This window comes from Danio rerio, chromosome 1, assembly GCF_052040795.2.
Source record: "Danio rerio strain M-AB ecotype USA chromosome 1, GRCz13ab, whole genome shotgun sequence".
In the NCBI taxonomy this organism is placed as follows: domain Eukaryota; kingdom Metazoa; phylum Chordata; class Actinopteri; order Cypriniformes; family Danionidae; genus Danio; species Danio rerio.
The window spans coordinates 23,997,945-24,070,033 of NC_141021.1; the positions used below are offsets into that span (position 1 = coordinate 23,997,945).

The 72,089-nt window shown below is 33.9% G+C and overlaps 6 protein-coding genes and 1 long non-coding RNA gene across 20 annotated transcripts in view; 2 read left to right on the forward strand and 5 right to left on the reverse strand.

The window, feature by feature from the left end:
* Positions 1-2,910: 2,910 nt before the first annotated feature.
* Positions 2,911-7,603, reverse strand: uchl1 (ubiquitin carboxyl-terminal esterase L1 (ubiquitin thiolesterase)). 2 transcript variants are annotated; one of them, NM_201477.1, is given in 9 exon segments: positions 2,911-3,374; positions 3,555-3,613; positions 3,720-3,789; positions 3,883-3,930; positions 4,187-4,272; positions 5,753-5,888; positions 6,921-7,049; positions 7,388-7,399; positions 7,510-7,603. In NM_201477.1, coding segments are annotated over 9 exon segments (657 nt in total). In that variant the 5' UTR covers positions 7,543-7,603; the 3' UTR covers positions 2,911-3,290.
* Positions 7,604-10,462: 2,859 nt separating this feature from the next.
* anxa5b (annexin A5b) lies at positions 10,463-20,671 on the forward strand. The gene is given in 13 exon segments (NM_181757.2): positions 10,463-10,529; positions 10,774-10,819; positions 13,585-13,669; positions 15,633-15,727; positions 15,824-15,937; positions 16,054-16,144; positions 16,286-16,365; positions 16,521-16,571; positions 17,178-17,271; positions 17,366-17,461; positions 17,608-17,666; positions 19,597-19,719; positions 19,807-20,671. Coding segments are annotated over 12 exon segments (954 nt in total). The 5' UTR covers positions 10,463-10,529; positions 10,774-10,816; the 3' UTR covers positions 19,870-20,671.
* LOC147846818 (uncharacterized) lies at positions 19,431-48,267 on the reverse strand. 2 transcript variants are annotated; one of them, XR_015476564.1, is made up of 3 exons: positions 48,176-48,267; positions 30,043-30,161; positions 19,431-19,962 (listed from the first exon to the last, which is right to left on the reverse strand). It is a non-coding gene; the product is annotated as an uncharacterized LOC147846818 (long non-coding RNA). The 2 variants fall into 2 exon arrangements; XR_015476565.1 differs by lacking the exon at positions 19,431-19,962 and adding an exon at positions 25,716-26,773.
* On the reverse strand, positions 32,276-34,066 carry fgfbp1b (fibroblast growth factor binding protein 1b). The gene is made up of 2 exons (XM_087237132.1): positions 34,026-34,066; positions 32,276-33,847 (listed from the first exon to the last, which is right to left on the reverse strand). The coding sequence occupies exon 2, from the start codon at positions 33,834-33,836 to the stop codon at positions 33,216-33,218; it is 621 nt and encodes a 206-aa protein (XP_087093258.1). The 5' UTR covers positions 33,837-33,847; positions 34,026-34,066; the 3' UTR covers positions 32,276-33,215.
* Positions 41,464-43,159, reverse strand: fgfbp2b (fibroblast growth factor binding protein 2b). The gene is given in 2 exon segments (NM_001089526.2): positions 41,464-41,758; positions 42,378-43,159. A coding segment is annotated over 1 exon segment (747 nt). The 5' UTR covers positions 43,141-43,159; the 3' UTR covers positions 41,464-41,758; positions 42,378-42,393.
* Positions 48,268-48,332: 65 nt separating the features above from the next.
* zmynd10 (zinc finger, MYND-type containing 10) lies at positions 48,333-59,329 on the forward strand. The gene is given in 12 exon segments (NM_200397.1): positions 48,333-48,466; positions 48,609-48,717; positions 50,352-50,468; positions 50,574-50,627; positions 50,709-50,861; positions 51,628-51,716; positions 51,831-51,922; positions 53,421-53,593; positions 53,838-53,963; positions 56,332-56,453; positions 56,553-56,678; positions 59,131-59,329. Coding segments are annotated over 12 exon segments (1,347 nt in total). The 5' UTR covers positions 48,333-48,380; the 3' UTR covers positions 59,231-59,329.
* A 3,332-nt stretch (positions 59,330-62,661) lies between these two features.
* The window catches only part of prom1b (prominin 1 b), a 43,862-nt gene continuing 34,434 nt past the window's right edge, over positions 62,662-72,089 (reverse strand). For 4 of the 12 annotated variants that reach the window (XM_087235270.1, XM_087235278.1, XM_087235268.1 and 1 more), the window contains 9 exons: positions 71,438-71,455; positions 71,049-71,102; positions 70,848-70,928; positions 70,373-70,441; positions 70,176-70,265; positions 68,137-68,252; positions 65,443-65,564; positions 63,840-63,876; positions 62,662-63,743 (listed from right to left, as the gene is read on the reverse strand). In XM_087235270.1, coding sequence (XP_087091396.1) covers positions 65,495-65,564; positions 68,137-68,252; positions 70,176-70,265; positions 70,373-70,441; positions 70,848-70,928; positions 71,049-71,102; positions 71,438-71,455 — 498 coding nt within the window. In that variant the 3' untranslated portion in view covers positions 62,662-63,743; positions 63,840-63,876; positions 65,443-65,494. 12 annotated transcript variants of the gene reach the window in all.

Genomic DNA, 72,089 nt, shown 5'->3' on the forward strand with positions numbered 1-72,089 from the left:
GTTTGTTTCTATGGCAACACTATCAACAGCTAAACGAATCTAGTCTCCACAGAAATCGGAGTTCCTCGATAAGTGGCCATAATGGGAGTGTTTTTTTTCCACTGCATAACCTGATGTGGTCATATCAAGTATATAGGTGAGGTCATCATAAAGGTCATAATTTTCATTGCATAATTTGGAACACAGGTGTCAAATACAGCTCCTGGAGGGCCACAACTCTGCACAGTTTAGTTCCAACCCTGCTTCAACACACACTTACCTGTAGGTTTCAAAGGCTGTTTCTAAACTCCAATAACGCTGAGAACAGGCCTGTACTCTTGTGAAGTCTTGAAAGGTCACTTAAGAAGAACCAACTCGGGAGACCGCAAGAACAAAGAACGCATCCTGTGAGAAATGAGATGCTGCATTCTTCCTGATGGTCACGTAACCATTGAAAATTACTTTCATTCAATGATTTACTGGTTTCACCCTTTTCAACATGTTTAACATGCACAAAAATATTACAAATATACTTTGCACAATACAAATAATCTGATTTTTATACAAATTTCAGCAAATAAACAACCTTACTGTGTTTATGCCTCTATTAAGATTTTCTTGTTAATGCATACTTTTACCGATCCAGAAAAAAAATCTCCTCTTTCTTGTATGTATGCATGCATGCGCATATATTTATATATATATATATATATATATATATATATATATATATATATATATATATATATATATATATATATATATATATATAAAGGATGTCCCGATACAACATTTTAACTTCCGATACGATACCGATATTGCAGCCATCCGTCCGATACGATACCGATATAAATCCGATATCAGAGCAAATTATGACTTTGTATTTTTATTTAAATTTTAATTATACTTTATTTTTACCTATTTTGTTGAGTCGAATGTATGAAAGGCTAGATCAAACAAGTCAGCAACACTAAGTATGAAAAAAACAACCAGTTCATTAACTATTGGTTGCATAAATTTGAACCTTTTACATAAGAATTTATAAAATGAATTAAAGAATAAATATTAAGACCCAGAAAAATATCTTAATTGAATAAACAAAAATACATTTTTAAAGTGCAAAATGCTAATTAAAGGTCACTTCAGTTATTTATTTTTACCATCAGCAAAGAGTAGAAACAGCTGACAGCAGGAACATAAGAAAAAAAATATTGTTTATTGAACAACTGTTAAAGGTTCAGTGTCCAAAATTTCAATTTCACACACAGCTTTTTGATAAATTTTTGATCCAGCTGAGCTGAAAAATAGCTTTCAAACTGGGCAGCAGAAATAAGTTATTGTTAAGTTAATAAAAATGTGCAGTACGGTTAGTACAAACATTTACATGATCAGAGCTATTTCATCTGTGTTTGTATCATAAGAAGATTAAGGCTGTATAAATGTTCCAAACATCATTAATTTTATAATATATATTGCACATATTATATTAAACATAAAAATACTTGCAGAGGCTAGATTGAATAAACTTATGGAATAAAATAGGAGATTGTGGTGAAGGAGGGACTCCAAAAAAAACAAAAATTTTCAAGAGGTAAGTGGGCTAGATATTCATACATGGTGCTGGTTATTGTGTTTAGCTGAGTAGTTTGCACCTGAGCCCAATTAAATGATTATCTGCTCGTGTCCATTAATAGACATTATGAGGGGAGGTACCGTCACCACTTGCCTTTCAAGTGGATGCTGCACATTTGTGGTATTTAAGGAAAATACTGCTCATTTCATAGTAAAGTGCTTTGGGTATATACTGTAGCAGTATAGTATAAATTCATTTGGCACTCGTGAAGCATATCCAGAGATGGATACTTTAAAATGAGCAAAGCTGCTTTTTTTTTTTTTTTTAAAGACATAATAAATAAGAGCTGTCATGAGGGTGTAAAAGTGACATTCAGATGTCCAAGAAAAAAACTAATTATAATATTCAAGTAAATATAATCAAACTCACTTTAAATAGACTGAGAATTTATGTTCTCCATCGGTTTGTCAAAAAACAAGAACATTTAAATCTAGTACCTGAGGATCTATTATTTCTTTTCAGCACCGATAATGCAATGTGTGCATCAACAATAGTCACATCACAGGATGGCCAATATTGATTAAGAATTAATCTTGACCTGGAGAAAGTTCCAAACACAATATGCGTGGAGTCATATCAGAGGTTAGCAATAATATAGTCATTAACATGCATTTAAGGACTGTGAGCATTTTCAAAATTTACTTATTACTTTATTATTGCTCATTCATTTTTCTTAGCTCCAGTGTAAACAAATGCTCACTTGTTTAAGCACAAGCCACTCCTCCATTGCATCTTTCCAAAAAAAATAATGGATTGTCCTAATTGAGCTATTCAAGCTCTAGTAAGACCATTCATGTCACCCTATTGACCTTATTCTAAAATGCGGTCTTAGAACTTCCGATTCTGTCACCTATGGGAGAAATGACTAGGAATAATAAACGGCAGAAAATGGCCAAACTACTTGCTCAACAAACAAATGTTTGCATGACTACACAGACCAAGTAGCATAATATAATAAGAAAATAATAAATTGCAACTTTAAGCAGCGTAACGAGCAGTTGTTAACGTCAAAAAAAATGAATGGAAGTGAATGAGACCGGAAGTCGCGAGACAAAGATTCAAATGGCAGCACCCACTCGACAGCTGAGAATAAGGTGAATACATCAATGAAAACCAAAATATTGCAATGTCCGACTTTACCAATACTAAAAGCAGCTCAACTAGCGCCAAACTATTATTTGTACTAGACTACATAATTGTTTGCTCACATAAGGGTTTGCCAATTTCATTCTCCTGTGTCTGCCCTTAAATCCAGGTGTAAACATATAAAACAGTCAAGTCAGACAAGTCACACTAAATGAGATCACCCTTCTGCCTTTATTTTGCACATACTTGCACCTTCAAGCTTAAATTTTACATTACATTTCTGCTAAACATTAGCCCCTCAAAAAAAAAAAAAATAAATAAAGTGCCCAAAGAAATTAGAACTAGAAGTGGTACATCAATCTAAAATAAAGTTTAGACATTAGAATAGTGGTGAATTTATACAAACTTTTAAATTAAATAAATAATAAATTAGAAAAATGACAGCGATTCACAGTCTGAAAGACAGGCAGGCAGGCAGTTTGTGTAGCATGTTTCAAGGCATGGTTAAGGATTGTGTGCTCTGTATAGAAGTGGTTGAAGGGTTTTGTGGAATTGTTCGTACAGTAGTTTGAGCTCGGATGTCTGGCTCCTCTCAGGCTTTGCAGAGAGCAACAGCAGAGAAACGCACCTCCCCTTTCTCTCGCTCCATAAACTCACGGCACACCCTTGCCGCATCCTAAAAGACACATGAATTCACTATTTCAGTCTCACAAAATGACTCCATGTTTTCAGATGCTCTAAATATACCGTTCTGACCAGCATGGCTGTTCATAAGAGAGAACATGCAACAGCTGCCATAAACATCAGTGACCAAGAAAGGAAAGAAAAAAAAAAAAGAAAAAAAAAAATTGCTCACCATGACAAAGCTGTCTGGTTTTGTAGGCCCATGACTCACAGGTCCATCAATTCTACCATCTGAGGTACAAAACACATGGTTTAAATTCACATATGTAAGAAAGTTTATCATTTAAAATGCAGGTCATTGGCACAATAGCACATACACTACATGTCATCCACTTACCCAGCTCATAAAGGCGACCGTTTACATTGACAAATGTAATAAAATGGAAATTGACTTTGTCTGCCTCTGGCTGTTGGAATAAGAGTTGGAGAACAAGAAAACGGTTTAATCTAAACAATTTAAGAAATTATTTAGTGTTGTGCATATGTCAGTCTGGCCTTACCCGACACTGACCCTCATCAGCAACAGCATCATGAGTTTCTTGGATAGCCTGAGTAAAAGCATTATCTTGAGTTAATTTGAAAACACAAAAATCAAGCCTGAATAAATTTGTTCTCTTTAAACACCATTCAAAGTGAAGCAGTACAATATTACCATCTACTGGTGGCTTAATAAAAAGGACAATTTAAAACTGGGCCTTAGTCGCATGAACTTTGCAGCAATTCTAAAATTTCAGTTTCTGGGTTAAAGGAGAAAAAAAAATGTGGGAAATCACATGCTTTGTGTGGCTTGACATTAATAAATACCTTATTTTGTTCAAGTTCTTTGGCTCGTTCTGCAGGAGACATCCCTGAGGTGGCTTCTAGAAACTTCTTTAGTGCAGAATTATTATCTGCAGACAGTAGGGAGGGGGGAGAAAAAGTAAAATAAAAAATAAAATGAATCATTACCCATTAAGCGGTTTTTGTTTTTAAAAGATGTCTAATAGACATCTGAACATGGTCATCTTGGCTAAAACAAGGCTAAATTTGGGCTGTCAGTGAACATCCAATTCCAAGAATTGCCCAACACAAGACTAGTCATCAAATAAACAGAAATGAATGACTACAAAGTCTGTCTAATCAGTCTATTTGATAACTAGTACAGTTTTGGGCTATCCTTGGATGTCTATTAGATTTTCACTGACAGCCCAAGTTTAGCCTTGTTGTAGCCAAGCTGTCTACATTTAGTTGTCTATTAAACACAAAATTGTTTGTTGGATAAGCAGCCGCTCACAAATTTAAACTGCCTACAAATATAAATATATATATATATATATATATATATATATATATATATATATATATATATATATATATATATATATATATATATATATATATATATATATATATATATATATATATATATATATAAATAAATATATATATATATAAATAAATATATATATATATAAATAAATATATATATAAATAAATATATATATATATAAATAAATATATATATAAATATATATATATATATATATATATATATATATATATATATAAATATATATATATATATATATATATATATATATATATATATATATATATATATATATAAATATATATATATAAATATATATATATAAATATATATATATATATATATATATATATATATATATATATATATATATATATATATATATATATATATATATATATATATATATATATATATATATATATATAAAATTTACATCCCTAGAGTAGTGCTCAGATTCTTGAGACCAATATCAGATTCTATTGTAAACGACCACAAACTGACCCATATGCATGCCCCCAAAAAATTTTTTTTTGAAAACCAAGGCAATTGAAGTCAGAGTTAGTTAGTTAAGTTAATTAAAAACAGAATTATGGAGTTGATTGATGAATTTTGATATAACGGTCGACTAATTCTCAGCTATCTGCCGACACTGCTCCAACAGACATTCTCTTTTCAAAGTACTTCAACTTGCACTAACCCTAACCTTATGGTATACTAATATTCTAAGAATAACTTAAACGTAGATGTAATGCAACCTATAAACAAAGAAAACTGGGTGTCATTTTATTTTTATGGTCTCTTTCACATTTCAGTTTAAACTAGTGAATCTTATTCACAATAATTTTGACTTCAGACTTAAGTTTCAATGAAAAACATCTGTTCTGAATCTGATAAAGTCAGAAGATCAGATTTGATGTGATTTATGCTGTTCATACAATAATAAAGCCTAATTTATGATCAATACAAGTGTACTCCATATTTCGTTTTCCACATCAATCAATAAATAAACACTCAAAAATCAAGGTCATCAGCTCTGTTCCTTAAACATATCCACTTACCAAAATCAATACTGTCCTGGTTGTTGGCCACAGCATGAACCAAGCCCACAGTTCCACAGGAGTTGACCACAGTTTGTTTCAGAAAATACACATCTTTACAGTCACCAACAGATTGTTTAGAACGGAAATCCTCATGCTAAAAAGAAAAAAATTTAATTAATTTAAAACCAACAATGAACAATAAGGTCCCATTCGTTAAACGAATGTTTGCTTAAAACTGAAAATGGTCCCTTACTCAACCTTCACTCATCTCAAACCAGTTTAAGATTCTTATTTGTTGGACAAGTTACTTTGAAATTCTGGAAAATCGCAACCACCGAGTTGCATGGTGATTGCTTTTCCTACCATGGAAGTCAATGGTTTCAGGTTTCTAACATTTTTCAAAATATCTTGTTCAAGTAAGTCATGGGGGGGGGGGGGGGGGGGGTTTAGCTAACATTCAAAAAAGGCTTTCTTAAACTTAAATGTTTACAAGTTTGCTGGCTCATTCAGCCTTTTTAAAATGGTAAACAAACACATTAAAGGCTTGCACATTTTTTAAAGAGTCTCGAACCCAAGGCTCAGCTTGAGCTCTAGGTTTGAACTTCCCTATGAATGCCTTTCTGTAAAGATAAAGACTGAGGAGAATAAGAAGATGGGGTGGTGGAAGCATGACAGAAATACTGCCACAAGGACAGTGAAGCAAAGGCTGCCGATTAGATGTGCACAATGATAATTATTGACATGGATGAAATGTTATTAGACTCCTCCTGAACCTACATTTAGAAAATTTATTTTCATTTTAACATTACTCAATACAACTTTGACTTTTTATGATGTATTCGTAAATATTGATCAACAAACCAGGAATTAAATGTATGGTTAAGGTTCACAATGAACAAAAAAAGTCATAACAAAATGCAATTATTAAGAATTTAAATCCAAGGTCATGCATTAATATTAAATAGATTTTACTGTGGGATCAACTAAAATCAATAAGTTAAGACACTCATTTTCAATACTTTTAGCGCACAATAAGAGTTACAGTTTTAATATTTGCTATAATGAAATTTTAGCAAAGGTTTAAAAATACTTTGGTTTACCACTTTAATGAAGTACATCACTTCAAGTGACCACGCCCTTGTCAACTGATGTGCTCATGTGCGTGCCAGCGTGCGTCGGTACGTACCTGTTGCGTTAAAGGGAAGAGCAGCATCATGGCACAGCAGGGTGAGGGCACTCCTGACAAAGATTCATCTTCTAGACCCAAAACATCGACAAAACGCCATTTCGAGCCCACACCCAGCTTGCTCAACACCTACACACAAATACAGGAGAAAACAAAACATCTAAATACCGTTATCTATGCAAAAAAGAAAAAAAAAAGTCTAATATACTCAGAGTAAAACATAACAGGGTAATTTCATTTTCGCCTGTGTATTATTAACAACTATAGATAAGCGATACATCTGAATAGAGGGATTATGCACGGACACTTTTATTTATTAACCATGCATGATACGTGTTATGGTGACGATGTGTATAAGTCCACGCCCTTTCGGTTTAGATTTAGGGCCAAAACAGTGTAGCCACGAACGCCACAGTCCTCTACAGACAGCCAGTCTTCCATCATCACATATGACTCAGCGAACGTACCTTATTCAGCATCTGAAAACAAACCAAGCGCACACAAACGACATGGTCATTACGAAGAAAGCGAAGCCACGTACGATACACAGTTCGGCCAGCGAGGAAAAAGTAACGAAATAGCTTCAGACCTCTGGGTTTATTTCCATCGGTTTCCACTCCATGGTTGCAGACGGTCGTGAACGTCACTCCTCAGAGATGTGAAAGGCGCCGCCCGAGAAACACAAACCAGACAGGAGGAGCACGAGGACCATATATGCGCCCGGTCATATTCCATTTACACAGACCGGAGGGGTGTCCGTTCACATACAAGAGCTCTTAATGTACTGCTGACATAAATATTCACTACGCAAGGGGAACTTTTTTGTGTATTTCGAGTGTCAGATATTGTTATCGCAACACGGAAGAGAGAGAAACGGAAAAAGTTGGTGTTTCCCAAAAATAGTTCGGTCCGCCACCGGACGGTTCTGGAAGCTACTATCTTGCTCTCTTCCAAAAAATCAATGTAATTTCAAAGTGCATTATTTTTATCAAGTACAAATGTTGTCTACTTGCATGTAATGAAACAAAGCTGCATAAATCACAGCTGAATAACTCAATTCAGCTCTGCTCATTTCTCTTAAAACTCATTTTGACCTTAGTGTTGGTTAATAGGTCTAGCTAATTTATGACACATTTTAAGCAATTGTTTTAAATGTTGGTTATATTTAAGATTTGTTTACTTTCTCCCATATTTCCGTGTGTCTGAAATGCACATATAGAAATGTGAGTTTCTAAGGACTATTAGTGGATGAATAATAGAAAAATTCTTTGGTTTGGCAGTCAGTCCTGTAGTCAACCTTAAAATTATTACTAAATTAATGTTTAGTTCAAGTTTATTTATTTATAAATATTTATTTAGTATTTAGTGAAATATAAAATATTCATTTTCTTTTCGGCTTAGTCTCTTTATTAATTAGGGGTTGCTACAGTGGAATGAACCGCCAACTTATGCAGCATATGTTATATGCAGCAGACGCCGTTCCAGCTGCAATCCAACACTGGGAAACACCATACATACTCATTTACACATATAGACTTTGGACAATTTAGCCAACCTAATTTACCTGTAGTCCATGTCTTTGGACCTGTGGGGGAAAACCAGAGCACCTCGAGAAATTCCACGCGATCCGGGAGAACAATAGCAACTGACCCAACTGAGACTCGAACCAGCAACCATCTTGCTGTGAGGCGACATCACTACCCACTGCACCACCGCACCACCCAGAGAAAATTATAAAAACATAAGAATAATAACAAGAGAAACAACAGATATAAATTTAAAAATAAAGCAATAATCAAAAACTATAATAATATTAATAGGCCAAACAGAAAAGTTACGTTTTTAAAAGTGATTAAAAAATATAGTTTATTCAAATCACCTATACCGTGTGTATTTGGACTGTGGGGGAAACCAGAGCACCCAAAGAAAACCCACACGAACACAGGAAGAACATGCAAACTCCACATAGAAATGCCAACTGAACCAGCCGGGGCTCGACACAGAGACCTTCTTGCTGTGAGGTGACAGTGCTAACCATTGAGCCACTGTTGCCCCAGGTAAGTCCTAACAATGCAGGATGATCAAGTACACACTCATGCAAAAACATTTTTTTGCATGTCAATCAAACCTTGATGCCTGCAAAAGGACACTGAAGTGTTTAGTCTAATCAGGTTTAAAAGATTGTTTAATTCAGCTAAATAATCATCTAAAGCTAAATTATCTAAAATTTGCTAAAATATGATTAAGCCACGAGCAATGCGGCGGTGCAGTGGGTAACATGATCACCTCACAGCAAGAAGGTCACTGATTTGAGCCTGATTCGAGATTCGAGTTGGCATTTCTGTGTGGAGTTTGCATTGCATCGGAGCACGCAGGGAGATCGTGTTCGCATAAGTTTCCTCCGGGTGCTCTGGTTTACCCCACAGTCTAAAGACGTGATACAGGTGAATTGGGTAGGTTAAATTGTTTTCAGCTTAGTCCTTTTATTAATCTGGGGTTGTCATAGCAGAATGAACCGATAACTTATCCAGCATACTGTATGTTTTATGCAGCGGATGGCCTTCCAGCTGCAGCCCATCACTGGGAAACCTCTTTTCACACTCATACAGTACGGACAGTTTAGCTTACCCAATTCACCTATACCACATGTCTTTGGACTGTGGGGGAAACTGGAGTAACAAGGGGAAACCCACGCGAACACGGAAGAACATGAAAACTCCACACGGAAATGGCAACTAACCCAGCCAGGGCTCGAACCAGCAACCTTCTTGCTGTGAGGCGAACATGCTAACATGCTACATTATTATTATTATTATTATTATTATTATTATTATTATTATTATTATTATTATTATTATGAACAACAGTCATTTGTGTATTCAAGCAATAAACCTTACAGGATTTTCAATGATAAAGACTGATTTCTATTCTTTTAAATTTACTTTTACTTGTTACATGTGTGTTTTTGAATCAGTTTTAATTGGTTTGGTCACAACAGCTTTAATCCTGACACCCTTTTTAATCATTGCATCCTTTTGTTTAATAACAGCGCTGTGGGAATTGTGTTTGGGCTTGAAATTTAATCAGAATGTATGCATCTGAGTGTGAATGATTAACAATGGGACATTTTCTGAATAAAACATTAGATTTATGTAACATGACACCCATCTTTGTGTGTTTGACATGTCTTAATATGTTGCTTTGCAAATAGGCTAGTTTTTCTCTTTGCCTTATTAAACAGTAAGAGCACCTGCTCAATCCGTTTGTTGACCTACAGGGTGGGGTACCATCTAAGGTTTCACAAACCATATTCTCCTCATGGCACAAGTTCCTGTTTATAAATTTGTTTTAAAAAGTTATCTGCACTTTATTATTTTTTATGCCTGGTGCCCTGAAGCAGTTCACTGATTTGATTTATGACAGAATTGTTGAAATCAAAAAGAAAGGAAAAAACACCACTACCCATAAACCACAGCGAGGGGGTTTCTAGGGTGTGGCTCAACAAATCGTAGTCAAGTTTAATCCTCCTACTAGCGAATTTCACTCCTCATTTCTGCTGCTTGCTCGCTTTGTCCTGTTGCTCATCCGAACTTAGAAAGTCTTCTCCCGGTAAGTGCATGAAAATACACATTTAGCCTAAATACCATTACTATAACTTTCCTACTCATATTCTATAAAGCAACCAGGTAATATGCTACCTGTCTGAGAACTCAAATTATTTAAATGTTTCAAATTATTATTTTTTTATTATTGACACTTTGTTTATTCAACGTTGTATCTTTGTATATTGTGTAGTATGAATAACTCGACTATAATGTTACTAAGGTATCGTTTTTTTTGTCGCTTTTTTCAGCTTCGAACTCTTTGAAGTAGCCTATAGTCCACGAATCTCAAAGATGGTAAGTTTATCTAACATCTTGTGTAACACGCATTAACATTGCGAACGCATTTATTTATGCATCTTATAAATCTTCTCTGAGAATAATCCTCCTAAAAGGTACTTATTCCACAGTTCATGTGTCGACGCCCATTGCTGCCTAAAACTGTTAAAGTGATGTCCGTACTTCTGTCAAACGCATACTACAAAACAAAACGACGCTTTATTAACGTGTATAACCATAAGAGACACATTTGAGGAGAGTTTTACTTTAGGAAAAGATATCGACTAAAATTAGCCTATTTCAGAGCGAGTGTAAGTTTTCACAAACAAGCGCAAATGTTTAGGAAGATCAAAAGTGTTGTAAAAGAGAGCACGACGATGACTCATTGATGTGGGCTAAACTATCCAAAGGGTGTTCCTCCTGTCTGCTTCAGTTCTCTCCTCTCTGTTCTGTTCCTCTAATTCACTCATACACAACGCAGTCAAAGTAAATTAATGGACAGTTTCCGACAACGTGGCGACTAATATAAGACAAATGATGGGCTTGACTACAAATAAGGATGTGCATACTGGAAAATCTGAACAGTCTAAAACATACTATCAATGTGTATTTTATACTGTAGATCCCGTACAGTGAAAGTTCGAATGTAAAGTTGTTTTGATCTGTTAAACCAGGTAGATTAGAAACCAACCAAAATCGTTGCTCTAGGTAAATTTAAAATGGCTCTCATTTCCATTTATTTGAATATGTCACAAATGTTTGCACACTGATGTATGAAAAGCTGTAATGACTCCAACTGGCAGATCACAGTCGCCAGTACTGCAACAAAACACAAACAAACAAACCAAAAAAGAAAAACTAGGAAGTAATTGAGTTGACCTGTTTTGTTAAACTTGTTCAAAGACATTCAGTGACATTTGGTGCTTTTATTTTGTCATAGTTTTTAATGATTTACCATTCACTTCAATGAATGGAAGCAACAGAGTAGTTTCAACCAACTCCATCTGTTGAATTGTCAGTGACCACAAAAAACATATTTAAAAAATGTGTTCTAGTTTTTTAAACACAGGAGCCTTTGGGAAATTAAATGTAAATAAATAAAGTAAAGGTCTAAAAATCAGTTTTTACAATGGTTGTGAAATGGAAAGTACTGTATTGGCAAGTAACAGTCTGCAAATTCAAACTCGCTATTATTCATTCTTGTAATCACATGTGATATTGTTGAATGTTTTTAAAATAAATACTAACTTAATAATATTGTCAAATCTCTGGAAGTGTTGGAAAGTAGGAACATGGTAATGTGGCATTTAAAATATACTTTTTTTGTTGTTGCTCAGAATATATTTATTTGATCTATCATCTCGTGTCTCCAGAATCAGTGAATTCTGCCCGTTTTGCACAGATTCAATCTAAAGTGCAAGGTGTTGCCATGATATGTCAGTAGGAATTTTTTTTCTGTTTGCAGTATGATTTTAAATGGATGTTTGCAGATTCTTGGATAACCATTGCATTCAGGCCTGAATTATCCAACACATTCCTGTGGCTGAGAGATTAACATGCTCGGGACGAACAATGAATGTCTTTTCTAAAACAAAATGACATTTAGTTTATCATATTAAAAAAGCTGTGAGTAGTAATTGGAAAGTGTCTTAGACAGCAGCTGATTTAGGTTATTTAAACACGATAGACATGTTCACCTTGCTTATTGGACAATCCCCGAGGACTTGACAGCATTTAGTTGCTGCATTGGGATAATTTCTTTCTTAAATTTCTTACTTAAATTTAATTATTTTCTTATGTGTTTTGCCTATTCGTTTATACAAAATAAAGAATTTAAGTCTAAAAATGTTGCAAACATTTGCATAGGTGACTGATGTTTTCAGTCTGTAACTATCTTTACAACAAAAACAACAGTAGTGGATTGGATGTGTGCAGTGACAATGTTAAAAGTGACATTGCCTTCTGCTGGCATGATAATACTGGATTTTTTAATTTTTGTAAATAATTAAGTTAATCAAGTTTGTAATAAGTTTTGTAAATGTAGGGGGGGAAATCATTGTTTAATACACTAGTCATGTGTATATTTAAAAAATATACAAAAGTGTGCATTTTTTAAATGTATGTCTTCTTTAAATAATATATATTGTTGCCATGTAAACGTTCCATTTGTGTGTGCGCTCCTTGTTGAAGGCTTTTGTTAGCACTGTGGTTGTCACCCGTGGGACTGAGATCAGAAAAACAAGCGTGGCCTTCTTCATGCTTTTGTCTTTTCTTACTCCTTCGATCCACATACAGGCATCATTGGAGTGTTGTCTGCTTTCACATTTACTTCAATGTATAAATGAATAAAAAAGGTGCATGATTTCAGCTAAGGGTTGCATGATATCTCCATGATCTTGACTGTATTCCTGCAAGATCTTTGCATCAGTCACACCCACTGGTGATTTGAGGATCAGGAATCTTGCATAACTTCCTGAATTTTGAGTGGACGATATCATCTGTTTTTTGGACACAATCGTGAACGCTGAATGTATACAATCTTGTGAGGCCTCCCACACATGCTGACTTGAAGTCTTGTGGTAGTCACTCAGAGTTTCCATGTGGAAAACTACTGCATGTAGAAGTTAAATGCACAGATTCTTAAAGAGACAGACCCTTTGGCTGCTGAGGAAATCCGGGTGTGGTTGTGATTCATAGATGTTTGACTAAAGTTCCTGATGTTAAATATGTGTGTATTACACAAAAGAGAACATGAAACTAACGTTTATTTCTTAATATTTTAGGCTGGCAGAGGAACAGTGAAGCCCCAAAGTGGATTCAATGCTAACAGCGATGCTGAGGTTCTCTATAAGGCCATGAAAGGACTTGGTGAGTTTGACAGAAAATAACCAGATTTGATTGGGTTAAGAGTACTTATTATTTAGAGTGAATTTTCTACATGATGGTATTATACATTTCTATAAGTAGGGCATTTCAATAAAGTTCGCATCAAAAAAGCATTTTTTGATTATTAAAAAAAGATATTTGAGAAGTATCTGAATCTCCTGCTCTGCATCATATTACCCTCATAATAGCTGTCATTGTTTAATGTGCATTATCATATGCACTGAGAAATTATTCTAACGCTGTGGCAGTATCTTTTAAAAGTCCCCGTTTCTATCTAAAAGTTCAATATTGGTATTTTATTAATACCTAAAGGCTGCTTTTATATTTACAACAATTGCTACAACATGTTGATGGATTGGAGTATGAAACTAAGGTCCATGAGGACAATCAGGGTTCAATAGCATTAGCAAAAATCTTGTATACAGACAAAGGTGCAAACATGTGGACATTAAATACCATTTTCTGAGATCCCAGTTAAACAAGGGCAATCTTGAATGCTTGTTCGTCTGACAACATGATTGCAGATGTGTTGACGAAACCAACAACAAAATTTAAGTTAATGAAATTTAACATATTTTTTTAGTGTAAGAACTCTGTGAGAAAAAAAGTGAGAGCAAGTGGGGATGTTGAATGTTAATGTATATGCTCCTTAATTTCATCTGTATTAATTTTGTTTTTGTTTTGTTATGATTGCCAATCATGTTGCATTTAATCCGTGAATACATGTGCTTCTGTTTAAATAAAATGCTTATGCCAGTCGTTGAGACTGCAGTAGGAACAGTGCAAGTTCATAGTCATGTGTGTCATTCTTCACGCTAAGAACGCTGAGCAGAAAAAACTGTGTTAATAGCCCCCTAATAATCTACCACCCCATGACAGTTTTTGTACATTTTGTTTGAGTGTATATAAAACAATTTTGTACCAAAATTCAGATTTTTATTTTCCCCAATTTAATAAAGTACACTTATTAAAATATTAGCAGTTGATACATTCAGTATCACATTCAAAATGTTTATATGAAATAAACCTGTTCCCAAGCAGGTTTAAACTTGCAGACCTGCTGCCATGACAACAACACCTGAATGAGTTTCATAGAAACTACCTTGGATTGTGTCAAATTGTCAATAATAAAATCCAGTAATCCAGGTATGGAGAATAGGCATGGGCCGGTATAAAATTCTGACGGTATGATAACCTTGGGTAAAAAAATCACAGTTTCACTGTTTGACGGTTTGTGATTACTGCTCTAAAATATATTCTTTTAAATGTCTGCGTAAAAAACTAAAACTTTTCCCCTTAGTACACAGTAGATTTTATTTTAAGAAACATTTAAAATATTTTGAAGCAGTAAACATGTCAGACAAAGTAATTCAAATAAATCATTGACTTCTGCTTTCTTCATTAGGTTCCCAAACACAAATTTCTTAACTTAAAATGGCATTTTTGGATCTCTTTTCTGCTGGTGATACTGTTGTCCTAAAAGAAAAAAAGGGAAAAACATAAACAAAAAATCTTGCATACATTAAAGAAATGGTATTGCAGAAAATTTTGGCAGTTTTAAAACCTAAACTTTTCGAAACCACGGTATATCTTGAAAACGGTTCATCCCATGCCTAATAGTGAACAGACCCTTGTAGAATAAAAATGGTAAAAAAGATAAATTATATTATTATATTTTTATGTAATAAATGTGTGAATATTTGTTTTTATTAATTTGGATCTTGTATGGTTGCATTTGTACTCAGACATTAATTAGTAAATCTTGTTTCTTAAAGCAATAGTTCACACACAAAATAAAAAATTACTCCATAATTTACTCACCCTTGAGCCATCCTTTGTGTATATGACTTTATTCTGTCAAATGAACACAATCTGAGTGTGTGCATGCTTATTTATTTATTTTTATTATTATAATTTATTTTATTTATTTATTTTTTTAAACCAGGCACGGATGAGGATTCTATTCTCCAGCTTCTCACCAAACGCAGTAATGGCCAACGTCAAGAAATCAAAGCTGCGTACAAAACCCTGCATGGAAAGGTAACATTGACTTAAATGATTTCTTCAGTCATTTTAATTGAATTTATACAAAATGCATAACATAATAAAAACATTTATGCTTCTATTTCTGTTTAGGATTTGGTGAATGATTTAAAGTCAGAGCTGGGAGGGAAGTTTGAGGATCTTATAGTTGCTCTGATGACTCCTCCCATCATCTATGAGGTCACATGTCTGAGAAATGCCATCAAGGTACATGATCGTGCTGTAAATCATTAAGTGCTAATATTCATAAATGAAATGCACTTGAAATGTCATTGTTTTATAGATAGTCAATTATATCTGTAGCACTGCTTTTGTTTTCACAGGGAGCAGGCACAGATGAGAAAGTGCTGATTGAGATCTTGGCATCTCGCTCTCCTAATGAAGTCAATGAGATCAAAAGTTCATACAAGCGAGGTAAATATCGAATTTCGAATATCCACACATTTGTTTATTTCATTTATTTAAATGTTTATTTATTTAATTAAGTTGTGGCTTGATCTATGCTAGTTTATCGAATGTTACTCACTCGATGTTGATGATCGGTTTGTATTGCAGAGCATGATAAGGACCTGGAGGAGGATGTGACTGGTGATACCGGGGGACATTTCGAAAGAATGCTTGTTGTTTTGCTACAGGTAAAATGGAAGAAAGAAAAAAAAAAGTCCACAATAATTTGTGTATGTGAATAAATGGAAATGGAGGGATTTTTTTTTATTTAAGGTAAAATTACCAAATGTTATTGAGATTATATTTTGTCTTTGTAAAAGGATGTTATTTGATTTATCCATAGGCCAGTAGACAGCAAGGAATTCAAGAGAGCCTTATCCAAAGTGATGCTCAGGTAAGATTACATTTATCCATTTCTCAGTGAATATTGGTCATATATTTTGGTGCATTTTAACAGAACCGATTTATTTAATGGATATATTTCTTAAAATAATATTTTAGTCATCAGACATCCTAAGAAATTGAAATATAAGACATTTAAATTTAAGCAAAAATGTACTAATGTTACATTACAAATGTTATGGACTGTTATCATATCTTTTGTTACATCAGCTCCAGATTTGGCTTGACTATGATATTATTCATATAATTAAAGCAGTTACATTTTAGAAACCATTCAAAAGAAAATCTATTAAAAAATGTTGTATTTATAATTTAAAAATATTATTTATAATTATTTTACTGTATTTTTAATCAAATAAATTTGCAGCATAATACAGTTAAACCATGGAGTTGATAATATTTTAACAATAAATATTATTTATTTTACTGTCATTAACGACGAAAATAAAAGTATAATGGAAAAAGTTTATGATTTGAGAGAAGAAAAAAAAAACTCATGTAACATATTTAGATTAGAATGTTGCAGGCAAAAATGCTGCCATCTAGCGCTTATATTGTGAAATATCAGTTTGTCAATAGGCGTCTGTGTTTGCTTTAGGCTCTGTTTGCTGCGGGAGAACAGAAGTATGGAACTGATGAAGGCCAGTTCATCACTATACTGGGAAACCGTAGTAATGCTCACCTCAGGAGAGGTTAGTTCAGCCCATACATGCAGTTGTTGTTTTGATGTATATATATTTGTATAAATTATTCCTAATGTTATTTTTGTTAAATGTATTTCTTCAGTGTTTGAGGAGTATAGAAAGCTGTCAGGGTTTGAGATTGAGGAAAGCATCCAGAGAGAGACCTCAGGAAGCCTCCAAGAAATACTGCTGGCTGTGGGTAAGTTATAAACACAGTTTTGTTTTTATTTTCATATCCAAATCCTATTTAGGGAAATTGTTGCTTAAAGAATCAACCATGTGCAGCGCTGTGTTTTATTCAATGTGTCTTGTGTTTTGTTTCCTAACACACTTTTTCCTTTTCAGTGAAGTGTGCCCGCAGTGTACCAGGTTATTTTGCTGACAGCCTTTACGCTGCCATGAAGGTGAGTTTGTTTCATTGTTTGAGTAAACCAACTAAAATATATTTATCTCCCAGTTTACAACATTTTTTCAGTGAAAATTATATCTTGAGATATTATATAAATAAAAGACTGCTTATTAAAAAAAATACTAATCAAAAGTTCTGCATGATATAGGTTTCTTTATTACTTTTTATTTTAGTAGGATTCATATAAATGGATATTTCAGCCAAAATACAAATCCTGTCATAAAATTCATAACTTTAGCTTAAAGTCATTTAGATCAATAGAAAAAAAGAAATTACTGTTTTCAAATTAAGTCTATTCGTTTACCCAAACCTCTGATGCTTCAAAATATTTGTAAAGGCATGAAAAGGTAAATCAGTGTTTCCATTTTATTAAGGGGAATAGGAAACTGTTCCAGCATCTAGATGAAAATCAGAAGAAAAAATTCTGAACCAAGTGAACGTATAAATCCCACTTTTAGGCATGGTGTTGTCCTTTTGTGTGACCTGTGACATTATCACAATATAAGTTCAGCCAAATTCTGTTTGAACTACAGTAGGCTATGTGCATTGGATCAGTGCCTAAGCCTCTGACAGCTACATCACAGACACACAAACACATTTTGAGTGGCATCATTTCATGTGGCAACAATCAAACAACACATAGAATTGATTTAGTATTTATTTCCAAACATTTAGTTTCATTTTTGTCTGGACTAAACATGACAGAACAGTGTGCTCTGAATTTTTATTATTTTTGGCTACTTTATACATTTATACATGATGTTTAATGGCCTATTTGATTGGAAGTGAGAATACAGAACAAAAAGCAGCTCAATTTTACTGTGTAGAACTCTGACGAATAAATTCAAGGGAATTATGTTTTTGTGTTGGTATGTAAATATTGTACAGATTACTACTATTTCAAGAGTTCACACTTAGATATTGCTTGATTATAATAGCAGGTTTAGCATGCTGTCCCAAGAGAGAACCCTGAGCTTGGAGATAAAAGGGTAAATGCCGAAGCATGCTAATAGGACTTTTAATTTGCCAGTAACCTGGGTTAATCGTTTCCAGGGATTTGTATGACTTTGCAATGCGTTTAAGGTCTGTTTTCTTTCAAAATCAGTAAGCCTACAAAGCAGATTAATTGAACAAATACAGTACGTAAATCATATTTGATCAATATAGTTTAGCATGGTTCTTTTGCTATTGTTTGAAGTAAATTTAACAGTTTTATTTCGATAAAATTTACAGTCTTGTATCAAATATAATGCAGCAGACTTTATAAGTTTAAAATGTAAACGCTTAAAATCAAACATTAATGAAGAGTTTAAGTGTTAAGTGTGTATATTTTCAAAAAAAAACAACAACACAAAAAATGTGACAAACTACGGCAAATTTTGAGAAAAGACGCAGCAAATTCAGTTACTTTAGGCTGCAATACATCAGAAAAGGTGTAAACATTGGGGGAATCACTGTAAAACCATATTTCTGTCCATTTGGTCTGTGATTGTCTGGTTTGAAGCTCTGAAAAGGAGGCCAAGAGCACCAGCTCAATTGTATTTATTTTTGTAACTGTAATTGTATTTTTGTAACACAAAAACCAGCACATTTTAGCTCAAACTTGAACAATAGCATTTCAAAAAGCTATTTTGTAAAATTGTGTATATTGTTTTGTAAAGTATACATTTTCTAGCATACTACAAAATGTTTATTTAAAAGAGAGGTCTGTGAGGGGGGTATTTTTGAAAACCATTTCAAAGAAAATATACTTTAAATGTTATATTTAATAACTTGAATTTATTATTTCTTAATATCACTATCATATTTAAAGCAACAAAGACAAAAACAGCACATTTTAGCTCATACTTAAAGTGGTTATTTTAAAAAGCTACAAAAATGATCTTTTGGGTATTTCATGCAGTAATTGTATCTTCATCCTGTAGGGGGCAGGCACTGACGATCAGACACTGATCAGGATCATGGTGACACGCAGCGAGGTGGACTTGCTGGACATTCGTGCTGAATTCCGCAAGCGTTTTGCAACCTCCCTGCACAAAATGATTCAGGTATCCTCATACACAGACAATACATAAACACTAATTTGCCATTTTTTGGATCACTCTGCTCAGTCTCTGCTCTTCGTGTTCCTGCAGAGTGACACTTCAGGAGACTACCGTAAAACCCTGCTGCTGCTGTGTGGCGGTGATGATGCATAAACCATGTCTTCCTCTCTGCCCAGCTCTGATCCCAGGATTTCGCTCTCATCTGTGGGTCAGTGGGATGAGGAACCAGTCCACCTCTATACCCGACTGAGTATAAATGACAAAAACATAACATTTCACATCAGTAGAAGGATCTCTTGACTCACTGTGAAGATGCACTGCATAGCACAGATTTACTTAATTCAAGTAAGCAATAAGCGAATTTTGTCTTTCACATTTCACATGATGTGTAATAGATTAAGAGTGAAATCTGTAAACTACACAAGTAACATTCACTTTATGCTACAAGTTTGAAAGATAATAACTTTTTTTCGGCTTGACCTATGAAATCTATTACTGAAAAAAAAAGATGAATTTGGCCTTATGAAGTTTATGAACCTCTATTAACTCAGCGCTTGATAAAGAAAAGCAAAGACTCCTTGTACTTGATGAAGCAATGTTTTATATGTATTCAGCTATTTTTCACTTATTTATTGTTTGTATGCTCACTAACTGCAAAGCATAACAATATTACAATCAAAAATATAATTAGCTTCTGTTTATTTCACTGTATCTTTAACTGCTTGTAGGTTTTAATGTGTGTGCTAGTTAAAGGAATGGTTCACTATACTTATATCAGTGGTTTGGAGAACGAAATGTCATTTCATTGATTTCCTACTTCAGGTTTAAAACATGGTGCCAGTCATTGGCTATGTAAGCGATACTCAGTTAAAAGCTGAATATAACGGTGCTACTAAAAAAAAAAGGTTTAACATTTCATTGATTTTATGTTATCAATAAACCCTCATGAAATAAAGGCAAACGGTCTCCTGTGTGACCAATCATATCGTGACCTGAGCTGTTTTGTCTGTCTTTAGTCAGAGAAATTGCACATTATCAACTGCTGACGGATGTGATGTAATGCTTATTGTATAGAGCAGGAAAAACTAAAAGCTGACTACATGAAGCAATGTGCAAAACAAAGTGGATATCAAAAGATGATGTTCAGCTGTATTTTTATATAAAAAAGAATGAATTCAGCATTTTTAAAATGATTCTAATTTCAAATAGTATAAAGGGTGTTATTTGAATGTGTATATTGCTTTGTCACATTGAATAATTTGTGGCATTGAAATGAGGAAAACACTTCACTGCATATTTCATGATTCTATTGCACCACATGGAGGCGCTGTAGTCAAACAATACTGTGACTTTATATACTCACCGGCCACTTTATTAGGTACACCTGTCTAACTGCTTTTTTAAAGTAAATTTCTAATTAGCCAATCACGTGGCAGCAACTCGATGCATTTAGGCATGTAGACATGGTCAAGATAATCTGCTGCAGTTCAAACCGAGCACCAGAGTGGGGAAGAAAGGTGATTTAAGTGACTTTGAACATGGCATGGTTGTTGGTGCCAGACGGGCTGGTGTATTTCAGAAACTGCTGATCTACTGGGATTTTCACACACAACTATCCTTAGGGTTTACAGAGAATAGCCTGAAATAGAGAAAACATCCAGTGAGCAGCAGTTCTGTGGGCGCAAATGCCTTGTTGATGTCAGAGGAGAATAGGCAGACTGCTTCTAGCCGATAGAAAGGCAACAGTAATTCAATCAACCACTTGTTAGCGAGTTATGCAGAAGAGCATCTCTGAACACACAACACATCCAAACTTCAGGTCTTCTACGGCAGCAGAAGACCACACCAGGTGCTACTCCTGTCAGCTCTGAACAGGAAACTGAAGCTACAATTCACACAGACTCACCAAGACTGGACAATAGAAGATTGAAAAATGTTGCCTGTTCTGATGAATCTCGATTTCTGCTGTGACATTCAGATGGTAGGGTCTGAAAATGAAAAGCATGGTTCGGGCTGGTGGAGTAATGGTGTGAGGGATATTTCCTTGTCACACTTGGCGCCCATTAGTGCGAATTCAGCATCATGTCAACACCACAGCCTACCTGAGTATTGTTGTTGACCATTTCCATTTTTTATGACCACAGTGTACACATCTTCTGATGACTACTTCCAGCAGGTTAACGTGCCATTGTCATAGTGCGAATCATCACAGACTGGTTTCTTGAAAATGACAATGAGTTCACTGTACTCAAATGGCCTCCACAGTCATAAGATTTTAATAGAGAACTTTCAGGATGTGGTGGAACGTTTGATTCTCATCATGGATCTGCAGCAACTGTGTGATGCTATCATGTCAATATTGACCAAAATCTTTGAGGAGTATTTCCAGTACCTTGCTGAATCTATGCCATGAAGGATTAAGGCAGTTCTGAAGGCAAAAGAGGGTCCAACCCGGTGTTAGTAAGGTGTACCTAATAAAGTGGCCAGTAAGTGTAGGTAGTTGATTGTATTTACATCATCAAAAAAATGAAAACAGTTGTAACATTGAGCTTGATGTTGTGCAAGTTTACAATAGTGATTAGGATCTTTACAGAAGGAAATATTTGCTGACTTAAGACATTTTATTAGTTATTTAAAAAACATAAACTTTTAACATTATTTATGAAATATTATGCACTTGTCCACATCACTTTTTTGGTATTTAATCACTATAGGAAGTACTTAATGATATATTCCTGTCATGGTAAACGATTATAACATAACAGTTGATTTAACCAAATACAAAAGTTTGAGTCCATACACAACTGGGTCCAAAAATAAATAAACAAATGCATACAGCTATGTGGAATTACGGGTAGCACTTTATTTTGATGGTCCATTTGAGCATTAGTAGTCTGTGTGTTTATACTGCTCCTTCAACAGACATTTAACTGACTACAAGAAACTTTGCAACTAAGTTCTTGTCAACTTACACTAACCCTAACCCAACCTAACAGTCTACTTGTATTCTAATGATAATTAGGTTGCATGTAGATGCAATGTAATTTGAAAACAACTAACTGAGCATCAATATAAAGTAACCACAGTGTGTATAAAAAAAAATCTAAGTTGGACATTTTCAAAATCTGTAAAAGGGGGTTAAATTACATATAAAATTGTTTTTACTCTCAAACAACATTCAGAAACCACATTCTATTGTCTTAGTTGTGGTTTGGCAATTCCTTTCCTGTGCTACAATAACCAGGGCTGCACAATATATCGTTTCAGCATTGATATTGCACATCTCAGAATTGTTATAGATAATTATAGAATTATAGTTGAGCAGGAGCTATAGAATTGTCTTCGATCACTGTATTTATATGGAATTTATATGATTTATGCAAAAAAAAAAAAAAAGTCTTACTTAGAATTTTTTCTTCCTGTTTCTAATCCAAATGTCTACATTTCAAAGAAAAAACAAGACGATTTCACTTTTACACATTGGCAGATAATTTAGCTTGTTTTAAGGAAAAACTCTTAATTTTAATTCGTAATTTTTCTTCTGTCGGTGAAAACAAAACAATATTTTTACTTGATCTAAAAAGTTTTTGATATTTGGACAAAAGACAAAACAATGTATTTTTTTGCATTGTAATTATTAAATTGCTGTACCAGAGTCCCCAGAAAACCGAGCTATTCAAAATATCTTGTGAAGCTGTATTTATATCGCAATTTATATTGCAGAAATTTTTATATCGCAATATCAGATTTTTCAATATCTTGCAGCCCTAATAGGAACTAGAAATGGACATTTGGCTTGTAATTCTTCCTTTTTTAAGGCACACTTGGAGAATGTCCAGCAAGTGTGGACAGGCTTCATTCACACCTGCCTTCAAAGGAAATGGGGTGATGAACAAGTGATGAGTTAGATTTGCTTGTATATGTGTGCTTCGGGAGCCTTTAGTTCTGATTACAGATAATTATGCATGTCAGCCAATAGAGAGGAGCAGACGCTGTGCCAATAGGTGAGCAGAATATCGGCCAATAGGCTGTGTGAATTCGGGGGTGGGGCTGTCAGGCCACCTCGACCACACAAAAGAACAATGAATGTTAAAACCCAACCCACTAAACAATACACATCTCCCATGTGTGTGTGTGTCAGTGAATGAATGAAAGAGGAAACATTGCTCTCTACATGCTACAATAAGTGTTTAAAGATGCGCTGGCAGACATGGTATAGTGTGTGTGTGTGCTGTATTAAATTAATCAATTAAGCAATATACCCACATAAAGTTGTGTTAGACTGTAAAAAATGCTGGGTTTCACACAATACCTTTATGTTGTCCCTACACAAATCGATTAATTTAACTCGCTTGTTTTTACAAATTTAAGTGTATTGAACATAAAACAATTGAGTTGTCTAAAAAAAAAAGTAAGAATTGTGTTGTTTCAGTTAAATTTAAATAAGTCATATTTTGGAGTATAAGTTTTAGGCACAATTTGGAGTTGATTTGGTCTATTTTCTGCTGGGTGATTGTAGTTCCTTTTAAAAACCTCCAGTAGTTTGACATGCTTGTTCTCTAACTTACAGTTGTGCTGTATACCTCACTATTACATTTGTAGTCATATTACCTGCCAGTAATCTGCCTCAAATGATTATAATCAAGGACTAGAATGATCTGTTTTATGCTAACATTTAGGTTTATATAATGGTTATTGGTAAGAAAAGCGTGTGGATAATCTGTCATGTCTGTTTGTTTGTGTGTAAACTCCTGGCTTTACGGGAACTCAAAGACTTTGATCTTGCAGGTTTTCCGGCAGTCCAGGTGCAACAGTAGTCATGTAAGAACACGATCTTTGAATAGGAGAGATATCCTACAGGTGAACACACACACCTTTTTTTCCAAATGTGTTTGTGTGCGCGCAAAGAGTCTTTCCGTTCCAGTGAATGCCTGGGTATGTTTAAGCTGCAACTTGAAGAGACTTGAACCTTCCCTTCGCGCACGCACACACACAAGCACCTATGCACTGAGTCAGAAGTGTATCTGATACTTCAGGAGGTGCACTGTGTTACGGTCTAACTGTTCCTTTGGCTTGGAGAGATTATAGAATGTTTGCAAATGTTAAAATAAGCTTGTATTACAGCTTTCAGATTCACCTCAGTTCTTTTCAATCTCAGTCTGACTGAACAGGCTGTGTGCAGTAAAGAGGAAGTGGTAATTTTTTTTTTATTATTATTATTTTATAAAGAATATTGAGTTTGTAACTTTCCATTCAGAGACATTAAAACCTCTTCCTTTTCTATCATTTCCCCCCTCTCACTTAAGCATTGTATTTTGCTACAACAACTAATTGATTTAGATTTTAAATATTTAGTTTAGTGTTTGATTAACCTGCATATTAATACAGCTGTGTATTTACTGTATATTTTCACAAACTCTTCATAAAACATGCAAGTAAAAATCATTGTAAAGACTTTTAAAGTGCTATATGAAAAGGTAGTATGGTGTCTCAGTGGTTAGCACTGTCACCTCACAGCAAGAAGGTTGCTAGTTCGAGTTCTGGCTGGGCCAGTTGGCATTTCTGTGTGATGTTTGCATGTTCTCCATGTGTGTGTGTGGGTTTCCTTTGGTTTCTCCCACAGTCCAAAGGTGCGGTATAGGTGAATTGAGTCAACTAAATTTATAGTGTGTGAGTGTGTATAAGTGATTCCCAGTACTGGGTTGTGGCTGGAAGGCATGAGCTGCATAAAACACATGCTGTGATAGTTGGTGGTTCATTCCACTGTGCCAAACACTAATGAATAACTGACTAAGCCGAAGGAAAATTAATGATTTAAATTAATCAAATAGTCATGCAACACCAAATGTAACAAATCAACATATTAAAATGAATTTTGAAGGATTATATGAGAATAAAAACTTTAAATGTTAGATTTTTAAAGATAATAAATAGAATATTGAATTTATTTAAAATTGGACTTATATTTCACAGTAATGTTTTTTTTTTTTTTTTTTTTTACTGTATTTGAATTGAATAAATAATATATTTACTTGCTTATATGTGACACAAAATGCATTACAGTATAAACAATTCCAAAAAGTCAAAGTCCATTAATCTCTGGTCTTTGCTGTATGATGATGACATCATATTAATCTTTGAACGATAACAGTGTAGACATTAGAAGTGTTTGAGTGTTGGAGCAGAATGTGGTGTGATCACACAGAGTGTAAAGTAATATGCACAATATAAATATTGTCGTGGGTGTGTGTGTGTGTGTGTGGGAAAGGAAGACAATGGTAACTGCTATCAGATGTTGGCAGATTATTTCTTATTGGCCGTGGACATGATATGATCCATAAAATTAGCCAATCAAAAATGTTCACTTGTTTCTTTTTTTGTTGGGCAAATAGTTGCAAGATTTATTTGTTCTTGTGTTATTTTAACACAAAGTATTCTTATTAGACTCTAGTTAGTGTGGTGTCAGCTTATGTTTTGTAAGATTCTAAAGCTTATGTTATTTTCTGCTCATGTTTCAGACTGCATGAATAAAAATTTAATTCTGTTGACTTTCTATTTATTATTATTATTTTATTACTACCTGCCAGCACACATCTCAAATACACTAAGATTTGCAGAACGTCTGCACTTTCAAGCAAGCTTCTTTTTCACAAGAACTAAATCAATTACAGCAAAATACTGTATTTATATTTACAGCACCATTTATCTTGCTGTATATGTATTTACTGTAATGAACTGTAAATATATACAGTAATTTTCACAATGCAACTTTATTATACGGCACTTACTGCATAACTGTCCTACAGTAAAATACTGTTTAATGTACAAAAATGGTTTAACAGTGACTAATCTATAAAATTCTGCCATTATATGCTCACCCTCATGTTATTTTAAGCCTTTTTGGGGAAGTATCCCTTTTAAACATAATACAGTCAGTAGGAAGTGAATGTGCAGGAGACTGATCCTCTCACTGATCCTCTCTTCATTCATTGCTGTCGAACTGTGCTGTTTGTGCTTCCTGCTGGCACACACGTTAGCACACGCAGACCACCCAGATCTGAGGATTTAGCACAGAATGGACATGTGTGTGAATGTCTGAATGCCCATGGGAAACTAAAATGAAAGGAAAAGTATTGTTGCTGGAGGAAATGTCATGGTCACGTGACTGGGCCATTATCTGGCATTTAGGTCAGAAGAATAAGTTTCATTATGGGTTTTTATTAAGTGTTTCATACTTCAGTGGGAACGAAACATTTAATGAGAATTGAAAAGGTGTGTGTGTGTGTGTGTGTGTACCTTGTATTTCTGATTTTGTGGAGCCTAAATGTCCCCATAAGTACAGCAATACTAGTAAATTTGTGAGGGCTTTTTTTTTGGTCCTATGAGGTAATCGGCTTATAAATCATCTAGAATTAAGTATTTTGGAAATGTAAAACTGTAGATTGTTTCCTGTGAGGATTGGGATTAGGGGTAGGGGGATAGAATTAATGACTTTTACAGTATAAAATTTGTTACGTCTATGAGAAGTCCTCATAAAACATGAAAAACCAGTGTGTCTGTGTGCGTGCGTGCGTGCCTAAAGTAATCAGAGTATAACCTGAAATGGTCATTGATAGGACTACTTTGCCTTTATAACAGCATTCTTGGCAGTGATGCATGTGTGTATGTGTGTGTGTAATATTTTGAGCAGGTTTTTACATTGACAACATCAACAATAAAATGCAGATTAGAAATAAACTTATGCTGTCTAAATCTTTTATCATATCTACATAGGAATTAAGGCTGAACAATCTTTTCAACCGTAAAACGGAAAACTTTTGGCCTTTCATTTACACAACAATGCCATTTTGATGGCCTGAAATGGGTACTTTAGATCTGTTTCCTCTGTGCTGAACAAACAGTGGATTTGTCACATAACCTCTCTCTCTTAAAGCCAAGTACTGGCTTGACACCTGAGGTATCCAGATCCAGGATCAGTCCTCAAGTACCAGATGTTAATTATGGAACATCTTGTGAAAATTGAATCAAATGCTTTGGACACCTAAAGAAATGTAAAAACATTATAGTTTAAATTCATTTCAAATGTCTTTTAGTTTTTAATTCATATTTTTAATTTTGTATTTTGTTCATACGTTGTAAAGTTATTAAATGGTACTTTTGAATGTAATCACAAGCGTTCATGTTAAAATATACTATTAAATATATAATAAGATGTCAAATATATTTTCAATAATGTCAAATGCTTTTTTTAACTAAACACTTAAGGACCAATTTACAAAATCTATGGCTTATTGCCTGCTTATTATTATGATGTTGTCTGTTTATTAGTACTTATATAGTAGATATCCTGCATTATCCTATCCTATTCTGAATCCCTAACACTATCCAATACCTAAACCTAACTATTTCATAGCACCTTAATAACTATTAATAAGCATCAAATTATGCTAAAGTTGTAGTACTGCAGTAGCTACAGTACTAACTCATGTCTCTGATATACAGGACCACCTTAAAGGGATAGGTCAAAAATGTTAATTCCCTGATAGTTTACTCACAGATTATACAAGATGTTGGGGAATTTTTAAGCAAAACGATCTGTTCGTGTACGAAATTGAACAATATTTACAATATTATTAGCCTTAATCCATAGCCCGCGCAAGCAGATCTCTGCACAATTGGATGTAGTTCAGATTGGACTGAAGATCAGGTGACGCAGTTTGTTGATATCGGTTGATAGATATTGGTGATTGCGTCAGCAACCCTTGCACATTTGTCATCAAAAGCAACAGAACTACACTGAACATCATTCACACATGCACTGAAATCTGTTTGAATAAACTGCAGATTATAGTTCATTGTAAATAATGTTCAATTTCTTATAGAGACCGATTGTTTTGTTTCACAAGACCTGTATCATTAGATATTTTAGTTTTTTTGTTACTATACTCTCAAAAGTATTCTACAAAAGTGAAGTTTATTAATAAACAAATTTTGAGAGAAGCACATGCTTATGATTGATCACAGCTGATCCCACATTAGCTAACGCATGATTCACAAATTGGATGATTCCTAACTCATTGCTACAGTTATTTTTGCCTTGAAGAATTTTCCCTTCCATCCCTACTCCTCCTCCTTTCCCTTAATAGGGCTGCACGGTGGCCCAGTGGTCAGCACTGTGGCCTCACAGCAAGAACGTCACTGGTTCATGCTCTGAACAGGCCAGTCGACGTTTCTGTGCCGAGTTTACATGTTCTCTCTGTGCTCACGAGGGTTTCCTCCCACAGTCAAAAGCTACATGTCATTGGTGAATTGACCAACCCAAATTGGCACTATCGAGCTGTTAACCAGCAGTATATCTCTACATAGCAATGCCTAATTTGTCATTTGCCCTGAATAAGGGGGGAGAGTTGTCAAGACCTACAAAGGCTCTCTCCCTGGACAGCATACCAGACTCACTTTATAATCAATCATCAGCTGAACTCTTGAAATCTGCAGATTTTTAACAAAAAATCTGTGCAGAAATAGCAAAAAAATAATAATAACAGCAGATTTTGCCTGGCCCTGATGGGTCATTCTTGAATGATTTATTCATTTTGAATTTCATGTCTTTTATACCAAAACTTAGGAACAATGAGTTGTGTAAGGACATGACAGTGATTTGCTCATATTATTTTATGCCATGAACCTCACATTAAAGAATCCAGCATTTAGTCTATCTTGATTAATGAGCATTATCAGTAATGTAATCGAGTCAAGATTCGTGTTGTTTTCAGACAGACACACACACATCTCTTACAAAACAATCAGTCAGAGGATGAATTCAAATCTGCAGAAAAATCTCCAGTTAACTTTGCAACAGATGTTCAGTCAATGGTTGTGGTTGTGACATTTAAGATTAAGGTTATCGATAAAATGTTGCTGGTTCGAGCCTCAGCAGGACCAGTTGGCATTTCAGTGTGGAGTTTGCATGTTCCCCCACAGTCCAAAGACGTGCTATAGGTGAATTAAATAAACTAAATTGTGTGTGTGTGAATGAGAATGTGTATGAGTGTTTCCCAGTACTGGGTTGCATTTGGAAGGGCGTTCGGTGCATAAAATATGTCTTGAAATAGTTGGCGGTTCGTTCTGCTGTGACGACCCCTGATTAATAAAGGACTAAGCTGAAGGATAATTAATGAATGAATTATCATGTACCTAAAACAATGTTCTGTCTACATAGGGAATATAAGGTACTGTAAGCTACTACTTATTTCAAAGTTCTATATGACTATGGGGAATAATGGAAGTGAGATGTATTAAACTTAATATGTTTTCATCATCACTTACCTTTGTCAGTTGCATCTTTTCCCTTCCATTCATAAATCCTCTTCTGTGTGCGTGATAGTAAAGTGTCCGTCAGAATCCATTATCCGGGTACTTCTCATCTCATGCACTGTCTGCGAACACTACACATTAGGAAAGTATAGTTATTTCTATAGGCATGTGAACATGGATCATTTTGACAACTTCAAAATGTGTTTGACAACATTATCTGTAAGTGAAACTATATATATATATATATATATATATATATATATATATATATATATATATATATATATATATATATATATATATATATATATATATATATGTTTGGAAATATTACAACTTAACCTCTGTGTATTTCAATATATACTAAAATACAACCTATTCTTTTAATTCAAAGCTGGATTTTTAACAGCCATTGTCTTCTAAGAATCATTTAGAAATCATTTAGTGGCAACAATTAAAAAAATAATAATAAATAGAAAGAGAGAAAGTCATTTGATTTTGTAAAATATGTCACTTCACAGCAGTTAATTTCATCCCTGCCAAATCAAATGAACTGTCTTGCATAAAAATCAGACCATAAACCTTTGAGTAGCAGTGCATGGTTTTTACCTTTGTGAGTAAAGTTTCTGACGTGTATCATTTCAAACACCTCACTTGACTGGGAACCTTGACCATAATCACATGACCATGTTTTGTGAGGCTGCTGTGAGATTCCATTTATATGACAGCATATCAAGACGTGTGACAAATCATCCATTGAGGTCAAAAGGCAAGGGTTTTGATCTGTGTGTAATGTGTTGACAAAAAGTAACACTTTGTTCATTCAAAATTTGCCTCCCAGTCTATGATGATTATGTAATCTTTTGGGTTTGTTACCATGGTGATCATAGTAAAGAATAATATTAAGTAGAATATTAAGTCAAATAAAGTATAATATTAAGTTTCTTATGGAAACATTCTCCCAGCCAATTCTTTGGCACATTCGTGAATTAAATTTTCTTGTACATCATTTTTTAAAAATACTTTTAGATTTTATTAGCTTGATATAATAATAAAATGTTCAAGATGGTGGCTCAGTGGTTTGCACTGTTGCCCCACTACAAGAAGGTGGCTGGTTCAAGTCCCGGCTGGGCCAGTTGGCCTTTCTGTGTGGAGTTTGCATGTTCTCCTTGTGTTGGCGTGGGTTTCCTCCGGGTGCTCCGGTTTCCCCCCACAGTCCAAAGAATGCACCATAGGTGAATTGAATAAGCTAAATTGGCCGTAGTTTATGTGTGTACTGGGTTGCAGCAGGAAAGGCATCCGCTGCGTAAAAATATTTGCTGGATAAGTTGGCGGTTCATTTAGCTGTGGTGACCCCTGATTAAAAAAGGTACTAAGCAGAAAATGAATGAATGAATGAATGAAAATAAAATACTAAACAGACTGAAACGGTTTACCCTGACCAGTAGCCAAGCCTTGGAAACATATATTTCCAAACATTAGATAAGAAAGAAATCTTTACTAAAGTGTGTAGACACATGAAAGAGTCTGTGGAAGACTGGATGTGACACTGATGAATGGAAGAACACACACGCACACACACACAAAACATTGCAAGGTGCACCAGACACACACCTGTTTGAGATCTGGTTACTTTATCTTTTCCGCTGCTCTGTAGACAATGAAAGTTTATGTGTGCGCATGATAGGGTTTTTAGAGTCTAAGGCTTACCAAACATTTTTTTAAATACCCTATTTAGTTTACAATACCTATAATTTTATGTTTTACCAGTTGTGTTGTATTATTATATTATAGAACTTAATAATGAATATTTTTCAGTTTCTTTAAGCATACGTTTAAATGATGACTCTTGCTTTAATAAGGAAATTATTCATAAAATCACTTTGCCTTTCCAGTAATATTTGTTTTCATAGATATTGTAATGAAGGAGTTGTCCAACACTTTTGTATCTTTTATATGAGAACAATTCTGTACCTTTATTTCAGTTGTACCATAAACAGCATCATAAGGTCTTTTCTACACCATATACGGTGCAATTTTTACAAAGGTACAAAACTGGTCCTCAAGGTCAAGGAACATTATGTGTACCACCGTGTGCCTTTTTTCTGAGAGCGCACTAGGAACAGGAATGTTTAATATAAGATTTGTTTCCTGTTTAGTCTCATTTACTGTCACATGTTTTTAATTTAATTGAAATATTTGAGGCCATATCACAGGAGTAGAATAACCCTCAACACAAATACTATTTAAAGAAAATAGTAGGCAAAAATATTTATTTTGAATGTCATAAATACGGTTACAATGCAAAACAGTGGATATATTGTGCTTTTACAGTAAAATGAAGAACATGGTGTATTTGCTGAAAGAGAGTAACATTTGGATATGAGTACAAGATGAAGATCAATTATTATTATTATATTATTATTATAAAGAGAAGTAACTGACATATTTACACAGTTGACTGTTAGAGCAAATCATAAAATGAGCAGCTTGCACTCTGTTGAAATGTAAATCAAAGTTTACAAAGTGGTTGGTTTTTAATAATCATGAATAAAGGCAAAAATATGGCACAATAAACTTTTGACAGCTAAACAAATATTAAATCTAAACATTTGCCAAATCCCTTAAAATGCTCTATTAATAAATAAATAACAACATTTAATATCAAACATAATTTAAATACACAGCACTATTATCCCTTTGCATAAAAAAAAACAATGTTAAAATTGGTTTATGGATTCAACAAACTTGCTTGTATTAAATTTAGAGGCTCTATGGTGAGCGCCAGGGGTGTTGCTAGACATACAGTAAAATTCTACTGGGGCACACGCCCCCCATTACTCGTATCACCTTTTTTCACTTTGATGAGTGATCACTTACTATTTCTAATTAACGTTTTCCTAATCATCTACTTCCTCAATCATTGAGCAAATTATAAGACTGAGAATGATTTCTAACAGAAATCCATCCTGTAACTCAATCTTTTACTGGGAGACATCATATTCTTACTTAAGGGGGGTCTAGCAACGTCCCTGGTAAGCGTAAAAGGTAAACGACGTGGCGGGCTACTGACCCACGTGACCAACAATCAGTACAGTGCATTTTCTGTTTACAACATAAAACGTAGTCTTGAAAGTCTATCAGAGGAAAAGCAAAACAAACGTAACAAAAAAAAAAGTAAAAGCTCAGCAGTCTCCACTCTGGATTACAGTGAAGAGGAACGCGCACAGACTCGCCCAGGAATCTCCACACTTCTCTCTGGCGAGCTCGCGGTGATCGATGCGCTCTGTGCACCCTTGTTCGGTGTCCGGAGGCGGTGTGTTTGTGGCTGTGGGGGTTTTCTCTGTCGAGGGGGGTTTCTTTTGTGACGCTTCTGTGAGTTTGAAATGCGCGTCCAGGGGCGCGCGCTTACACATGCCCGCCCGGATCAGTGCCCGCGGATCCACGCAAAGTTTCTTCTGCTTTTGCAGAGATCTGGCTATCTGTTTCCAGTAGCCCTTGGGATTAGACGAATATTCGGCGCACGTTGCCGGCTTGGCAGTGTATTTACAGGTGAATCCGTCCCCGCTCCCAGGCTTGCATGTAACGTTCATGGTGTACTTGTCCTCTCCGCGCGCCACCCACGTGCACTGCTGCGTCTTGTCATTGATTATGAACTTTCCTCTCATCACGTTAATGTTATTATCACCTCTTCTTTCCTGCCTCCTTCCTTTCCTCCTGGCTCCTCTGGTGCACTCAGCAGTTAAGATGAGCTGTGAGACGCACGCGAGAAAGAGCAGGAACGCGAAAATTCCGCGGAGAGACATGTCCTTCAGTCCTACAAATAGCAATTAAGATATTGTATTAATAGTTTTAATACAGTTTTATTTCATGTAATTTGAATTGTATTAATTAAAAGGATGCAGCTGGCGTAAAGTTAGCATGGAACCTATTTTAAGATGAAAACTAAATCTAAGATAACTTTGATCAATATAAAAAAAAGTTGATGAGCTTACCTATAACGGCGTGGACAGATGGGTGATAAGATTCCCTCACTAGTTTACGTCAAAAAGAACTCACGGGTTGTATTTATAGGTTGAGAGACACACCCACTTACTACAGCACAATCACATTCTTTCTCATGAGAAAAGCCCTTTAATGAGCTGCGCACAGACAAGAATCCGCTGCTTACGTCATGCATATATTTGCGAAAGGGGCTGAACTAAAAGATTTTTTTTTACATAGCTGACCCCTAAAGTGTACCCTATTTTTAAAATAAAATATGAGAGCACTAGGGTTGCTTTCAACCACAAATTTTTCCAGTCCATTTACTAAGCCTCCACTAAGCAGTTCTTTGCAGCCCTCACACATTTATTTTTAATTAAATTGTAATTAAACGAAGCAATTTTGATATTAGGGAAACCCCTGTACCTGCTTTCAGATCAAGGAAGAGTGTGAAGAATGAAAAATTGAACCAACCATCTTTCATTTTACAGCTTTAGAACTGCCTGCTTTGGTTGACCAGATTTAAATAATGACTGTTTTATATAATGGTTTACATACTCAGTATTGTTAGTTTACAATACAAAATCAAAAAAACATAACAAACATAATCCTGTTGCTCTACAACACTTGATTTTGGTTTTATTGTATAAAAAACAAAACAAGAAAGCATGTTAAATGAGAATCTGAAATATTTTATAGCATTCTTCAAAAACAAACAAAAAAAAGATGATTTAGTGTTCAAAAATGTTTTATTTTGATTTTCTTTTTAAATAAATTGGTCTTATACTTCATATTTTGAGATTTTTCCAGTATATGAATTCCGGTACTTTTACCATAAACTGACATATCTACCATTTGGTAGAGATTTATAATTTTACAAATTATGGGATGTGTTTTAAAAAATGCATTGAGTGTGTCAACTAGCGACATTAGGGGTTAAGAAATGCAATCCCAATTTCTTTTTTCTCTTGGTGGGGCAGTTAAAGGGTTAAAGCATAAAATAAACATGAACAAACTTTATCATGAAAGAACACCCAATCAATGTTTCAAACAGAATTGTCACATAACCATAAATGTTACTCAGAAATGAAGTTTCACAAACTAATTTCAAGAGGAGCACGAGATATGATTGACTGCAGCTGGCCACTCATCTACTCTCATTGGCTAGCCAATCAGATCGATCCAAACTCACTATAAATAACTTAGCTAAGATCTACTCCCTTATCTTCGCTTTCCGAAGAAACCCCCCATCCACCCCTTCTCCTCCTTTCCTCTTTTGCCGAGGGGAGCTCTCGAGAACACCTGACCTCGTACCCCCCTCACTTGCTTTATGGACCTGGCGGGAGCCCTGGGCTCAACTATCTCCGAGCTCAGGGTTCTCTCCCGGGACAGCATGCCAAACCTGCTAACTTGCTAACAAGTTGTCAAACAGTATCTAAGTGTGAACTCTTGAAACACCAGTTAAGTGTACAGTTAGTCAGCTAGAAAAAACAGTGCCAAACCTATAAAGTATGGTGGTTCATGTTCACAAGTGCACTTAATGTCTATGAAAGACCGGGTTTGCACATATCAAGATGAAGTTTTGATGATCTGGACATAGACAATGCTACAAACCCACCTCTCACTGACAAAGGTCTAGAATTTGTCCCATACAATTAAAAGGTTCTATCTGACACTTTTGTCAAAATTGTATAATTCACATTCTTATTAAATGTTATTTTATTAACATTATGTGATGTTTTTTAGTTGTTTACATTTGTTTACATGTGAAGTTGTTTACATCATAAGACTAAATATAAAAACAAAAGAGATTTTGTCTACAAAGTCGAACTCTAGCTTGGCTCTATTACGTTCTTTCTTTGAGCTGATCATGGATGCACAAACAAGGACCAATCAGGATTTTTTGTCATTTTGTCAGACTGCTCCGCTGACAGCGGGAAAGACCAGAAAGAAACACAAAATTGTTTCGTCTCAAAATTGAGAAGAAAGCTGAAACTGAACAGATGTGTGTAGATATGATGATTTAGAAGCATTTTTGACATTGAGATGAAATGTTACATTTTACATAGTTAAACAAGAAACAGTTAAAAATTATTACATTTTTATATAATATATATATATATATATATATATATATATATATATATATATATATATATATATATATATATATATATATATATATATATATATATATATATATATATATATATATATATATATATATATATATATATTCATTTTCTTGTCGGCTTAGTCCCTTTATTAATCTGGGGTCACCACAGCGGAATGAACCGCCAACTTATCCAGCAAGTTTTTACGCAGCGGATGCCCTTCCAACTGCAACCCATCTCTGGGAAACATCCACACACAGATTCACACACACACTCATACACTACGGACAATTTAGCCTACCCAATTCACCTGTACCGCATGTCTTTGGACTGTGGAGGAAACCGGAGCACCCGGAGGAAACCCACGCGAATGCAGGGAGAACATGCAAACTCCACACAGAAACGCCAACTGAGCTGAGGATCGAACCAGCGACCTTCTTGCTGTGAGGCGATAGCACTACCTACTGTGCCACTGCTTCGCCCTATATAATGTATGTATAATTCAACAGTTTATATGCAGCATAAAATGAATATTATATTATATGTTTAAAATATTATTAGCATATTAATTACATAAAATTAACATCTGCACTGGACAAAATATTTAGCACAGCCTTGTGTGCTTAATTTAAACAAGAAAAAATATTAATCCTAAAACATTTAATAAATGTTACAGAAAGCAAAAATGTAACTTTCTTAAACATCAACATATTGTTACAACATCATTTTTTTATTAAATTAATAAGCAGACTGATTGTATTTGTTGAAAAGTAACGCTTCAATTAATGATCAGCCAGATAAAAACTTATAGTTTCAAGCAGAAAATGACTTTTTAGAATTAGAAGGTTCTATCTGTATTTGCCCTGTTATTACTCCAATTTGCAAATTGAAGATAATTTTGATAATTTCCATTTTAAAGAGTCCATTTAGAGTCCCTGTCATGTTACTGTATAAAAGAGAACTGTTACACACATATTGTTTGCTATATGGAATGCAAAAACTTTGAAGCTCAATTTCTCGAAATCATTTAGAACACAGATAGAACCTTTCGATTCCAAGGTGATGATTTGTCCTATTTTGACTGCTATGATAAATTATGAAAAAATTGCATCGAAAAAGGCTTTAAAATCAAGCGGAATCCTGTGTTGGCTGTTGCCTCAGCGTGACTGAGGAAAGTGGAATGTGTGGGCAAGTTTGCTATTTAAATGGATGATATTTAAATTACAATAGTCTACAGTTTTTAATTTAAAACTTTAAAAGATTCAATTTTTTTTCTAATGATATATGATTTGATGAATATATGATGTATATTATGATGTAAATGATAATTAGTGTAAATCTTTATGTTTTTAGTACATCAAAACTGTGGTTATGATGACCATTCAACAAGCTAATCCAGCAAAAAAAAAAAATAGTGCTTAAAATGTCACTAAAATGTAACCTATTTAAACCTCATAATTACATAGAAAATAGTCCACTTTAAAAAAAAAAAAAACTTTCACCAGGCTGGCGGGCCTGCAGATATACGTAAACTGGGTCTAAAACATTTTTAGCCACTTTTGACCACTTTTTTTCTTCTTTGCTTTAGCAATATGCATGCCTGTGTGATCGAATGTTTTTTACTTCACTAACCAGAAAGTATTTTGACTTTGTTGCCTTTGGTGCTTATATAATTAAACATGAAAATATGGAGAGTTTCGCAAGTTAAAAATGCTTATTTCTCCACGAAACATTTGGGATAATCTAAATAAAATTCAACAAAAAATAAAATACTGTTGTAATGATTTTGGGATATTTTAATATAAATATTTAACATATTGTGCCTTTAATGTAACAAAACAGCAAATGAGAGAATCACCAAATAACATTCCCTGCTCTTCAATGAATAAATATCATAAATGTAATTAAAATCAGTGTCTACTTAATTGAAACTTGTAAAGAAAATATGCGATGAGATTTGACTTACTTTCTGAATAGTAGAATATTATCAATGTGTTTTTCATTTATTTCAATTCTGTATTTTATTTAGATTATTTCTATTAGAATTATCATGCCATTTTTTATTTTATTTTTCAATAATGTTACTTTTATTGACTGTTTTAACTTAGTATTGTTTGTTGACAGTAAAACTTCTTTGAAGGGGTCAAGGCCAGGGTCATTTCAGGGTCATTTAACATGCTGACATGGGTCCCCTCACAAAGTTTTGCTTAGAGCTCCTAGAATTCTAAGATCAGCTCTGAATATAACAAGGTTACAAAAACTGTAATAAGCAAACAAAGTAAAAATATATAATTTAGTTAGATACAATTCATCAAGTTGTTATTTGATGTCATGACTGAATAAAAAGCTGTCCCCCGAGGCCTGTCCCTGAATTCCATGTATGTGTAACAGTCATGGTTGGACATGCCAGAGCTGCAAGTACTTCAACATATGGTCATGTATTATGTACTGGTATATAGACATGTTTTGTTAGCGAGTCATTGTAAGAGTGCAGCCATGTAATGGGATGAGGGGTCCCTGCCATTGTGTCTTTGTGGCCTAATTTTATAACTGATCCACCTCCACCCCCTCTATATCAGATTCAAATCTTTAATAACTGTGCAATTATATTGCATTTTTAACTTGTTTGCACACATTTATAGTGAAAGAACTTTTATAACAACACTAGTCACATCTTTTTTTCGTGGACCCTAACTGTAATGGTAAAGATAGATATAAAAATCTGTATAAAAGTCCACAATGCAGCTATAATGACAATGGCACAAAAATAAATAAATAAATAAATAAATAAATAAATAAATAAATAAATAAATAAATAAATAAATAGGGAAGGTACTGTGTTTTCAAAGCTATTAGGCTAACGGTTAGCAATTTGGCAGATCACCTACTGAACCTTTAAATAAGCACAATAAAAAAAAATTAATTGATACATAATAATAAAAAAAGAAAAGCAGAAAATATAACAAGAATAACAAATGAAGTGCAATAAAAACATTATTGCTAATACTAAACTGCTTTACACTTGATATTATTTTACAGGTGTGCATTCTTCTTTTATTGCGGGATGTTAGTGCTAGTGTTTGGCTTGATTTATGAACAATGAGTCATCCATGAAAGTCCAGTTTCCTAGTGTATCATCATTACTGATTTACTAACAAAGAGAGGTTTTACAACTTAATGATTTTTATACTGTATATTATATCCCTCTACCCCCAAATCCAGTCATCACAGGAAATATTCTGCATTTTAACATTTTCCAAATAATTCATTCTGTGCGATTTAATAGCCGTTTTCCTTGTGGGCACAAATAAATGTCCCCACAAAGGTCAAAATTTACAAGTATTGCAATACTTGTGGACACACACACACACAGGTTATATTAATTTTGGGGACTTCATACATTTCTTCATACACTACTGTCCAGACCGTATTTTTCTTTCTAAACTTAACCAAACCCCTTAACCAACTCTTCACAGAAAACCTGTTTGCATTTTACACTTATAGATAAAGATTATGTAATATATTTAAAAAGTTTTCTCTAGTTTTCAAAATGGGCTAGTTTTCAAAATGATAGAAATGTCTGGTTATACTATCCTTGTGGGGACGTTTGCTCACCACAATGTAGAAGAACTCACAAACACACACAAAGACAAGGTGTGTGTCAGTCCATGTAAATGTTTAGTGATTGTGTATGTCTGGTGGGGAATCAAGCTCATGAGCTATTCTCTATATGACTTCACAAAATCTGCTTATTTATCAGCTTTGGACTATGTAAATTTGATTAACAGAAATAAATTTCTAGTTGGTTAAACAGAAATAAACTAATAACATTAATGACAGTGCCTAATGAAATATCACAGTAATATTTATAAGAGTTTTTGTTTGGCCATTGAAGCGGGGCTTGTTGTTCAATGTAGAGGATGTGTCACATATTCAAATACCAGTTTGATTACAGGGATCTTGAGGGATTTTGAGGGCTTTGCAAAGTGAATATGTGTATTCTTCTTTGTTTTGGTTAAACGTTTGCAAAGAGCTTATGGAATATATTGTAAAAAAAGAAAAAAAAAGAAAAAAGAAAACCTGTCTGTGGCATTTAGAAATTCCAGTCTGTCTGTTGCTCTTTAACATGATTTCTACTTCTGGAGGAAATATATATTCTTCTTTTTTATCCAAAAAGCTTATGTAATTTCATTCTAATTGTGTTTTCCTTTTCATTTATTCTTTCTTTGAGTTTCTTCGGTCAAACAAAACAATACATCTTAAAGATGAAAACTAACTATCCAAAACTGAAAACTAACACAGACTTCCATGAAAACAAAGGTTTCCAGCTTTCTTTAAAATATCTTCTTTTGTGTTTGACAGAAAAAACTTTTAGTAGTTTATAACTACTTTAGGGTGAGTTATTCTTTCATTTTGGTTAAACTTGGTTGTCTTTAATTTGCTCCATATAGATAAATAAACAACAAATAAAGGGTGTAACTGATGACAGAACTTTAATTTGGGGGTAAACTATGCCTTTTTGTGGAAAACTCACTCAATTCATTAAAATGAAGGCTTTTCATTTTTTTTTCTTTTGTCACGACAGATGTCAATTCGATCAAAAACTCATAAACACATCACTTGTGCTACACAGAATAAAGAATGTCAAGTTGACATATTTGTCAAGAATGTCATATTCAAGTTAATTCATTTTTAACCAGACAAATATTTTACTACAGCTAATTCTCAAATAAACTATATACAATTTATTAAGCTGTATTAGTTGCTAAATTACAATCTACAAACATATCTATTAGAACAACTAAATATTTTTAAACCTAATATAAATTGATAATATTATATACCAGAAGACGTTTTGTTATAAAAGGATACATTTAATGTGAAATACCAATTACACTATTTTGTTATTGGCTCAGATTTAACGTTAATTTGAAATGTAGCATTGCCCTCTAGTGGTGTTGATGTGCTCTGACAATGTAAAAGGGAAATTTTTTGAGAGTTCGAAACTCCCTTCCTTTGTTTTTGTTGTCTAAATATTCTGATCATTTTGATGATTGTTTGTTAAAATATCTATTTAACAGAAATATGTATTAGCTCCAGATTTTAAATTAATTAATAATAATTAATTTAGAAAATAAAGTTTGCTTTATGAAATATTTAGGCTATTTTGAAAATAGGTTTCATTCTAAAAATTGTATTTTTAAAAAGTATAATTTTAAAAATTGAGGAGGACTGTTGTGTGCAATTAAATATGCATCAATTCTTTCTTTATTCTTTCTTTATTGTCTAAATACAAAATAGAAAAAAATTGTTCAGACACCATATACACAGACAATTATGAAATATCTTTTTATTAAACAACATGTTACAAAGTTTCTTTCGTTTATTCTTATTTTCACTTGGCACATATGATGACTCACATTAAAAAAAAAACACACACACATCGACACACTGGTGCAGTCATAACGACATTCTTACACACGCGCACACACACACACACACACACACACACACACACACACACACACACACACACACACACACAACACAAACACAAACACACACATAACGCACACGCACTGTAGAGTCCCTGTAGAAATCTCAGCGAGGCAATATAGGTCGCTGGTAACCTGTAGGGAAGAGAAAAGAAAGAAGTAAAAGATTAAACAGAGGTGCAGTCATTAATTTTATTTAGTTAAACAGCAATTACGCAGCAATTGATGTTTGATTGAATTTGCTTTGAGGCTATAACTCTTTCCGTTTTTTTACACATCTTACAGTTGCAACTTTTCATACCAAAAACTGTCAATCACATGACTCCACAAGACAACAATTAAGGCATAGTTCACCCAAAACTGAAAATTCTGTCATCGTTTACTCACCCTTCACTTGTTTCAACTCTTCTGTTAAACAAAACCATTGCCTTGTTTGTTTTTCCTTCTATTAAAATCAATGCTTACAGGTTTTCAGCTTTCTTCAAAATATGTGTTCTAGTGTTCAACAGAATAAAAGAAAAAGGAGCAATTTGAGGCAGAGACGTGCTGAGTGTTTTTTAATTTGGGTGAACTATCCCATTAACAATTCTAGGAATTTTACATGAAATACCTGTGATTTAGTTAGCTGCCGGCTAATTTATTTTATTGTATACACTCCAACAATTGTAAGCTCTTCTTATACACGATTTAGTTTCCGCATACAACTTTACAAGCATTGACTGATTCTTTTATTCACTAAAAGTGATGTGCTTACCAGTTGTAGTGATGTTTTAACTCTGGAACCAGCTGATGAAGTACGCGCAGACACCCTGCAGGCTCTTCCAGCAGTATTCCTCAGCCATCTTGACTGATTGACTCTCCTCCGCCACGGTGGGTCTCACTGTGATGGCCTTTACAGGTTTTCGAGGTGAAGCAGGTTTGGAAGCCGCAGTCTTGGCTGGTTTAGAAGCAGCTTTAGCCGGCTGTTGGGGTTTAAGCTGCTGCTTGGTGGGAGGTTTGGTAGGGGGGACGCTGGGCTTAACCTGCTGCTGGTGCTTTTGCTGGTTCTGAGAAGACTGAGTAGGTTTTGGGACCGAGTTTTTAGGCCAAGAATTGTGGAACACCATTTGGACCTCATCCGAAGCAGAGCGGCACATCTGTGGCTTGTAAACCTTCGACCCCTGGCAGGCGTTGTGGAGCTTCCTCAAGTCCCACATGATCTGAGTGAAGTAGTGCCGAGGGTTGTTGTTATAAGACTTGCAGAGGTTGGGTTTGCCCAGGAAATCACACCAGTACGACTTGCCCTTGCTCTTGCAGGAGACACGCAGCTTAGTGGAGTTGGTCTGGCTGGAGATCACCATAGTGCAGGTGTCTTTGGCTTTGGTGTTGAAGCGAATAGGCTCATCCCAGAGGTTTGCTTTCGGCTGTGGCTGGGGCCGGCTGTGTTGGGTGATTTCGATGTGGTTACTGCTGTTCTGTGCGTCTGTGGACCAGATGAAGCAGACCAAAAGGAAAGCACAGCTGCATATGGATCTCATGGCGAAGGTGTAATGGACTGAGGAGGTGTTGGAGGTGCAGTCTGGCTTTATAAATACAAGCCCCACAAAGGGGTCATTGAGTAAGGTACACATCCCAGACCGGGGGGCCTCTGGTCTCCAGTCTGGAGCTCCTGAATGAACTAATTGTAGGAATGTTTGGAGAAGTGTGTGTGTGTTTGTGAGAGCAATTTACTTTAGATTGAGTCAGTATGTATGTGATTTCAAGAGAAAAAAATGGGTGTAAAAAAATAAAAGAGTAGTTTAGGTTTGGCTAAAACTTGATCTCATGAGAAAATACACGTACATCTAAAGTAGTGTAACTGGCATTTTATTATCCTCATCCATTTGCAATGTTTTGAATTTATTGAGTAACTGAATATGCAAGGTACTCTGAAAGACTAAACAAATCAGGAGGAATAAAAAGATCAGGCAGTTTCTTAATTGGGAATTGGCTGTAATAATTTTTATAACAATAACAATTATAATTTAATGTTAACTCCGAGCATTACAAAGTAGACTTAAATATAAAAGGTGTAAATATGACTGGAAAAGACCTGAGATCATTTTTTTCAGTTTCTAAGGGTTAGTCTAAGTTAGTATTCATGGCCCAAGTGTATCCATGAGAAAATCTAGACATGGTGAATTCCAATTAAATAACTTGAACCTATACAAGTCCAAAACTGTACCTTACGTCTAAAGCCTAAGCAAAATATGTAGAAACACAAATAAGTGTTCATACCACAAGTGTTCATACCACATGAAGCTTGACAGAGGTGGAGTAATAGGAGCAGTTTTTTTTTTTTTTATTTAAAAAGAGCATTTGACACAGTAAATCATGAGGTACTCCTTTCAAATCTCACTCTTTTTAATTTCTCATTAGAGGCGATTATCTGGATAACTTCATATCTAACAAATAGGAAACAATGTGTGCGCCTTGGTAATAGTCAATCACTATACAGAATCAGTAACTGTGGAGTTCCTCAAGGATCCATCTTGGGCCCTATCATGTTTAGTCTGTATATATATGACCTCCCACAAGTTTGTCCTACTATTAATATCCAGATGTACATGCTGATGACACAGTTCTATATGTACACGCGATAAACAAGCATCTGGCAGCAAATTATTTAACTGAGGCATTAGTTAATGTATCTGATTGGTTGTGTGAATCACATCTTAATTTGAATACAAGTAAAACGGTTTGTATGTTTTTCTCACAATCATTGACAGTTACCCATCATCCTGATGTATTTGTTAAAGGAGAAAAGCTCAGGGTTGTCTCTGGTTTTAAATATTTTGGTCTAATTTTAGATTCTCAATTAACATTCCAAAAGCATGCCAAGAAGGTTATTAAAATTGTTCAATTTAATCTGGCCAACTTCAGGCATATACAACCTTACTTGACTAATGAAGCAGCAAAACTTTTTATGCATTCCATGATTTTTTCTCATATTACATATCGTCTTACTAGTTGGTCACATGCTAGTAAAACAGTTTTTAAATCAGTTGAATCACTTTATAAACAGGCACAGAAAGTATTTGATCAAAAGTCTATTAGGTATCATCATTGTAATATAATACAAAAACAATATTTATTGAGCTTTGATAGTATGAAATATTTGGCTGATGCTTGTATGATTTTTAAAATTTTAAATGGATATGCTCCACCTCCATTATGTGAGTTTGTGACACACAAGAACAATAACGGTCAAGCAACACGATCTGTTACCAGGGGAGACTGTGCATTGCAGGTTAGACGAACAACTTTTGCACGATCAGTCTTCTCAGTTAGAGCTGTTCATTATTGGAACACACTTCCGATTGACTTAAGGGGTGTTACAAATAATTCTACTTTTAAATACAAGTTAAAGAAATGGCTGAAAGCAAATCAAGTTTGTAATCACGTTTAATTCTTTTGTCTAACATTTTAGGAAATTCTTACTTACATGTTTTTATCTCTTTTTGTCATATGTAACTTTACTGTTTTTGTATGTGTAATGATTTGTTTTTTTATTTTAGGTTGCCTTTTAAAATCTGGCAGGGGGCAACAGATGAAAATTAGCCCTTGTGGCTAATTCTGGCTTATTCACAGTTTTACTGTTGATTAATGAGCATTGTCCCTGTTAAATAAAATAAATTCAAATTCTTCAAATTCATATATATTATGATAAAATTCACCATAACATAAGACCTGAAATAGTTCTGAATTGTGATGAGATTATGCAGGCGTTTGTGTGTTTAGTGTGGTTGGTTTTCTCTTCTGAGTGTTTGTTGATGGCTTGAGGGAGGAAAATGCGTGTGGTTACACTGGTGGAACCTTCATGGTCATATTGGTCATCATAGTCTAACATAAAGTGGGCTATTGACTATTGATGTGAAAGACGTTTTAGAGGAGGGACAAAGAAAATAATTCACCTGCACCCATTTATCTTTTGTCAGCTTTGCTTTCGACCAGTGTGGTTGGCATGTAATGTTTACATTAATGTTGTTTATGGGGAGTCAGGGAAAACTTTCTGTTTTTAAACAAAGATAGTTGATGAACATGGCTGTCTGCTTTCACAGTTTTTTACATCTTACTTTTCATGTTGTTTTTATTTCTTTAGAGAAGCCTTGCATTTGCAGGCCAATTAGTTTATATAATCTTTTTATCATACAAATACTACAGGAACATTACTTTAGATCACCAGGACACAAGATATACATCAGTTCAATAAAGAATCATTAACAATCAATATTGCTGTTTAAAATATATGATACAGGTTTCATTGACGTTTATATAGTGAAATACATCTGTTTTTGTTATTCAGCAATATATGGACAACTATCTAAATTATAGGTAATATATTTACGTAAACTTATATGTACATATTTGTAATTTTAAGTGTTGAGAAAAACTTAATTTTTGCATTATTTTGACATGACATATTTTATACTTGTAAAATCCAAATATAAACTAGCATGCTACCTACAGTATGTAATTTGCATATATTTCTATATATAAGATTTCTGTTTGGTATCTGTGTTTTCATCAGTATGTTGTTGTGGATTTGGCCACAGGTTCTCCTTTACATTATAGTAGTGTTTTCATTAGTCAAAACCTTGGAAAGAACCAATGTGAATCTACTGTAGGCCTGACATTTGTCTGCTGTAATTGGGCTTTCTTGCATACAGTAATGTCAAATATGAAAGCATCGTCTGTAACAGTGGTACATGGTACAGATAGACATAACTATGGAATAAGGGTGAAGTCTTTAGATAATGTAGTCCAGTTGGGTCATCTTCTGTCGTAACTGATGTCATTTGATATATCCTGAAACTTTCATCAACTAAATATTTAACATTGTACAACAGTTTCCATAAAGCTATGCATCAAGAGTAATGAAACTGTTATTTTTAGTTTAATGAACACAGTATCTTTGACTTATGTGTATTGTATCCAAACATTTGAGAAAAAAAAAGAGTTTTGCAAAAACATGCAATTTTATCAATGGTTGTGAATTGTGTATCTAGAGCTTTGAAAATTCAATTCAATTTAATTCACCTTTATTTGTATATCGCTTTTACATCGTAGATTGTGTCAAAGCAGCTTCACAGCTTCACATAGAAGATCATAGTAAATTGAAACAGTGTAGTTCAGTTTTCAGTGTTTAAGTTCAGTTCAGTTTAGCTCAGTTCAGTGTGGTTTATTAATCACCAAAATTGACACCAGGGTTCCGACATTTGTGTCAAAATGATTGTAAAAAAAACTAGCTTCAGCAAAGATTAGCTATAAGAAGTTAGGCATGGAAATAAAAACATGGTGATAAAAGAAAGTTGAAGCATATATGTGTTGTGCTATTTTGTGTGTGTTTTCGTGATGTGTGTAATGGCACTCACAAACACTGTATCATCTTATACTCTCATACTGTACAGAACATATTGATTATGTGTGTGTGTGTTTGTGTGTCCATTCTACACATCAACTTATTTTTCCCACCAAAATGATAATAGGCATGACTTTAAATAAAAATTCAAGTTTGCTGGGTTATCACATGTGTGTGCTAATCTAATTATTTACAATAATTTCATGATTTTAAAATATTTTATTTACTTATTTATTATTATTATTTTATTTTATTTAAAAAGGGATCTTTTGAGCATGTGTTCACATTATTACCTAAAAAGCTAACAACTACTTAATAGTCAATAACGTTATGAAAAGATAACTCAACATTATTTATAATTTGTTTACAAGATTATTTATGACATTTGCATTTTTTATATAATATTCAGAGTATGTTGTATTTATTATGTTTGTGAAAATGCATGTTTTGTTTTTATATTGCTTAAGTACCTTACAAGTAGCCTACATTACAAAAAACATGTAGTTTACTCAAGAACACATGTAAAAAATAATGTACAATTGATAAAAAGACAGCTATTTAGATAAAAAAAATAATGAATACATAAAAAAAACATACAAACAAACAAATGTATGCATACACTTGGAAAAAACAAAACAGAACAAATTAAATTCCTTCTAATTTGTCAAGAATAACTGATGATGTACATAAGAGGAAATACACAAAAATGTCTGCATGATAATCCTTTTGGTTAGTCATTTGCATTTGATTTTTTTTTTCAAAGATTCCATGAATTACTGTACATTTTAGTGTGCCTTTTCAATATTTGGTTTATGAATGTTATGTTTGCTAGGCTATACATAATATATATGTAAAGCCTTCTTTTACAGTTTTGTATAGACCATTTTGAGGAATGAAAACAAAAACAATGGTCTCAAAGTATTTCCTGTTTTACATATTTTAATTTCTATAGCGTCCGAGAATCCAAAAAGAGTCACATAATGATAAATAATGTTATGACAGCTGTTTTAACATTAAGTTATGACTGAATTGCCTCTTGTTTATAAATAGTTTGATAACAAGCAGGAAATGTTCATGGGTCAATGATATGACCACATTTAAACTATTATTACTAATTTGATAACAAATGACAATATGTGAAAAGTCAGAAAGCAAGAAAATAAATAACTTACCTTTAGGAGGACATTTTTACAGCTTTCTTGTTAGAAGAACAATAAGAGGGATTAAATTTTCCCCCACTCCGTCACTTCCGCACTCAGTGTGTACCTGTAACCATAGTGACGAAACGGAAGATGATATCCCCTAATAGAAGTATGATAACATTAGAGTGTTTGAAAAGCTGCTAGTTTAGGTTTCTGAAGAAAACATTCTGAAGCGATGGATTCAGTACTTCTACATGGAGAAGCTGAAGGATATATTCAAAGCCTGGAAAAGATGTCATTGCGCGAAATCGGAAGCCCGAGGTAAATTACGAGAATATAATATTATAAGTCAAGGATCGGTAAAATAACAACACGTAAAATAATCCAAAACTAGTATAGCCATGCCATCGTTGTCATCCATAGCCAATGTTGTGTTTTTTTATTTCAATTTTTTTTTGTAAAGGTGGTTTCGCCAGCATGAATTTATTGAGAAGCTGAATATGCAAGCTATTCTGAACGCCAGCGCCAATCAGGAGGAATTCATTAAAGACCTTTTCGTTTCTCTCGGAAAGGTAAATTAAATATGATTTTGTTTTGTCGGTCAGTTTCTATACAGGGAATATCATGATATTTTCATGATAGCAATAATTGTATGTAAACTTTAATGGGATTATAATGTTACTTACTTGATAGAGAGAAATTGTACTCAGGTATAACGTTATTAATATTTATGACCAAAATGTATTGTGGAGGAAAAAAAAATATGCTTGCCTTGTTCTTACTTTTAATGCATGTCCTGCAACTAAAGGTTAGATTTATCTTATGGTTAAAATATTGTACATTATTTATTTTATTTATTTATTAAAAACTAAGAGACCACATCCCAGTTTTTCTGGATTTATTTATCGGTTTGAGTAAGATTTTAATATTTGATGTAGTTTATAGAAGTCTGAGAAAATTTATTTATAGTTTCAAATAAAAATGGTATTTCTAATAATTATTAATAATATTGTTCATTTCATTCATTCAGAAAATGTTTACATTTGTTGTGATAGAAAATCTGGATTATTCCACCAATTGATTTGTAAAGGTAAATTAAATTAAATTTGTTGTTGTTGTTTTTGTTGTTGTTGGTCAGTTTCGATACAGGGAAACTGGCGTGATCATTTTCATGATAATAATAATTTAATGTAATCTTGAAGTATAATGTTAACGCTACTTTCTTGATTCAGAGAAATTGTACTCAGAGATTAGGTATACTAATATTTATGACCAAATGTATGGGGGAGAAAAAAAATTGTTATGTTTGTCTTGTTCTTACTTTTACTACATGTACTGCTATTAAAGATTACATTTATTTAGATTTTTTGGTTAATTTGTTTTACATTATTTAATTATTAAAAAATAGACAACTTCTCAGTTTTTTACTGGACTTTGTAGTTATCAGTAGGGCTAGACAGTATCTGTGGACATTTTTGCTATTTTTTAGCAGAACTTTGTAAAAAATCTGTGGATTTATGCAGAATGATTTTAGGAGTATTGTAACTACAAGCTTAATATATTAAAAAATTATCCGTTTTTAACTTTGATTTAATGTTTACAAGACAAATCTAATTAGATCCACTTATTTGGTCAACAAAGCAAGTCTCTCATATTATAGATCTACTAAAAGACAGAAAATATTACTTTGCAAAGTGTATTGTAAATAAATCATATAAACATTTTCATAGTAGTCAGTACTGAAAATTTATTTAAAAACTGAATAAATATAAATTTACACACATTTACACAAGTAAATAAATAGACTCAATGATGGATGCATTCGCAGATTCATTGTGAGCCTAGTTGTCAGTTTGAGTAAGATGTTAATATTTGATGTAATTCATAAAAGTCTGAGAACATTTATTTCTAATTTAAAATAAAATATTGTCCTTCAGAGAATTATTATTAATATTATTTATTCATTCAGAAAAAGTTTTCATTTGTTGTGATTGAAAATCTGGATTATCTGGATTATTCCACCAACTCTTCTGAAGTTAAAATTGATAATGTTTTGTGTAAAAATGAAAATGTTTGATCACCAGATCATCAGTCACCTTTCACAGTAGCACATCTTTCCACATTTCTCACCTGTATGTTTTAAAAAAAAAAATAAGAAACAGAAATGACAAAGTGACAGCTGCTGTTGTTTTTGACCTTTTTCCAGATTCCCACACTGGTACATGCAATGATACTTACCGAAGTATGGAAACATAAAGTGTTTCCTATAATTTGCAAACTCCAGGACTTTAACCCAAAGAGCACATTTCTTCTGTACATAGTGGTGAGCAGACTCAGCTTATAAATTTCCAAAGCACACCAAGCTCTGATTTAGAAAAATAGAAATCATTCAGGCTCCTTGGGTCATTACATTTTCTCCTAATTTCAGATTCATCATGAAGCTACCATTATAAACCTGCTGGAGACGATTATGTACCACAAAGTAAGCACCGACACACAGGTTTTTATATGTATGTGGATGTGCATTTTATTAGATCATGGTATGTGTATTTTGCACATGCAGGAGTCCAGTGAAGCTGCTGGTGATTGTGTTCTTGACTTAGTGGATTACTGTCATCGCAAACTCACACTGCTAGTGGGACGCTCTGTATCTGGAGAAATCCCAACTCAGGACAGAATCACACACACACAGATGTCAGGCACGGCATCTGTACAGGTAAACAACACTTTATTGTTGTGTTTTGATTTTCCTAATCTCATTGAATAGGAATGCTTATTAAAAGTTAAAACTTACTCCAGTCTTTTACATTTACTTTTACTCATTTTTTTTCAAAACGAGCATCTAGCTATTTGAGAATCACAACAATTTAAGGGTGTGCAAATTTTTTATCTAAAATACTATTGTAGTTGTTGAAGCCTACAAGAATGCAGTTTGACTTCCCTTTACAACTCAAGTTATGAATGCAAAAATATTACTGTATGGCTTTATACAATACGATTTAGATAAATAATCGATTTAGATTGCAAATGTGATAAGAACAGTTATAAAAAAAGTTATTACTGACTGAGTTCAGTTTTATACATAAGATTGTCGGTTTTTTCTGTTTTGCTTACTGATTTGCTGTTTAGCATTCGTTTAGTTCCTAAATGAAATAAATCAGTGTCCAATGTTTTAATGCTCTATTCATCAATTAAATTGCTTTGTTTTTAAACTATACTTGAAATCAGATTTTACAGTGTCTATTTTTTGAGGGCACATTGCTAGTTTTAAGGTGAACAATGAGTCTGTGCAAGTTAATCCACTCAAAAAGTTATTTTCTGAGGAGGTCAGTTTGATGGCTTGGCAGAATGTGTTTAGCCACGCCCCCTTTATTTGCTGCGAGCTTTGGAAAGCATTTGCCCACAGCAAATGGAACTTAAACTCATTACCATAATTGTAATTTACATTAGATTTACCAGAACCTTTTTACTTTCTGTTGCAGGATCTGCAAAAGCAAAGTGATATGTTAGAGTTTGAAATCTCTATCAAGGCTCTGTCAGTCCTGTGCTACATTACTGATCACATTGAGAGGTATCACAGCTACTGGTTATTTAAAGAGACACACAAAAATACAAACCCATGTAAAACAGTCTAAATTCATATGCTGTCTTTTAATCAGCACTGAAATCTCCTCTTTTATTGTAGTTTGAGTTTGAGTGTGCTCTCGCGGATGCTGTGCACTCATAATATGCCATGTGTGCTGGTTCAGCTGGTGGAAAATTGCCCCTGGAAAAGAGGTTAGATGTATTTAAAGCAGATATTTTTATAAAGCAGTTTTTTTTTTCTATTTCATCCAGAAACCTGAATAAAAGTGCCAGTTTTTTCAGCAGTGCTGGTTGTGGAAGTATTTTTCACATTCATTTTCTCATAGGTATTTTTCTTGCTTAATGTGTAATAAACCATGAACCACTCAAACCAGCTGTAATGTGAATCATTATAACTTAGAAAATAGATACAGTATATGAAGATCAGATATATGAACAAGATTGTGTTAATCTACTCAACGACAATTTTAAATATAAATTAAATAAAAAAATAATTAAATATAAATTAATCAAAATTAAATATAAAATAAGTTAATAATTTATTTAAAGATGTAGGTTGTATTCATAAAAAATGTGATTCTGGTTTATTACATGCATGTAAAGGTCCCGTGCACTGCTTTGAAATATACACTTTTAGTCGATGTTTGACGTAATCTCAACTGAAACACGAAGAGAGGGTAAGACAGCGTAGCTCTTCCCCTTTTTAAAAAAACAGCCAATGGTGTTTTGTTGTTTTACTGCTCTGCCAATGAGAGCTCAAGTACATCAAATGAGAAGCCAATAAAAAGTTGAAGGGTCCATTTGATTGGTTATTGGTTATTTGATGAGAAACTAAATTATTTAATGACGTGAATAAAACTGTTGATCCATTTAGGTGGAAGTGACAAACCATAAGTTTTACATGTTTTTTCAGTTTTATATCTTCTATATGCAAATTTTGTCACTGTTTTGGAGCACACTTATAAATATCCTTAAAACATACAATACTGATACCAACATCCAAAAAACGTTATTTTAATTTCATGGAACCGTTAAAAGGTGTTTTACTACATATTACAAAAACACTTTAGTTTGGGAAGCATAAAAGAATTTGCTAAAAATCAAATATCATTTAATGCATTGTGTTGCTTCTTGAACAGTAGTAAATGTTTTCATCTTTTTTTAGTTGTCATTTGTTTAAAAATTGGAATCTCAAAATCATATAGTCAACTATGTAAAAGCATACATAGTTGTAGGCTTGAAGTACAGTCTACTTAAAGGCCTATGAAAGGTTTGAAATGTGCATTTTTATTTTTGATGTTTGACAGTATTAACTAAAACATGAATACAGGGTGGGACATAGAGTAGCTCCTCTCCTTTTAAATCAGCTCTGCCAGTGAGAGTGGTTGAGCTTAAGTGCATCAAATGAAAAGCAGTCACAAACTTCAAACTTTGGATGTTTAAATCTTCTAAATGTGAGTTTTGTCACTGTTTTGGAGCACACAAGCTTGACTAAAACTGACACACTCATACTAATACTTGTACTCATACTTTTTTAACATCTACAAATTTATTTTAATTTCACAGGCACTTTAAATCCATAACACTTTCATAGACCTACATTAGAAAAGAGCAAAAGCTTATAATGTGATGCACAGCAACAGTTGCTAAGGTAGGATTGACTGCTGGAAGTATTTTTTTCTCTATATAGGTACACAGGAGAAATACACAGAGGGCAAATGGAGAGCCGTCCTCCCTGAAGATCAGCTGAAGCTGAGTAAACATGATGGCCAGGTGTGGATAGCTTTACTAAACCTGATGCTCAAACCAGACTGCCAGCGGAAATATGATTTCAACAGCTTCAATAAAACACAACTCTTAAAAGTAAGACTTTAAATATGTGCTTTTCAATAAGGGTTCCTGTAGTGTATCAAGTTGGTATATACATGTAAAACTTACATTTTGATTTTGATTCAGACATTAAATATCTGAAGAGTGGATAAATCTGCATTATTCACTGCTGAGTTTGATTTACTCATAACCTAAACATACAGTCTGTTCCTCTAATTCTGATTTATTCAATGTCAAAGATAATTACTGTATGATTTTTTTCTCTGTCTGCATGCAGCTTCGTGGGTTTCTGACAGATGTTGTGATAGATCAGTTACCAAACTTACTTGATCTCAAGCATTTCCTCAGTCAACTTGCTCTCACAGATCCAGTGGCTCCTAAAAAAGATCTCATCTTGGAGCAGGTATTCTACAAACACATATATGTACACTTGGGATCAGTAAGATTTCATAGGCTTTCAACTGTATGTCTTGTACACTATATAGTTTTTTTTAAGAGTATATATATATATATATATATATATATATATATATATATATATATATATATATATCTCAAGAAAGATTATGGTAACATACCAAAACAATTATAACTGACAAAAAAGAATTTAAGAATTTTAAGAAATTTAAGAATTTAACACCCCTGAATAACTAGTGTTACCCTTTTGGGTGAAATAACTGCTGTGAGGCGTTTCTATTAGCCATCTACCAGTCTCTGACATCGGTCTGAGGAAAGTGTAGCACACTCTTTAATGCAGAATTCTTTTAGCTGTGAGATGTTTGAGGAGTTTCTTCCATGTACAGCTCATTTCAAATCACCCCACAGCATCTCAATAGGATTATGATCTGGGCTTTGACTTGGCCATTCCAGGACTCTCCATTTTTTAGTTTTACGCCAGTTTTTGCTTGATTTACTGGTATGTTTTGGGTCATTGTCATGTTGCATGGTCCAGTTTGTTTCAGCTTTAATTTTCAGACTGATGGTCTCATGTGTTCCTCAAGCACTCTCTGATACACCATAGAATTCATGGTGGATTCTGTGATGGTGATCTGACCAGGGGTCTGTTCTTCGTACGTGGATTACTCAGTTAGCTGGATTTGGATATTGATGATTTGACATGATTCAGGATCGTTTATTTCTTCAAAACTCATCTGAGACTTGCTGTCATAGCAACAGTTCTGGTAGCTCAAACCTTGGGTGCAGGTTCATTTCATAAACAGGATTAGATCGGGTCAGTTCAAGCAAAGGTAATACTAAAAGTATGTACCAAATGCTGACATTGTCTTACAGTAGTTATATACACTTGGTAAAATAGTAATTATATATAAAAAATTATAAGTAAAAAAAAATGCATAAATATAAAACTTATGCAATCGGCACTCCGAAATAAAAGTACAAAGACTGTCACCTGAGTTATAGGTGTGTTTTGAGAATAAACCAATCAGAGTCTAATCTCCCATTCCCTTTAAGAGTCAGTTGCATCGCTTTCACTTTCGCTCTTGTGGATAGGGAAACCTTTACACGCAGACATCAGTTAGCCTATAAATAATTAATTTTGTTTGTTAAGCGCAAAAATTAGTTTCAAAGCTATTTCTAAATTCAGTTCTAATTTCCAGCAAACGAATAAATGAACAATAATAATGAAGTGTGCTCAAAAACCTGAGTTATATCCTAAAACACATGCTGTGCCCCATATGGTCTAAAACCTGCAGGTGGACAAATCTAATAATCTAATATCTGTTTTTAATAAAACAAATATAAATATGGATATAATAAATAATACTGCTAATAATAATAAAATTATACAAAAGCAAATTGTTATGAATGAACTGAAAAAGCCTCCGAAGATGAAAAAGGCATAAAAGCAGTGGTTTTTCATATTTATGTTGGCTAGAAAATAATACGTTTTGTAATATTTTAATCCTTTATATTTATATCGTATATTTATTCTTATTATATCCTATATATATCCTTAATATTTTAATTTTTTTTCATATGTAAAGATATTTGCGTATTGCTCTACCTCTTGTGTGTATTAAGCAGTGTGTAAGCGAGGCGCAACTCTGCGCTGGAGTTAAAACCGGGTTTGTTTTGGTCTATTGAAAAATCTCTTAGAGTTTCTCAAAATAGCAACGCGCCAGCAGTGCGCCTCAGAACGCCTTCCTTTTTAGACCAGAACGCCTATGGGTGCACATATGAGCCCAAATGCATTTGCTATTTAAACAGGGTAGCGCAACGCCTCAAAACGACTCTTGCGCCAAGCTGAAACTAGAAAAAAACTATTGCGTCGCGCCTTACGCCACATTGCGCCGGGTGTATGATAGGGCCCTAAATGTGAGGTGTCCTAACCTTTTCCTCAGAATATGCATTTTTGTAGAATTAAATCTTAAATTTAAACAAAAGTTTTCAGTTTTAATGGTTTAGTTATGTTACCTTAATCTTTCAGTATTGTTAAAATTCAGATTTAATAACAATATAATATCCGTATTATAAAACCTTACAAAATACCCAGGCTTTCATAGGTTGTCCTAATTTTTTTTTACATGACTGTGAATATATCCAGCACAATTGTTTTCTTTGACATCATGTTTACATTAAAATTTTTTTTTTTTTTTTACAATTTTGTGTTTAAATTGTGGGAGCATAAAATACTTTCTTCCCCTCCCCTAATTTTTAAAAGACACAGTAGATGGTAACATTCAATTGGCCATCTACCCCAATAAAAAATCGTCAAAATCATCAAAAATGAAGCATGTTTTTTTATCATTTAGCTGCCAGAAATATGGAATAATATTGTAATGGAGAATGACAAGAAGTGGAAAGCCATTGCCAAATACCAAGTGACGAATGTTTTTAACCCCTCTGAAAGTGAACTGAGAGAACAGGCTAGCAGGTAAGATTTGATGTATATCTGGAAGAGGAGTTATTCAAATCTCAGTCTGACAGTTGGCATATATACTGAATAAATGTTGACATGAGGCCTTCTGATCAGGTTGGCTCAAACGTATAATCTGGATGTGATGGAGAATCTAATCCCAGACAAACCTAAATGTGGAGCCTGTGGAAGAACGGGTGTGAAACGCTGCTCCCGCTGTCAGGGAGAGTGGTACTGCAACAGGTATTGTGCTTTCTGACAAAAACATTCAGACTGTGCCCATTTGAAGATATTGTTTACTCAAAATATTAATTGTTATAACAAAACAAGTTTGTTTTTATATGCTTTTTCCGACCAGAAATAAAACATATTAATTTAATGAATCAAATGAATTATTATGAAAATACTGGCTTTGACTGTAAACCTTCGTCCAAAATCGCTTAATACTCATGTACAGTTCAGAGATATTCAGCTTAGTGAAGAAATGGCACAAATACTGTGGAGTTTCTAGGAAGTGGGACTCAATTTTTTATTAAGCTTGTTTAATTTAAAAGGTGCAGTCATGTGCTTTTTCTGGAAGACTTAGAGTGAGAATATTGCATGAAATGATAAAGACCAAGATTTTTAATAAATAATAATTTGTAAAATTTATTTTGTATAAATCTTAGGATCTTATTTAAAACCATATAGCCTCTAGAACACTATGTGTGGCATGAATAGGACCATTTTTGATACTTCTCCAGCATTGCTAAAACCTTATTGTTGGTCACTTTTTGCTGCCATTATATGTATGGACTTTAGCATTTTCTTAAAACTCTTAATTCTTAAAGAAAGTAGCACTGGAACCTGTCTAGTAAATACATTTTGATTGAAATATGCCTTTAAATGCCAACTAATCAGTAAACATATAAACACAGAATGTTTTCCTACAAACTCAGCTGGCAGGCAAATACTACGATTATACATAAAAATAAACAATAACACAAATCATTTTAAGTGCAATCAGTAACAGCAATAATTAACTATAATCTAAGCAGTGTTCTCCCTTTTTTTATTCCTTTTTTTTATTGAATGTTTTGATTTTGAACAAAGCCCGAGTTCCACCCTACAAAAAAGTAAAATAAATAAACACAATAATACTATAATAATAGGCACAAAACCAGGATTTAAACATATATGATACAGTCTCTCATATTTAACCAAAATTGTAGTTTTTTTTACTGGCTCCGTATATTATGTATTCCAAACTAATAATGTCCAGTACATAGAGCCTAGTAGGATAGATCAGCCAGAGAAAGCAGTGCTCTCTTGAAACTCTAAAAACATCTTTACTTATTTCTCCAAGCACAACATTTTGGTAGTTTACTACACCGAATCTTGTACACGTTTTTTTTTTTTTTCCCCTTTGTTGGGAATCTTGGGATTTGACAGTTTGTAGAGTGGAAGCAAAGTTGGAGAGGAAGAGGATGGGATTGGGACTTGACCTTGCGATGCCTGAAGCAAAGTAGCTCTATACCCCCTCTTTCCCACCAAACAACCTTGGCATTTAAACCCAGTGAATACGATGTGATCATGCAGCCAACTATAGTTTATAGAGATGGAGATTTCGAGCAATAATAACTTGTTTATTCACAGTGCCGTAATTTGCACAGAAGGAGTATATAAAGGAGAGTAATGTGGTTTATTATTAGCACACCGTAATTTGAATTGACAGAATTTAGAATGCCAATGTGTTCAGCATTATGTTCCGTTACTATTTATATATGGTGCTCGAAACCTTTTCTGCTTCGAGTTTTTGTTTGTTGTGTTGGTCAGAGTAGCCCCTACCTCAGCACCTGACGTAAACAGTTCTTACTTGTAGCCCAACGATGTTTTGTTACGAACCACTTTTCTTGCTGCTTTTCCATTAACAAGCGCTCAAACGGACTTGTTGATGCACTGCCGGAAGGCTATTTGTGCCGACCAGTCAGACCTCGCGAGGTCTTGTCACGCCCTACTAATCAGCTCTTTAAGTAATTAATTCACTCACTCACTCAAAAAAAAAAAACAATCTGTTAATTACTCAACCTTATGTTGTTCCAAACCCTTGAGACTTTCATTGATCTTCAGAACACAAATAAAGATATTTTCGATGAAATGTGAGAGCTCCCTCATCCTCCATATACAGCAGCAGTCCAGAAAAGTTCAAAGATTCACTGTAAAAACGCTGGCTTTCACACAAATCTGTCATTTTGCCTTAACTCAAATCTATTAAGCTAGCTTAAATATTTTTACAAATTTAAGTAGATTGAACAAAAAAAAAATTGTGTTGTTTTAATTCATTAAATATAAGTATTTTTTTTGTAGGAAAGGGACCAAAACACTTTTAAAACATTACTGGTAATACAATTGTTTGCTTTGTTTGTTGGTAAAGGGGTAATTCTCCTAAAAATGTACATTTTCTCAGACTCAATTGGGTCAAACCGTTTATTAATTTCTCCCTTTTGTCGAACACAAACAATATAAGATATATCATGAAGAATGTTGGGGAAAAGTAGCCATTGACATCCATACAGCAAAAAAATGTGGAAGTCAGTGGCTTTTTTCCAAGATTTCTGTAAAGATCTTCAAAAGAAGAAAAGAAAAACGCAAATATGTCAAATGTTTGGGTAATTAATTTGATGAATAATTCTGTTGGTGTGATTTTTGGCTGTAGGGAGTGTCAGGTGAAACACTGGCCCAAGCACAAGCTCTCATGCAACCTCATGGCAGAGGCTTTCCAGAAACTGCAGGAGGAAATGAAGATCAGCAGCTGAAGGGGAGGGATGCTGTGGACACAGATGTGCTTTACAACATGTCCACTATTGAACGTCTTATTGAATGCACACTAATAGAAAAAATCGCAAGAAACTGTTTCCAACATCTTTTATATTAGGTCATAAGTGAATTAATAAGAGAGCACTCTTTTAGGAAAACTTTTACATACAGTATGCATTTTGTCATAAAAACTTTGTAAATATATGAGTTTTATGTCCATATTTGGCATCATTTAGCTATTATATTGTAACAATTTCACCTTAAAATTGCAAAACAAACCTTATATAGACATATATGATGACGGTTGTTACTGATTATTACTTATTGTCATGTATTGTTATTTGTTATAATGTAGAGCAGAGAATAGGTAATATCTTAAAATATCTTTGCCTCTTTCTATTCCTTTTTGATACACCTAGAAGTTACTATTGTTTTGCATTGGTTTAGTTTTTTAATTAGTGTTATTGCAGTTGTCTTGACATGTTCAAAATAAAGTCTAAAGTTTATTTTAAAATATTTTAACAAGAAACACCCCTTAACATATCCAAAAAATAATACAAACTACAAAGGTATATATGTAATGCTAAAATAAAACCATTAAAAGAGTAGTTCACCTACAATTGATGACATTATCATTTAATTCATCATAAATTTCTTTCTTCTGTTGAACACAAGTTGCGACAACTCTGTAGACTCCAAATGGAACATTTTATCAACAACAATGGCTTCTTGTGAAGCCTCTCAATAGTTATCAGAAATTAGCTCTCACAGCCAAGTTACAGCTGAAAATGGCTGATTATGCACTTTTGAAAGATTTAATGTTATCTAATTTTAGGTCTACATGAATCACATGATGATCGAAAATTTTGGGCTTCCGTTTTCACAACTCTCTCTGGCTCAACAGAATAAGAAAAAACTCAAGTAGGTTTTGAACAAGAAAGGATAAGGAAATGATCAGAAGTGCACAACAGAAGTGTCAATTTTGGATGAACTATGCCTTAAGATTCCAGAGGCTGGAACATTACAATAAGGTTGTATTATTTAATGTTACTTAAAAGGTACAGTATGTAATTTTGACACCCAGTGGTTGAAATAGATATTGCACTACTGGATCAAAATAAACGCAAGCGCAGGTTGCCAGATTGAGGACGGGAGCAAGTAACATAAACAAAAGCAACGGCACTGGAAGTGAAGTTTCATAAACTAATTTCGAGAGGAGCACATGATATGATTGTGCACCGCTGGCCACTCATCCGTAATCAGTAATTATCCAATCAGAATGATCCTAGCTTAATATAAATGGATCACTTTCTCCTTATTGCACTATCTTCGTTTTGGAAGAATCCCCCCTTCCACCCCATCTCCTCCTTTTTCTCCCCTTCTAAAGGGGGAGCGATCGAGACCTACCTGATCTCGGTTCTCCTGATATGCTTCTAGACCGGGCGGGAGCCCTGGGCTCAAATTTCTCCGAGCTCAGGGTTCTCTTCCGGGACAGCATGCCAAACCTGCTATACGTGCCAAGCATATCTAAGTGGGAACTCTTGAAAGAAGGATTCTAAATATAAAAAAGGAGTTTTTGTTCTCACCAACACCTCAAATTGATATATTAGAAAAGGCTTCTATTTCATACAGGTGAACAACAGAAAACTATGACAATAATCACCTCAGGTAAACCTTGTGTGCCTTATTCAACAGGGTGTTTTCACACCTCTAGTTTGGAAAAAGTCTGTTTAGGGGGTAGTGTCGGAGGAGGGAAATTGCATACAAATTTGCAAAAAAATGGGAGTTTCGATTTGAGCACAGACTGATTTTCACAGAGGCTAAACAAACACACAGGCGCAGGGGAGAAAGACAGTGACTGTGTTTACATGGATATAATGGATGTAATCGAATTATTTGACAAATTATTAAATGGTGGGCTTCAACTGCAGTTTGGCTCTTCCATTCAGGAATTTCATTTATGCCCCTCGTGACAAACTAGATATTTGATTCGAGGAACTGCTGTAAGCATGTATTTTTAATGCAATGTTTGATACCGCACGGCGAATAAGAGAGAAAAAAAACCTTCGCGTTTCTCGGAAACTTTGATGCACTCTGTAGGTATAGCGTCAGAGAGCCATGTGTGTTATTTCTGTCACAAAGTGCAGCGAAAATCCTCCACGACGGTAAAAGTTTGATTGCGGTGTTTAACTAGCATGTTGAAGAGCAACGTTTACAGCAGATCTTTCAGCCTATAATATTGTAGGGATATTAACGTACTGTAAACTTTAGTAAATTAGAAATCATTTGAATAAGGTCTGTCTTTAAACACTGAAAGAGAACTGCTGAACATACCAACTAATTTTGCCATCTGAATAAACAAAGACCAATGGTCGCTCACTCACCAAATCTGTAGAGACAGGACAATCATCACCAACTGGAGCCGGGTCTTTATTAAGGGGAGACGTGCGGCAAATCCGGATTTCACCATTCCCAGGTGAGAAAAGCTCTCTAGTAAAAAATGTTCCTTAGACACGTATTTCTGTCGAGCGTCGCATGCACTGTTATCCACACATGAGTCCAGCTGCACTCTCATGGCGGGAAAATGAAACAAAACCTTCACACAGCAAATAATAAAAGCAACACTGACGACTCGTATCTCCAAACAATTCTTCTTCTCCCGCTTGTTTTGGCAACACAACATGGTGTCTCTCTCTGCCGTCTGAACACTGTATCAGCTACAGTCTTCGAAGCTATCATGCATATTAATGAAGTTGCACCGCATACACAATAGAGGGCGTTCCTCATGTGGAATCTGCGTCTCATTTTAGAGTCTGCTACTGTCCCCCAGAGGTCGCATTTCGGTCATGGATGCATGCTTTCAGAGCCTTTTTGAATGAATGAATGAAAAAGCCTTAGTCTATGAAGTTTTCCACCATGGCAACATAGGCAACCAGGGGTGCTGAAATATAATTGGCTAAACTGGCAAATTAGCAGAACAAAGACAGCGTTCTGGCATGGAAAACACTTTTTTTTTTAAAGCAGAATATCTGATTTCAACATTGTTTTTTAGATAAATATATTCCCTTGACTTGTTTCTTAAATATCTGTAAACATATATGATATTTTTATGCTTTAGAAGAATCAAAAACTTACATACAGCATCTATAATTAAACAATGAACAACACATTTATTACAGTATTTGTTCATAAAGTTTACATTAGTTAATGAAAATATAGTTGTTCATCGTTAGTTTATGAAAACCCATAATGCATTATAACAAGCATGAATGTGAATTTAAAACTGCATCAGTAAAGCTGGATTAGTAAAGCAAGCATAATAATTGCTGAACAAAAAATATGAATAATTAGTTCATGTTCTTGTAAATACCTTAACTGATGAATCCTTTTTGTAAACAGTGATCACTTTTACAAAGCACACCACAAACTATTTTAAGCTGATTGTTTTATTGTAACTTTCATTCATCCTCCATGTAACAGAGATTACATTGTCATGTTGCTCACTGCAAATTCCCAAATAGTACAATGAGTGTAAAAATGTGAGAACAACAAAACCCATGAGAGAAAGAGATGTTCGTGAATATCAGTGACACAATACGATTCCAGCTTTCATTCACAAACCTTGCTTTTTAGAATATAAGGGGAAAAAAAACCTTTGGTTTGGAATTTCATGACATTTGTATGCTGTACTGAAACATGCATTTCAAGAAATGACAGTACATTACACAATGGACATAAGTAACTATTTTCAATTCAATGTGGACACAAAAAAGTAAGACACTCAAAAACATGAAAACAAATACAACAAAAACGAAATTGTCCAACTGCTCTACAGTAGTCATTTGTCTTTAGTAGCATAATTATCTTGTATCAAAAGTACTGACATTTCCAACATACAAGATCAGTCTTTTAGGACGTTGGCTTCAGATCATTTGTCTGTAAATACATGAGCAATGTCTAGTGTGTTTCTAGTGCAAACAGTTTTTTATTTGACTAATTTCTCAAACTACTTCATTCGTTGGACAATAGAATGTAGAAAAAGGTAACATTTCACAAAAGAACTTGATAAATGAAGTACTTTTCTAGGTAAATACTTCACCTGCTTTGATCAATCTTTCTGATGTTTGGTTCAGAAACACCATTTCATCATCAACAATCACCACCGATCTTTCTCACTTCTGCTTTAAAATGTTAAAAAGACCGATACAAAATCTAGATGAACCCACAGTTGTGTCTAAAGGACATGTTTTATAAAACAGATATTAACAAAATACGTACAAAACTTTCATAAACTTGTTGAAAGTGTAAAATAAAAAAAAAGATTACACTGCTGTTTGCCATGTAAGACGAACTGTGTGGTGGATAAGCTGGAAATTCATCAGTTAAGGTCTTAGCATGATTTAATCTTAGAGACTGAAAGATTTGATCATTTCATTTTGCTGATAATATTCCCTTTATGCCTGTCTTTGTTTGTTGTCCTTAGAATCCAAATGAACAAAGACAATCTCTTGACTTAAAAAAAAAGAAATGGTGTAGAATTAGACTAAAATGCATTACAAAAGCTGTCTTCAAATCTTCAAAATTGAAATATAAAGTCCAACACCTTACCATGCTACATTGTCTTTAGCTCCAGTTCTCAGAACCACTGCAAAAGAACAGAAGAACATGTCACTGAAATAGTGTTGTTTCTGTGAAGTATTAAATGACTTAATATGCAAAGAGAGTCAGGTATAAACATCAGTCGAAAAGTTACAGGCATGAAAATTAAGCTAACATGCACAGTGTGAAATTACTGAGTAAACATGTGGAACATCAAAGAAAATATTACATATCATTAAAACGATTGAGTCTTGACAAAAAAAGAGTCCAAAAGTAAACTCGACATGAAAAGACTGTGTAGGATGAAATGAAATGAAGGTAAATTCTGGATGGTGCACGACAAAGAAGGCAAACAAAGGTTTTATAGAATAATAGTACACCCAGACTCTCAGAAAATGTGCCTCTACCAACAATTTTGGAAAAACTCCAAAAGCGTGGCTGGAATGAATACGAATAAGTAAAACGTTAACAATCACTACTCATTTTCAAACAAATGAAACTTTCAAACTCCATGAGCATCGCTTGTAAATGAATACAGCTTAACATTTGAATTGCATTTCTGTCCCCTTATACTTGTTTTACAACAGTAAACTTGCTCTGAAGCTCATATCATAGAGCTTTGAATGTTTGAAGTAAAAAGTTTCCAGTCCTGTTCAACAAAACGCTCGAAGCTGTAATGCTTGAGCAAATTAATTTAGCATACTTCTTGTCACTATTGGTTGGATAGGCTCAAAATATAGTACCATTTGAACTTGAGGCTCTGAATACAGTGTGTGTGTTCAGGGTTGCCAGGTCCAAGACAAATTTTCAGCCCATGCAATGTGGACTCCCACCCAAAATGAACAAAAAATAGCCGCCCATCCCCACTCACTGACTGAGTTTCCACATACCAAACAACACTTCTAAAGACCTTTCAAGGATGTGGCCATTCCAGTCATTAGAGATGTTAAGTCAAGTTATTTAATTATTCATTCATTCATTTTCTTTTTGGCTTAGTCCCTTTATTAATCCAGGGTCGCTACAGCGGAATAAACCGCCAACTTATCCAGCATATGTTTTACGCAGCGGATGCCCTTCCAGCTGCAACCCATCACTGGAAAACATCTATACACACCCATTCACACACACAGACAATTTTAGCCTACCCAATTTACCTGTACTGCATGTCTTTGGACTGTGGGGGAAACCAGAGCACCCGGAGGAAACCCACGCGAACACAAGGAGAACATGTAAACTCCATACAGAAATGCCAACTGGCTCAGCCGGGGCTTGAACCAGCAAGCTTCTTGCTGTGAGGCGATCGTGCTACCCACTTTAAGCCACTCACTGAACATTTCAATTTGAAATTTGCCAGAAGCAACGTAATCGATTTTTTTTTTCTTTTGCAAAAAGCTTGTCGTAGGCACATTTTAAGTGTATTTTGTAAGCCAAGGTTGGTGATGGTGGAGGTTAATGAACAGGAATCCAGTAGAGATGTCAGTTGAGAAACATTAGAGGAGCATGAAGTTTTGAACAAGAGGAGCACAGATGTGAATGAATGTAACTGTTGAGAAGGTGGACATCATTTTCTGGACAGAAAAAGGAACAGATGATCTCTTGTAGAGTTTTGTACCTGTAGGACGCAGGTACAATTCATACCCAGTGTGAAAGTGTGTGAATTTGTGTCACCAATCAGGTTGTCTCGGGGGGGCTGAAGCCCGAGGATACCACCTCATTGTGTCATAGGAAGGATAGCTGAAAAAGAATCCAGGTTCATTTTTGGTGAACTATTTTATTTCTGAATGCTTGAAATGGCAGTGAATGGACAAATGGAAAAAAACGATGGAGTCTGAAGTTCAACTCAAAAAAAAAAAAAGAGTCATGCAGAACATACAGTATATCTGGGTAAACATGCATGTTGGACAATAAACATGTTATTATTCACTATATGTGTGCACTCCAAAAAACCTTAGGACTTATAATTGAAATCAATTTTTTTGGTATTTATGTTGATACAGGTAAAAACAAAATACACATTTATGCTATTTCATTATAAATATATATGCTCCTTTAAAACTGATTAAATAAATACATTAAAAACAAGCAGGCAAGCAACCAAGTAAATAAAATCAACTTCACTAAATGCTAAAGTGCAACAGTATATTATATTACACTGTATCAAAGACACAGCTCTTAGTTTTAAAGATGTTAAAAGTTGTAAATAACATTCTTCTAAAAGCATTTTTGTCCAAGATCAGCTGTTGATAATTAAAATATATTATATATAAAATAATAAAATATACACTCACCGACCACTTTATTAGGCACAATAAACAGCTTGTTAACACAAAAGTCTAATCAGCTAATCACATGGCAGCAACTTAATGCATTTAGGCATGTACTGTAGACATGGTTCAAACGATCTGCTGCAGTTCAAACCAAGAACATCAGAATGGGGAATAAGGTGATTTAAGTGACTTTGAACGTGGCATGGTTGTTGGTGCCAGACAGGGCTGGTCTGAGTATTTCAGAAACTGCTGATCTACTAGGATTTTCACGCACAACCGTCTCTAGGGTTTACAGAGAATGGGCTGAAAAAGAGAAGATATCCAGTGAGCAGCAGTTCTGCAGGCACAAATGCCTTGTTGATGCCAGAGGTCAGAGGAGAATGGCCAGACTGTTTCCAGCTGATAGAAAGGCAACATTAACTTAAACAATCACTCGTTACAACCGAGGTATGGAGAAGAGCATCTCTGAACGCACAACATGTCCAACCTTAAAGCGGATGGGCTATAGCAGCAGAAGACCACATTGGGTGCACTCCTGTCAGCTAAGAACAGGAAACTAAGGCTAACATTTGAACAGGCTCATCAAAATCAGACAAGATTGTAAAATTGTTGCCTGGTCTGATGAGTCCCAATTTCTGCTGCAACATTCAGATGCTAGGGTCAGAATTTGGCATCAACAACATGAAAGCATGGATCCATCCTGCCTTATATCAATGGTTCAGGCTGCTGGTGGTGGTGTAATGGAGTGGGGAATATTTTCCTGGCCCCATTAGTACCAATTGAACATTGCAAGTATTGTTGCTGACCATTTCCTTCCCTTTATGACCACAATGTACCCATCTTCTGATGACTACTTCCACCGGCATAACGCGCCTTGTAATAAAGCCCGAACAATCTCAGACTGGTTTCTCAAACATGTCAATGAGTTCACTGTACTCAAATGGCCTCCACAGTCACCAGATCTCAATCCAATAGAGCACCTTTAGGATGTGGTGGAACGGGAGATTCGCATCATGGATGCAACTGCGAGATGCTGACATGTCAATATGGACCACAATCTCAGAGGAATATTTCCAGTACCTTGTTGAATCTATGCCATGGAGGATTAAGGCAGTTCTGAAGGCAAAAGGGGGTCCAACCTGGTACAAGTAAGGTGTACCTAATAAAGTGGCCGCTGAGTGTATACTAGATTATGATGATATAAAATATATATAAAATTACAGAAAATAAGTAAATATATACTGTAAAAATCATTTATTCATTTAAAATGTATAATCAATTGCTACATGTTTTTATACAGTCAAGCCCGAAATCATTCATAATAATATTATTAAATTATTTTAATTATAATCTTGAGATTGACTGTCATACCCACAGTCAAGGTTCATGCATACTGTATATCTAAAAACAACAATGCACAAAATTGTCTTCTATAGTCATCCAACTAAAAGATTGATTTCAGCATGCAGAGATGAAATGGCAGAATGAACTCTACCTGCTCATCATGGGGTTGTTTATGCCATATAAAGGCTCATTATGACAACCACTGACAACAACATCCATACTACTGTAAATAAAACAAGGAACAAACACGTGAAATGAGCATGAGATGCATGAACGAAAGCCAGCAGTTCAAAGATCAACATGATTTCACTAAATACATAAATACTAAATGAAGACTTCAAAGGCACAATGGAAAATATGCCAAGTTAAATACAATTGAAAAGATGAAGTAGATCAAGAGATGAGAAAAACAAAGAGATGAGAAAAACAAAGAAGTGGTTGGTTATGAACATGAAGAGATGAAGATTGTGGAAAGCAAGTGTGAAATTTGAAGATATAAGAAACATAAGATGTCTCTTAAAGAAAGGGAACAAGGCTGTTTCAAAGAACTTCTTTGAATGTTGGTAAAAGATTTTCCATTCTGTTGCAGCTTACATTCTAGGAGCAATCCATTACATAGTCATCATGAAAGTTATTGCGTATAGTCTGACAGAAGGACACAAACTGAGCAGGTGTGTGTGTGTGTGTTCACTCACTCATCAAAGACATCCTCAGTGTCCATCCTGCGGTAGAATTTGGCGAGTTTTACTGACATGATGATGCTGGGAATGAGGAGCACACAACATCCTCCCAGACCAAACCAGAATGTGTTCTGAAACACACAAGCACACACATATGAACTTAAGAACACATTAGCATACATAAGCCCATAAACAAAAACATGTTTTTAATCACATACGTTTTAAACTTCCATATGCAGATTGACACAGTTTTTACATGTTTTCATTTAAGACATGAATAATAAACCAGGCCCTACCATTTATTATTTGGTTGTTGTTGATTTAAAAGAATAAAACTTTTTTTCAGCAAGGACATACTAATTAAAATGATGGTAAATTTATAAATATTATAACAGATTTTTACTTTAAGCCAATGCTGTTGATTTAAACGTTTAATTTATTTAATAGAGATGAAAAATTATATTATATTTTCACAAAAACAGCAGCACATTTTTTCATTACTGATAATGAGTAGATTTTTGTTTAGTTTTGTCCAAATCATCTTTATCACAGTAACAATTGAAAAAATATATTTCAAAATATCACAGATTTGACTGTATTATTATTACTTGAAAAATGAAAATTACTTGACCATTTATTATGTGGTTTGAAAACTTTTATAAAAAAAAATTCTGGCATTTTTCAAAATATCTGCTTTTATGTTCAACAGATAAAAGAAACTGAAAAAAAAAATGTTTTAAACACATGAAGAGTGAGTAAAGGATGGCAAAAATGAATTTTCACCTATTGGTGAACTATCCCATTAAATGCAGTTTTGGTAAGACAACAAGGCTTCTAGATATAGAATTATATAATATATATAATATATATTAGTAGATATAGTTTATTTGTCATAGTATGATAATCAATGTTTTTCCGATATGATAAATCTGTCACATAGTTAATGGCACATTGTCGAATGATTTGAATGTTCAGGATATTGCTGAGAGAGCTATTCTGTACTGTATCATCAATAAATCAAGCAAAGAAAAAAATCATTAAAGTTTAACATAGCTAGATTTATATAACCAAATACCATTTGTAATCAGACTGTCATAATCATAATTTCTTAACTGTTATTTTCTACCACTCTCAGTTTTTTGTGTGTTTATTTTGATATTGAGAGAAAGTAGTGCAGAAAATTTACATATCCCTTTAAAAAATAAATCATTTGCTCAACTTAAAACTGTAAGGTACAGTTGGTCAAAATTATTAGCCCCCTTAATTACTAGCCCCCCTGTATATTTGTTTCCCCAAATTCTGTTAAACGGAAGAAGTTTTTTTTTTCAACACATTTTTAAACATGATTTCAAAACATTTCTAATAACTGATTTATTTTATCTTTGACATGATGACAGTAAATAATATTTTACTACATATTTTTCAAGACACTGCTATACAGCTTAAAGTGACATTTAAAGGCTTAACTAGGTTAATTAGGTAAACTAGGTAGGTTAGGGTAATTAGGCAAGTTATTGTACAATGATGGTTTGTTCTGTAGACTATCAAAAATATATATCTTAAAGAGGCTAATAATTTTAACCTTAAAGTAGTTTTTTTTAATTAAAAACTGCTTTTATTCTAGCTGAAATAAAACAAATAAGACTTTCTCCAAAAGAAAAGAATATTATGAAACACTGTGAAAATGTCCTTGCTCTGTTAAACATCATTTGGGAAATATTGTGTGTGTTTTCCTTTAATTGTATACATCTACAAGCTCATGGTTTTTGCACGTGTTATATTTTTCATATTTGCTATATGTGATTTTGAACCCCAAAATCACATTCCATATAGATATTTTATAAATTTCCAACTGTAAAATATCAAAATTCAATTGTCATACATAAATACTTATTTATTAACTTATACATTTTTCATGTAATGTAAAGATCAGAATTTCCATTTTATTAAAACTTATGATATATCATTTGTATATCTTATATATGATCTTATTTCATATAATAGATATATCACATAACAAAATAAATCTTATATATTTGATTTTTTTATCATACCACTGAATCAACAATGAAGCTGCAGGCTACAATCTCTGCTGAGTCCACAATGTTGCTGATAGGTTTGCACTGGGCGACCTCCATTGCCAGCTGCAAATACAGAAACATAATTCTATTTAGTATACCCCTACATAAAAAACAGTGCTCTATAGAAGAAGGAAGCTGAACTTTATCTTATCCTGCCATGGCATACTTACTGAGTGTTTGACCCACTCCGTATATTGGGAAAAGTATCCAATAATTTTCTTAATGAATTTATCAGACTCCTGTGATTATAAAACAAAAATACCAAATAATTTTAAATAATATATTTATACATAAACATTCATAACAGACCATTTAAAATTGAGCTACTAATGTATTTTTTTATTCATCAGTGTTTTTGCCCAACTTAAAAAGTAACTGTTTAAAATTAAACTTGAGAAACAATAAGACTTGTGTGTGTGTGTGTGAAATGTGTGTACATTAAGCTTAAAACCAAAATTATTTCTAAAATTAGACAAAAAAAATCTGTCTTAAATTATTTAGCTTGAATGACATTAAGATGTTTTTTCTTTCTTGAAAAAATTAAATATTTAATTTTTGATAAATACATTTTTGTCTTTATTCCTGTGGATAAAGATTAGTAATAACTAAATAATAACTAATTAATTAAATAATGAACCATCATACCTGTTTGACCACATGTGAGGCATTGTTGGAGATGAGATATTCTGCTGCCTCGATGGCATTCAGTACATTTGTCACTTTAACCTAACGGTAGAACATAATTATCATACAAAATCACCCAAATATGTATTAGACACAGAACTATTGTGGCATCTATTTCCTAAAACTGATTAAATTACATGATTGTGTTTTTACTGGACTTACAGGCAGCTCTCTGGATGTTTTCTCCAATTGTCTGATGCTTTGATTTAAATTGCTCTGAAAGAACAACACATACATTCGATTTTTAAAAAATCTATACAACATAAACCTCTTTCAATCTGTTGACAGCTCCGATGTATCTGAATTTTTAAAAATATTTAAAAGAAGTCTTAATTTCACTCTATTGAATAAGTTGATTTTGGTAATGAAACACAATTGTACAGCAAACACCAATACCAAATCACAACACACACAATGAGCCAAAATGTGGACACTTAAACATGCAAACACATTTAAAGGATGTTTTTGAACACACATTTACTCAAACACATGCTTCAGAACTACATTCATATTCGGTTAGTCACATCACATGATACCAACTGCTGGCTTACCCTTGCTTTCACAAATTTCTGGTTCCATTTGAAAAAAAAAAGAATAACATTTAAAATAAAACTTCTTGTTTAAATCAAAAGATATCTGCTTGTGAATCACTAGGTTGTGAACATAAATTTGGGCACTGGTAAAGACAGTGATGAGCTTGTTTCACTACATGATGGAACACAAAGTGTGACATGAGAGCATCCTTATTGTAAAACATCAAAATGAGAATTTATGATCAACAGCACAACTGATATTTTTCACATATTAACTTTATAATGTTTTTAATAGTAAACTGCAGAAAAGTAATGGTTTGTTTTGTGTACCAGCAGCTTTTTATACATTAATCAAATATAAACATTCTCTAGGTTGTTCTGTATCTGTTAATTCAAGGTTAAATTTAAAAAGATTTGTGCATCAGAATTCTGTTAAGGGAACATAGTGAGCATCAAAGCACCTTGATTTTCTTAGTGCATTATGGGACATTTCAGGGAACAAATGTTTCAGTGCACTGGAAGAATTTTGAGATTGAGACAGCACATAAAAGAGCCAACTCCCTGATAAATGCCCTAACTACTGAACAAAAGAGCTGATTGAGATGCACAATAAGTTTAAGAGTGAGATAAGGGGATAGAAAATATAATTAGCTGAATATAAAAACAATTA

What these genes read in the sequence shown, in the direction of transcription:
- uchl1 (XM_087235218.1), bottom strand. Translation starts at nt 6,950, where the DNA reads ATGATGCTGCTCTTCCCTTTAACGCAACAG. An exon ending in CTGATGAGGGTCAGTGTCGG is followed by an intron (nt 3,790 to 3,882) that starts GTAAGGCCAGAC and finishes TTATTCCAACAG; the next exon opens with CCAGAGGCAGACAAAGTCAA. An exon ending in AACCAGACAGCTTTGTCATG is followed by an intron (nt 3,375 to 3,554) that starts GTGAGCAATTTT and finishes TGTGTCTTTTAG; the next exon opens with GATGCGGCAAGGGTGTGCCG.
- fgfbp1b (XM_087237132.1), bottom strand. Translation starts at nt 33,836, where the DNA reads ATGTCTCTCCGCGGAATTTTCGCGTTCCTGCTCTTTCTCGCGTGCGTC.